This window comes from Engystomops pustulosus, chromosome 7, assembly GCF_040894005.1.
Source record: "Engystomops pustulosus chromosome 7, aEngPut4.maternal, whole genome shotgun sequence".
NCBI classification, from domain to species: domain Eukaryota; kingdom Metazoa; phylum Chordata; class Amphibia; order Anura; family Leptodactylidae; genus Engystomops; species Engystomops pustulosus.
In genome coordinates, this window is record NC_092417.1 from 150,055,912 (window position 1) to 150,128,000 (window position 72,089).

The window sequence follows — 72,089 nt, forward strand, 5'->3', positions numbered from 1 at the left end:
GTTTTTTAGTTTTTTTTTGTGTTTTTTAGTTTTTAAAACCAAACAATGCTATCCTATTGCTATGGCTATTTTCTAGCCAAGTATGAAAGCACACTGCTATGCCAGATGAGATGACGCTGAGTTATGAAAAAATAAACGTAAAATAAAAAGGAAATGGCACACTGTGCCTAATTGAAATCCAACCCCTAATAAATTATCCCACTTCGGTCTTTGCGATGGATATGTGCGTCACTAAGCGCTAAACACAGCGGTTGCAAGTCTCACTCCAAATTCCTCACAATTGGCTAGTATATGCACTGCAGCAAGGACAGCCACCAGCAGATCAACCAGAAATAAAATATATATAACGCTATTGTAGGCGTAAGTAAGCCGTTTGGATTCTCCTTTGGCTATTTTCTAACCAAGTATGAAAGCACACTGATGAGATGACGCTGAGTTATGAAAAAATAAACGTAAAATAAAAAGGAAATGGCAGACTGTGCCTAATTGAAATCCAACCCCTAATAAATTATCCCACTTCGGTCTTTGCGATGGATATGTGCGTCACTAAGCGCTAAACACAGCGGTCGCAAGTCTCACTCCAAATTCCTCACAATTGGCTAGTATATGCACTGCAGCAAGGACAGCCACCAGCAGATCAACCAGAAATAAAATATATATAACGCTATTGTAGGCGTAAGTAAGCCGTTTGGATTCTCCTTTGGCTATTTTCTAACCAAGTATGAAAGCACACTGATGAGATGACGCTGAGTTATGAAAAAATAAACGTAAAATAAAAAGGAAATGGCAGACTGTGCCTAATTGAAATCCAACCCCTAATAAATTATCCCACTTCGGTCTTTGCGATGGATATGTGCGTCACTAAGCGCTAAACACAGCGGTCGCAAGTCTCACTCCAAATTCCTCAAAATTGGCTAGTATATGCACTGCAGCAAGGACAGCCACCAGCAGATCAACCAGAAATAAAATATATATAACGCTATTGTAGGCGTAAGTAAGCCGTTTGGATTCTCCTTTGGCTATTTTCTAACCAAGTATGAAAGCACACTGATGAGATGACGCTGAGTTATGAAAAAATAAACGTAAAATAAAAAGAAACTGCCAGACTGTGCCTAATTGAAATCCAACCCCTAATAAATTATCCCACTTCGGTCTTTGCGATGGATATGTGCGTCACTAAGCGCTAAACACAGCGGTCGCAAGTCTCACTCCAAATTCCTCACAATTGGCTAGTATATGCACTGCAGCAAGGACAGCCACCAGCAGATCAACCGGAAATAAAATATATATAACGCTATTGTAGGCGTAAGTAAGCCGTTTGGATTCTCCTTTGGCTATTTTCTAACCAAGTATGAAAGCACACTGATGAGATGACGCTGAGTTATGAAAAAATAAACGTAAAATAAAAAGAAACTGCCAGACTGTGCCTAATTGAAATCCAACCCCTAATAAATTATCCCACTTCGGTCTTTGCGATGGATATGTGCGTCACTAAGCGCTAAACACAGCGGTCGCAAGTCTCACTCCAAATTCCTCACAATTGGCTAGTATATGCACTGCAGCAAGGACAGCCACCAGCAGATCAACCAGAAATAAAATATATATAACGCTATTGTAGGCGTAAGTAAGCCGTTTGGATTCTCCTTTGGCTATTTTCTAGCCAAGTATGAAAGCACACTGATGAGATGAGTTATGAAAAAATAAACGTAAAATAAATAGGAAATGGCAGACTGTGCCTAATTGAAATCCAACCCCTAATAAATTTTCCCACTTCGGTCTTTGCGATGGATATGTGCGTCACTAAGCGCTAAACACAGCGGTCGCAAGTCTCACTCCAAATTCCTCACAATTGGCTAGTATATGCACTGCAGCAAGGACAGCCACCAGCAGATCAACCAGAAATAAAATATATATAACGCTATTGTAGGCGTAAGTAAGCCGTTTGGATTCTCCTTTTGCTATTTTCTAGCCAAGTATGAAAGCACACTGATGAGATGACGCTGAGTTATGAAAAAATAAACGTAAAATAAAAAGGAAATGGCAGACTGTGCCTAATTGAAATCCAACCCCTAATAAATTATCCCACTTCGGTCTTTGCGATGGATATGTGCGTCACTAAGCGCTAAACACAGCAGTCGCAAGTCTCACTCCAAATTCCTCACAATTGGCTAGTATATGCACTGCAGCAAGGACAGCCACCAGCAGATCAACCAGAAATAAAATATATATAACGCTATTGTAGGCGTAAGTAAGCCGTTTGGATTCTCCTTTGGCTATTTTCTAGCCAAGTATGAAAGCACACTGATGAGATGACGCTGAGTTATGAAAAAATAAACGTAAAATAAAAAGAAACTGGCAGACTGTGCCTAATTGAAATCAAACCCCTAATAAATTTTCCCACTTTGGTGTTTGAGGTGTATATATGTGTCACTAAGAGCTAAACACAACGGTAGCAAGTCCCCCTGCAAATTTCTCACAATATGGTACTAGCTGCACTACTAGTGCCAGCAAGCCCAGCCACAAGCAAACAAAAAAAAAAAAAGTATAACGTTATTGTAGCCCTAAGAAGGGCTGTTGGGTTCTTGCTGAATCACTCCTGCCTAACACTATTCTAATAGAACACCCTAACGCTTTCCCTGACCAGCAGCAGCTCTCTCCCTAGCGGCATCCAGACACAGAATGATCCGAGCAGCGCGGGCAGCGGCTAGTCTATCCCAGGGTCACCTGATCTGGCCAGCCAACCACTGCTATCGACGTGTAAGGGGACCACGTCATGCTGGGTGGAGTGCAGAGTCTCCTGGCTTGTGATTGGCTCTGTTTCTGGCCGCCAAAAAGCAAAACGGCGGGAGCTGCCATTTTCTCGAGCGGGCGAAGTATTCGTCCGAGCAACGAGCAGTTTCGAGTACGCTAATGCTCGAACGAGCATCAAGCTCGGACGAGTATGTTCGCTCATCTCTACTCATAGCGTTCCAAAGCTATAACCACTTATAGTGACATAGGTCAGATTTGAAAAATGGGACCGCGTCCTTAAGGCCAAAGAGGCAGATCTGTATATCTGAAATCCACATAGTTTATACAGTGATTTTCGCTGAAATTACAGTGTCAGTTGTGGGGTATCTGTATAACGCACATTGCCATACCTTATTCTGGCTCTAGTTTACATCCAGATTTACGTGTGAAATCCAAATCGTTTATACAGTGATTTTCGCTGAAATTACACTGTCAGTTGTGGGTTATCTGTATAACGCACATTGCCATACCTTATTGTGGCTCTAGTTTACAGCCAGATTTACGTGTCAAATCCACATAGTTTATACAGTGATTTTCGCTGAAATTACACTGTCAGTTGTGGGGTATCTGTATAACGCACATTGCCATACCTTATTGTGGCTTTAGTTTACAGCCAGATTTACGTGTCAAATCCACGTAGTTTATACAGTGATTTTCGCTGAAATTACACTGTCAGTTGTGGGGGTATCTGTATAACGCACATTGCCATACCTTTTGGGGGCTCTAGTTTACAGCCAGATTTACGTGTCAAATCCACATAGTTTATACAGTGATTTTCGCTGAAATTACACTGTCAGTTGTGGGGTATCTGTATAACGCACATCGCAATACCTTTTGGAGGCTCTAGTTTACAGCCAGATTTACGTGTCAAATCCACGTAGTTTATACAGTGATTTTCTCTGAAATTACACTGTCAGTTGTGGGGTATCTGTATAACGCACATTGCAATACCTTTTGGGGGCTCTAGTTTACAGCCAGATTTACATGTCAAATCCACGTAGTTTATAAACCACTATGTCAGACAGAAAGGTGGCAGGTGGAGCAGGCAGAGGTGGCAGTACAGTAAGGGGATGTCGCAGCAGAGGTGACTCTGTGAGGCCAGAACTGCCGTTGTCATCTAGTGGCAGTGTGTTGATCAACAACCCAAAGGCTGTTGAATGGTTGACTAGGTCATCCAATTCCTCAAATATAACATCTGACAACCCCAGCCAAGAGTCGGTGGGTTCCTCTGATACAACAACTAGTTGGCATGGCCCAGGAGCAGGTCAGCGGCCCTCATCTGTCCTCAACCAGGCTCTGTCCTGTTCCTTTCCCGCAGCCATAGAGCTACTAGGTGGTCTGGGCTCAGTGCCACTATTCAGTGAGGACGAAGTGTTTGAGGACAGTCAGCAGCTGCTTTGCAGTGAAGAGGTAGGGCAGACTTCCGCTGCTTCCTGCAGTAGGCAGGCTGTGCATACTGACACCGGTGAGGAGAGTAGCAGTGACCGGGAAACGCAAATTGACGATGATGTAGCCGATCGCACTTGGGAGCCGGGTGTAGCAGGGGATTCATCATCGTCGGGCAAAGAGAGTGTCAGCTTGCGGAGCAGGCAGCAAGTCGCTACTGTGGCTGTTAGTCAGCAGGGTGGCAGCAGTGCGAGGACGGGAGCCAAACGACCGCGGGGTACAAATCCCAATTCGCAGGCCCAAATAATCAGTGGCACAGGGGCTCAGCGAGGCAGCGGCGGTAGTAGTCGCTCAGTGCAGAGTGTTGGCGGTAAAATTACTACCTCAGCGGTGTGGCAGTTTTTTGTAAAGACACCAGAGGAGCTGAGCGTGGGTATATGTCATATCTGCGGGCAGAAAGTGAAGCCTGGCCAGGGAGCTAACCTTGGCACCACGGCCCTGCGCCAACCCATGCAGCGTCACCATCCAATGGCCTGGGAGAAACTGGTGTCAGATGCGGTCCATCCTGCAGGCGCAGCAGCAGCACCTAGTGGCACACATGCTGTTTCAGCAAGTGAAGGCTCCAGCAGCTCTGCCGAAGGGAGCTGTTTGTCTTTGACATCATCTCCCGGTCCAGATGCTCCTGCTCCTCGCTACGCATGGCGCCAGCAGTCATTGAGCGAGGCGATTACAAAAAGACAACTCTATGCGTTCAGCCATCCTAAGGTGCAGAAGCTGACCATGCTCTTGTCGAAGTTGTTGGTACTGCAGTCTCTCCCTTTCCAAGTCGTGGACTCTGCACCCTTCAGAGAACTAATGGCTTGGAGAGTTCCAAGCCGCAATTTTTTTTCCAAAAAGGCTGTGCCAGTCCTTCACCAATATGTACAACAGAAGGTGGGCCAGTCCTTGAGCTTATCAGTTTCTTCCAAGGTGCACGGCAGCGCGGACATGTGGAGCTGTAATTATGGTCAGGGCCAGTATATGTCCTTTACGGCCCACTGGGTGAATGTGCTTCCTGCCCAGCCACACCAACAACTTCCACAAGAGACGGCGCTTTCTTCTCCACGTTGTCAAACTGCTGCTCCTGCGCCAGTGTCCGCCTCCTCCTTCTCCACCACCACCTCAGCCTCCACAAGTGCTGCTCCATCATACCACATGTGCAGGGCACAGCGGTGTCACGCAGTTCTACACCTGGTTTGCCTGGGCGAACGAAGTCACACAGGGGAGGAACTGCTCCGCATCATGCAAGAAGAAATCAATGTGTGGCTTTCTCCGTGGCAACTAAAAATCCGAACCATGGTGACAGACAATGGGAGGAACATGGTGTCCGCGCTGCACCGAGGAGGGATGGCCCATGCGCCCTGCATGGCGCACGTGTTCAATCTGGTAGTCAACAAGTTCCTGAAGTCTTACACCCATCTGCAAGATATTCTAAAAATGGCCAGGACACTGTGCACGCACTTCAGCCATTCTTACAAAGCCAAGCACAGCCTCCTCGAGTTGCAGCGCCTGAACGGCTTACCCCAACATAGTCTGATATGCAATGTTTCCACCCGTTGGAATTCCAGCCTCCATATGTTAGACCGCCTGTATGAACAGAGAAAAGACATTAATGCTTTTTTGATGATGCAAGCGGACCATAGTACTAGCCTGTGTAACTTTGATGTCAGCCACTGGCAGCTTATGCGTGACACCTGCCATTTGCTCAGGCCTTTTGAAGAGGCCACGTTATTTGTCAGTCGCCAGGACTGCAGGATGAATAACGTCATTCCACTGCTATATGTCCTGGAACTCATGCTGCAAAATCTGTCTGGTCAGGGCACTGGAGAAGTGGAGACTACATCTCATGGCCACATGAGTCCGGTGGGGGCTGAACTGGAGGAGGAGGACATTGGAGCACAAGAAGAGTCTGGTGCAATTTGTGGTTTTTCTACTCAGGTAACAGGAGAGGAGGAGCATCCGGAGGAGGTAGAAGACGAAGCAGATGACCCAGAAGCACCGTGGCAGCATACTGTGGATATGGAGGCCGGGAGTCCCTCAGAGTCACTTGCGCAGATGGCCCGCAGCATGCTGCTTTGCCTAACTAGTGACAGCCGAATAGTCAACATCCGGCATAGGGTTTACTTTTGGCTCTCCACCCTCTTGGACCCTCGCTACTGGTCCAAAATGGGTGACTATTTTCCTGCTGCTGAGAGGAAGGAACAACTGGCATACTATAGAGAAATACTGAGCACACAGTTGGCCGCTTCCTATGTGCGCCATTGTCCATCCTCTGTCAGATCTGACCGGGGGATTCCTGGCAGTCATTGCTCACGTACTACTACCACGGCTGCTGTGGGGAGCTGGGATGGTAGGAGCAGTAGCAGTTCCATCAACAGTCGCTTAAGTCTGGATTCCTTAATGAGCAATTTCCAACACCCGCCTGGTGAGGAGGGTAGCCGCCACCAGCAGCAGCAGCAGGACATGAAGCAGACCCTGCACCAGCAGGTGGTGGCCTACTTGGACAGCACTTTACCACCTGAGGTAGAGGATCCCATGGACTACTGGGCAGTCAAACTTGATGTATGGCCGCAACTTGCGGAGTTTGCAGTAGAGAAGCTGTTCTGCCCGGCCAGTAGTATGGCATCAGAGCGGGTGTTCAGTGCGGCGGGGGCCATCGTTACCCCCAGGAGAACCCGCTTGTCCACCCGTAATGTGGAGAGACTGACCTTTGTCAAGATGAATCAGGCTTGGATTGGCCAGGATTTCAACTCACCAATGCCTAATGCATCAGATTAGATCAGCCATGACGCCTCCTCCAAACCTTGAGATATGAGTCGGGGTTCTAACTACCTGCCTCAGCTACTATTCTGATGCTGCCACCCGCCTGATGCAACACATCTGCTGCTCGTTGCACCATCTGCCTCCTACCATCCTTACCAAGGACTGGAATTGTCCGCCACCTCCACACTATATCATGGTGCCACTCTGCGGGCTCCTGCTGCTGCTGCTTCTGATGCCGCCTTCACACTATATCATTGTGCCACTCTGCAGGCTCCTGCTGCTGCTTCTGATGCCACCTTCACACTATATCATTGTGCCACTCTGCGGGCTCCTGCTGCTGCTGTTGTTTCTGATGGCACCTTCACACTATATCATTGTGCCACTCTGCGGGCTCCTGCTGCTTCTGATGCCGCCTTCACACTATATCATTGTGCCACTCTGCGGGCTCCTGCTGCTGCTTCTGATGCCGCCTTCACACTATATCATTGTGCTACTCCTGCTGCTGCTGCTACGGATGCCACCTTCACACTATATCATTGTGCCACTCTGTGGGCTCCTGCTGCTTCTGATGCCACCTTCACACTATATCATTGTGCCACTCTGTGGCTTTCCCTGTTGCTGCCACCATGTTGCTGACACCTGTGGACTCCTGCTGCTGCTTCTTCTGTCGCCACCTCCACACTCTTATCATTGTGCCACTTTGTGGCCTCCTGTTGCTGCTGCTGCTGCTGCCACCTCCACACTATATAATTGTGCCACTCTGTGGCTTTCCCTGTTACTGCCACCATGTTGCTGCCACCTGTGGGACCCTGCTGCTGATGCCACCTCCACACTAAATAATTGTGCCACTCTGTGGCTATCCCTGTTGCTGCCATCATGTTGCTGCCACCTGTGGGCTCCTGCTGCTGCTTCTGCTGCCGCCACCACCACACTCTTATCATTGTGCCACTTTGTGGCCTACCATGTTTCCGCCACCTCCATGATTTGTCATTGTGCCACTCTGCAGCCAACTCATGCTGCTGCCAACTGACCGCTGTCTCCCTGGAACACCCTGTGATTTCCATAATGCTGTTTTCACCCTCCATCACTCTATGACGTTGCCACTATGTTTGGTTTTGGTTTACCCTTCATTTAATCTGTCAGAAGGATGAAAAGCTTCAGGATTGATAGCCAAAAGCAAAATTGGATACAGAACACAGAGGACATGCAAGTATCCCATTTGCTGCTCATCTCTATTCTTGATCAACTCCTGTTTGTTTTTGGCTTTAGCAATACTGATGGATTATTGACCGATTGAAAGAGGACACTGACTTATGAAAAGAAGGGCAAAATGATCAGTGACGTCAATGCAAAATTACTGCAGACATCCTCTGCACTCTTTTGGGGGGCTTTCCACATGTATCCGCGTTTAACAGAATAGGTTCTGTCGTAATCTATGGAATCATCTGATGTCAGTGTAAAAAGAGTGCACTCTTTGATGTTATAGTGGGATCTTGGCCCTCAGCTCGGTCCTTTAGAGCTGGCACAGACGTTACCTTGTCAGGCTGCGTTCCCGCTTTGCTTATTTGGGGAAGTTGGCCTATGTAAGTGCACATGGAAGTGAAGAGTGAAGCGATTCTAAGAGCCGCTGCTGTCATGTGCGTGTCATACTAAAACACAGCATTGTTTGAAGACCAAACCACGCTCCCTATGCATATTTAAGCATGGCACAACGTTCTACAACACCTTACAGGCTCTCTGCAGCCAGGAAATGCCTGTTTTTTAACGTGATTCATTTTGATTTGATTCGGGTCGAATCAAATTTTTTCGAAAAATTCGGCGAATCGGGACGAAACAAATTTTAACAAATTCGCCCATCTCTACTGGTAACCTATGACTCTCTGACATGTTAGGCTTAGATACACATCTCAAACAGCAAACAAGTGGAGTACCTACAACAGTAGTAGAATACTTTTTAGCAATCAGATTGAAAACGTTTGTTTAGAACCTACGCAATTTAGTACAAATCCAGATTAAATGGGTTAAATCTGCATTGACCTTATGTAAAAGGTATAAGTTGGACAACCGTTGTGCATCACTAACAGATACCTTTTGGGGCCAAAATTCCTTTGACTGGTCATCAGAGACACTACCAACGTCTGATTCTCATTCATAACGGATCCCCAAAGGCGATTTGTTTAAAATGGGAGTCCAGCAAGCAGCAGAAATTCACTAAGATATTCCCTCTAGTATCTCCTGGTTTAGCAACCATATCAATGATCGCATTATACATAATTTTTTTAATTGACATGGAGCACATTTTTTGCCCTATAGTGTGCCTGATTTGTAGGAACTGGTAAAAGCAATTTCAGGGGAGACTACACGGCGATTGTAACTGTTCAAAAGAATTTAAGACAATATCCTCAAAAGTTGAGCCATCCTAGCCACTCCTGTAGAAGTCCAATGAGGGAACGGTTTAGGTTTGCCAAAGGGTAGAGTTCATTGGGCCATATAAGGATGTGTGCAGCCATCCATCCGCAACAAGTGCCTTGTTTTCCATCAGACCTTATCCATAAGCCTCAATGTTAAAAATTCTTTATTGACAGTTTTGTAAAGTCCCACTTCCAGGCTCTCCATTAAGCTAGTAGTCCCAAGAATATTCTGGAGCAGTGTTTGTGATATAGAGCCCCCAGACAGTTTCCCCCAGCCCTTCAAATGTTGTAACTGGGCGGACAAAAAATATAACTACAGATTGCGTAGAGCTAGTCCTCCATCATCCTTGAGTCGTTGTCACTAAACAAATCCTCGGGAATCCCTTCTTCCTAATTAGGTCCCTAAATATACTATTAACCTCATGAAACATCTTGATTGGGAGCCAAATAGGGGAATTATGAAGAAAATACTATATCTGGGGCATCATAATCATTTTGACCATATTAGAACGGCCAATTACTGATAATAGGAGTTTGCACTAGTCTTAGAGATATCTGCCGATAATAAAACTCCCAAATACTTAAAGACAGAGAATATGGAGAGACCACTATCAGTGATAATTTTGGGACATTACTAGGGAGACAGTGGTAAAAGACCAATTAATGGTAAGACCTGGCAGCCTTTCAAAAGATAAGGAGGAAGACCAGTTATCTAAAAATGCAGCAAATCATGTGCGTATAATGCCATTTTTTCATGTTGTGTCCCATATTGAAACTCCTTTATCATTGTAGAGAAGCTTAAAGCCTCAGTCAGGGGCTCCACAGCAATCACAAATAACATTGACAACAGTGGGCACCAATGATGGGGCCCACTACACAGCAGAAAGGGAGCAGAAAGCAATTAATTTATTTGCAATTTAGCCATGGGTAAAGAATACCCCAGAAACTGATGCTCAAAACCTAACCTACACAGTACTTCAAAAAGAACTGGCCACTCCACACTGTCAAATGCCTTGGTTGCATCGAAAAACTTGACAGCAGCATCCAACAGGTAGTTACACAACGACTGTATATTAAAAGAAAGGGGGACAAAGATTGACTGCTGTGAACATATTGGTCATAAATAGAGATGAGCGAACACTAAAATGCTCCGGTGCTCGTTATTCGAGACAAACTTTTTCCGATGCTTGAGTGCTCGACTCGAATAAGAACCCCATTGAAGTCAATAGGAGACTCGAGCATTTTTCAAGGGGACCAAGGGTCTGCACAGGGAAGCTTGGCCAAACACCTGGAAACCTCAGAAAATGATGGAAACACCACGGAAATGGACAGGAAACAGCAGGGGCAGCATGCATGGAAGACCTCTGAGGCTGCTTAATCGCACCATTATGCCAAAATTATGGGCAACAGCATGGCCATGACAGAGTGACCAAATGAGGCTAGATAGCATTTAAAACATCCAATAATTGACCCTGACACTATACAAGACGGCATGCAGAGGCAGCGGCAGCAGCGGCAGGCTAGAGAGTGTCATGGCGACATACCCTAAATGTCATGGCTTCAAACCAATGGGTGGCAGAGAGGAACCAAAGGAGGTGAGCAAGAATCGCTGAAATGATTTCCTATGTGAACAAAAGGTTGACGGTATATTTAGTCGATAACACAGCATGGTGGCAACATAGTGACCAAGTTTCATAACGTATCTGGTGAAACACCCGAAAAATGAGCCTGACACTCGTTTGATAAGGGGACGACATGTGGAGGCAGCCATGGAGACGACTTCCATGATTAAGAGTGACAGTATGGGGCATCCATATTGCTTCTATGATTGAAACTTCAGGTCTCCAGCATGGCGGCGACAGATACGCCGAGTTCCATTATGTATCTGGTGACACAACCGAAAATTCTGCCTGACACAGCTCGTTTGATAAGGGGATGATGTGCTGTATATCCTCTCGTGCTCCAGCATCTGGGGTATAGAGAGTTGAAAGTTGCGCATGGAGACATTGGGGGACGCTGTGGAGGATCGTGGAGGCGAAATGGACAGGAAACAACAGGGGCAGTATGCATGGATGCCTCTGAGGCTGCCTAATCTTGGGATGGAGCTGGCTGTCCGCTGCCAGGCGAGCTTTCGCCTGTCCAAGCCGCTGTCTCTCGGCTCCTCCCCACCCAAAATGGGCCTGGGGGCCAGAAGCGTTTACTTTGAAAAAATTAAAATTTTCAAAGCAGGTGGGGTCGTTTGAATATTTCATCTAGGAATAATGGAATAGCATAGCGGTTCTATTTTAAATTGTTTTTTCGGAAATGGTTCCATGATAAAGAGCGACAGTATGGGGCATCCATAATGCGCTGCTATGATTGCAACTTCAGGTCTCCAGCATGGCGGCGACAGATGCGCTGAGTTCCATTATATATCTGGTGAAACACCCGAAAATTCTGCCTGACACAGCTCGTTTGATAAGGGGACGATGTACGGAGGCAGTAAAGTAGTAGTAGATTAAAGGTGCTGCAGTTAAAACTATGTTAGTTGGATCTTGGGATGGAGCCAGGCCAGGCGAGCTTTCGCCTGTCCAAGCCCCTGTCTCTCGGCTCCTCCCCAAAAAGCACTTCTAAGAACCTTTTGTATAAGATCAAGTGTAGTAGTGTTCGTATAAGTTTGGGTTATGGCGGGTGAGGGGAATGTAAACAGATGCGCAAGAAGCGCTGAAATAATATCGGTAAATGATAAAAGTTTGCCAGTATATTTTGTGGATAACACAGCAGGGTGGCGACAAAGTTAACAAGTTTGATGTGGAAGCCATGAAAACAACCAAAAATTCGGCCTGACACAGCTCGTTTGCTGAGGGGACGATGTACGGAGGCAGTAAGGTAGTAGTAGATTAAAGGTGCTGCAGTTAAAACCATGTTAGTTGGATCTTGGGATGGAGCTGGCGGTCCGCTGCCAGGCGAGCTTTCGCCTGTCCAAGCCCCTGTCTCTCGGCTCCTCCCCAAACAGCACTTCTGAGAACCTTTTGTATAAAATCAAGTGTAGTAGTGTTCTTATAAGTTTGGGTTATGGCGGGTGAGGGGAATGTAAACAGATGCGCAAGAAGCGCTGAAATAATATCGGTAAATGATAAAAGTTTGCCAGTATATTTTGTGGATAACACAGCAGGGTGGTGACAAAGATAACAAGTTTGATGTGGAAGCCATGAAAACAACCCAAAATTCTGTCTGACACAGCTCGTTTGCTAAGGGGACGATGTATGGAGGCAGTAAGGTAGTAGTAGATTAAAGGTGCTGCAGTTAAAACCATGTAAGTTGGATCTTGGGATGGAGCTGGCGGTCCGCTGCCAGGCGAGCTTTCGCCTGTCCAAGCCCCTGTCTCTCGGCTCCTCCCCAAACAGCACCTTTAAGAACCTTTTGTATAAGATCAAGTGTAGTAGTGTTCGTATAAGTTTGGGTTATGGCGGGTGAGGGGAATGTAAACAGATGCGCAAGAAACGCTGAAATAATATCGGTAAATGATAAAAGTTTGCCAGTATATTTTGTGGATAACATAGCAGGGTGGCGACAAAGTTAACAAGTTTGATCTGGAAGCCATGAAAACAACCCAAAATTCTGCCTGACACAGCTCGTTTGCTAAGGGGAAGATGTATAGAGGCAGATATATGGACGACTTTGGGAGGCGGTTATGGAGACATTTAAATTTGGATAGTGCCTGTATGTGGCAGTCCAAAAAAGTTTTCAAACCAGAGGAGCAGGTAGGTGGTCCTCCAGAAAAATTAAATAGATTGAGTGCCTGTATGTGGCACTCCCAAAAATTGTTTAAAACAGAGGACCGGGTAGGTGGCCCTCCAGAAAAATTAAATACATAGAGTACTATAGCTAGAGCCAGTTGGTCCTGGCAAAAAATAGCCAGTTTCCTCTGCTTTAGTGTACAAAGAGGAGGAGAAGGAGGAAAATGAGGAGGAGGAGTGCATACATTATTCAGGTTGAGCTTCTTTCACCTGGTGGAGAATGGAAATCCTGAGAAATCCAGGCTTTATTCATCTTGATAAGCGTCAGACTGTCAGCGCTGTCAGTCGACAGGCGTGTACGCTTATCGGTGATGATGCCACCAGCTGCACTGAAAACCCGCTCAGACAACACGCTAGCGGCAGGGCAGGCAAGAACCTCTAAGGCGTACAGCGCCAGTTCGTGCCACATGTCCAGCTTTGAAACCCAGTAGTTGTAGGGAGCTGTGTGATCATTTAGGACGATGGTATGGTCAGCTACGTACTCCCTCACCATCTTTCTGTAAAGATCAGCCCTACTCTCCCGAGACTGGGGACAGGTGACAGTGTCTTGCTGGGGTGACATAAAACTGGCAAAGGCCTTGTAAAGCGTACTCCTGCCAGTGCTGGACAAGCTGCCTGTTCGCCTACTCTCCCTCGCTACTTTTCTCGCCGAAGTACGCCCTCTGCCGCTAGCGCTGTCAGAAGGGAAATACTGTTTCAGCTTGTGCACCAGGGCCTGCTGGCATTCATGCATTCTCACACTCCTTTCCTCTCCAGGGATGAGAGTGGAAAGATTTTGCTTGTACCGTGGGTTTAGGAGAGTGAATACCCAGTAATCGGTGCTGGAATAAATTCTTTGAACGCGAGGGTCACGGGATAGGCAGCCTAGCATGAAATCTGCCATATGCGCCAGAGTCCCAACTCGCAAGAATTCACTCCCCTCACTGGCCTGACTGTCCATCTCCTCCTTCTCCAACTCTTCCAACTCCTCTTCTTCTGCCCATATACGCTGAACAGTGAAGGTCTGAGCAATGCTCCCCTCTTCTGTCTCGCCAACATTCTCCTCCTCTACCTCCTCATCCTCCTCCGATATGCGCTGAGAAACAGACCTGAGGGTGCTTTGGCTATCAACAAGGGAATCTTCTTCCCCCGTCTCTTGTGACGAGCGCAAAGCTTCTGACTTCATGCTGGCCAGAGAGTTTTTCAACAGGCCAAGCAGCGGGATGGTGAGGCTGATGATGGCGGCATCGCCACTGACCATCTGTGTTGACTCCTCAAAGTTACTCAGCACCTGACAGATATCAGACATACACGTGCACTCCTCATTGTAGACTTGAGGAAGCTGACTGACCTGACTACCAGTTCTGGTGGAAGTTGACATCTGGCAGACTACAATCACTCTGCGCTGCTGTTAATTTCTGGATAACATGGTTAATGTTGAATTCCACCTCGTGGGCACGTCGCGCAATAGTCGGTGAGCGGGCAGTTGGAGGCGGCGCTGCGCTGCCCTGAGAGTGGCAGCATCTGTGCTGGACTTCCTGAAATGCGCACAGATGCGGCGCACCTTCGTGAGCAAATCAGACAGATTGGGGTATGTCTTGAGGAACCACTGAACTATGAGATTTAACACATGGACCAGGCATGGCACATGTGTCAGTCTGCCAAGTTGCAGAGCCGCCACCAAGTTACGGCCATTGTCACACACAACCATGCCTGGCTTCAGGTTCAGCGGTGCCAGCCACAGATCAGTCTGTGCCGTGATGCCCTGTAATAGCTCTTGGGCGGTGTGCCTTTTATCGCCTAGGCTCAGCAGTTTGAGCACTGCCTGCTGTCGCTTAGCGACGACACTGCTGCTGTGCCTAGAGCTACCGACTGATAGCGCCATGCCCACGGATGGTAATTCGGAGGAGGAGGTGGAGGAGGGGTGGGAGGAGGAGGAGGCATAGTAGGCCTTTGAGACCTGGACCGAGGTAGGCCCCGCAATCCTCGGCGTCGGCAGTATATGACCAGCCCCAGGGACAGACTCGGTCCCAGCCTCCACCAAGTTAACCCAATGTGCCATCAGCAACATATATTGGCCCTGCCCGGCAGCACTCGTCCATGTGTCCGTGGTCAGGTGGACCTTGTCAGAAACGGCGTTGGTCAGGGCACGGATGATGTTGTCTGACACGTGCTTGTGCAGGGCTGGGACGGCACATCGGGAAAAGTAATGGCGGCTGGGGACCGAATACCGAGGGGCGGCCGCCGCCATGAGGTTGCAAAAAGGCCTTGGTCTCTACCAGCCTATAGGGCAGCATCTCCAGGCTAAGTAGTTTGGAGATGTGGACGTTAAGGGCTTGGGCGTGTTAGTGGGTTGCACTGTACTTCCTCTTGCGCTCCAGCATCTGGGGTATGGAGAGCTGAACGCTGTGCATGGAGACATTGGTGGATGCTGTGGAGGATTGTGGAGGCGAAGGTGTGGTTTTCGCACGGGAGGTGTTTGGGCCGGGTTCTTGGGCAGGGGGCTGACTAGCAGAGGCATCAGATGACACAGGGGAGGAGCAGTGGTGTGCCCAGCCGGAGGTGAACGCCCTTGGTTCCTTTCAGTGGGGTGTTTAGCATTCATATGCCTGCGCATACTGGTGGTGGTTAAGCTGGTAGTGGTGGAACCCCTGCTGATCCTGGTGTGGCAAAGGTTGCACACCACAGTCCGTCGTTCATCCGGTGTTTCTCTAAAGAACCTCCAGACTTCCGAAAATCTAGCCCTCGCCACGGGAGCTTCACTATGTGAAACATTTGGCACTGATGCACCAGCTCTGGCCCTGCCTCTCCGTCTGGCCCCACCACTGCCTCTTCCAACCTGTTCTCGTCGAGGACTCTCCTCCGTCTCAGAAGCACTCTGTTCACCCCCCTATCAGCCCAGCTTGGGTCTGTCACCTCATCATCCTCCTATCCCTCAGTCTGCTCCCCCCTCGGACTTCCTGTTCTGACAACAACTTCACCTCTGTCTGACAACCGTGTCTCCTCATCGTCCGACACCTCTTTACACACTTCTTCCACTACGTCAACAATGTCATCATCACCCACAGACTGCGACCGGTGTAAAACCTGGGCATCGTAAAAGTGCTCAGCAGCAACCGGACAAGTGGTTTGTGACTCAGAAGGATCAAGAAAACAGTTCCTCAGAGTATGCCAGTTCAAATGCCAAATTTTGCTGGGAGGGGGCAGACTGGGGGGAAGGAGGCTGAGGTGGAGGAGTACTGATTTCGGTGACATGGGTGGACTGCGTGGAAGACTGACTGGTGGACAAATGGCTAGAAGCATTGTCTGCAATCCACGACATCGCACTGTTCGCACTGTTCTGGCCTCAACAGTGCTCTACCACGGGTCCTAGTAACTTGAGACATGAACCTAGGGAGTGTAGCTCTGCGGCGTTCCCCTGCTCCATCATCAGAAGGTGGTGTCTCACCCCGCCCAGGACCACGGCCTCTGACCCCTGCAGTAGTGGGACGCCCGCGCCCTCGTCCTCTACACCTAGCCCTCGGGTTTAACATTTTCAAAATTAAAGTAGAAACTGTAAATTTTTTTTGTGTTTTTGTTTTTTTAAGAAAACAATGCTATCCTATTGCTATGGCTAGTTTCTAACCTACACTGACAGCACACAACAGGATTTTGTGCTGTGCCTGATGACTTTTAGTTTAAAAAAAAAAAAAAAAGAAAAGAAAAAGCAGACTGTGCCTAATTCAATCAAACCCCTAATAAATTGTCCCACTTAGGTGTTTGAGATGGATATGTGTGTCACTAAGAGCTATACAGAACGTTTGCAAGACTCCCTGCAAATTCGTCACAATATGGTACTAGCTGCACTATTAGTGCCAGCAAGGCCAGCCACAAGCAAATCAACAAAATATATATATATATAACGCTATTGTAGGCCTAAGAAAGTTAGTTGGGTTCTTGTATGCCTAGTTTCTAACCTACACTGACAGCACACAACAACTGGATTTTAAGTCACTTTAAGTTTTGAAAAAAAAAAAAAAATCATCAGACTGTGCCTAATTCGATCAAACCCCTAATAAATTGTCCCACTTAGGTGTTTGAGATGGATATGTGTGTCACTAAGAGCTAAACACAACGGTAGCAAGTCTCCCTGCAAATTCGTCACAATATGGTACTAGCTGCACTACTAGTGCCAGCAAGGCCAGCCACAAGCAAATCAACAAAATATATATATATATAACGCTATTGTAGGCCTAAGAAAGTTGGTTGGGTTCTTGTATGCCTAGTTTCTAACCTACACTGATAGCACACAAGAACTGGATTTTAAGTTACTTTAAGTTTTAAAAAAAAAATAAAAAATCGGCAGACTGTGCCTAATTTAATCAAACCCCAATAAATTGTCCCACTTAGGTGTCTGAGATGGATATGTGTGTCACTAAGAGATAAAATATAACGTTTGCAAGTCTCCCTGCAAATTCCTCACAATATGGTACTAGCTGCACTACTAGTGCCAGCAAGCCCAGCCACAAGCAAACAAAAAAAATATATATATAACGCTATTCTAGCCCTAACAAGGGCTGTTGGGTTCTTGTAGACTCACTCCTGCCTAACAGTAAGCTAATATAACACCCTAACGCTATTCCTGCAGCAGCAGCAGCTCTCTCCCTAACGGCATCCAGACAGAGAATGATGCGAGCAGCGCGGGCAGGGGCTAGTCTATTCCAGGGTCACCTGATCTGGCCAGCCAACCACTGCTATCGACGTGTAAGGGTACCACGTCATGCTGGGTGGAGTGCAGAGTCTCCTGGCTTGTGATTGGCTCTGTTTCTGGCCACCAAAAATCAAAACAGCGGGAGATGCCATTTTCTCGAGCTGGCGAAGTATTCGTCCGAGCAACGAGCAGTTACGAGTACACTAATGCTCGAACGAGCATCAAGCTCGGACGAGTGTGTTCGCTCATCTCTTGTCATAAATCCTGCTTGGTCTGTGTGTACAATATTAGATAATCTCTTCACCAGCACATTTGCCAGCAGCTTGACATCTACTGTGAGAAGCCATAAAGGGCGATAGGAATCCATTTCCAGTGGGTCCTTTCACGTCTTAAGAATATCTACGATTATTGCCTTCCGCATCATGGGTGGAACCCTCGTTCCAGACTTTCATTATGCAGTTGTAGCAAGTTAGAGAGGAGGTTTTCTCTAGACATTTTATATTCTTTCACCAGAAGAACATCTGTACATGGTGCTTTATTTATTGGACAGAGCATCTAAGACCAATTCCAACTACACCATTGTAAATGGTGCATCTAGCTTTGTTTTCTGATCATTATCATAGAAGGAGTCTAGCTGCTGCTTAGAAGAACACACCATAGGGCCACATTTTCATACCGCTACCCTCCAGGTGGCCGCACTATTAACCAAAACCCTAGATGTACCAAAAACCACAGTACAGAGCAAATTCCCCCCAGAAACCTGTGAAGGTGAATCTTCATCTCTAATAATCCACCAATGTTTCTCTTGTTATCTTCTATATTATCTTATTTGCTTTACAACCTTTTATTCTGCTTCAGATTTAGCCTCCCTACATATGAATGAGTCTGGGCTATCTGCCAATAATCCAAATATGTTAACACTTTTATTCTGTAATGTCTAAGATTAACTAGTTCTTTATTTTTTACCATAAGGGTCAACTATAAGAGGAAATATACGGTTAGAGAATAAAGCAGAAGTCTTTCAAGATGCATTGCGTGTGTCTCTATTCATTTCTTTGTGCAGTGCACCGATACTTTAAGATTTATTGATTTGGATCTCGTCCTGTAATAATTTTTGGCGGTCCTTGAGGTCTCCCGGATCAATCAAACCTTAAATCTGGCGTCCCTGTGTGGGCTCTGACTGGACAACTGGACACTGCCACCTTGACGATTGGTCACACGATCAAAGGAACTGACAACACATTTATTGTCTGCCTTGACGGTCACTTCCTTAACTCGTTGTCGCTGCTAGTCTGCTACGGTTTCTGGTTTTGTCTGAGAGAAAGTGTCTTAATTTGTTTCTGAGCTCATTATTGTTGAAAGTATGGCAAAGAACCACCAGGCCTTACAGGACTTTTTTTCCAGGAGTTTTTCTTAATTATTTTGTCTTGTTTTGTTCCTTTTTGTCTGGTTTTGACCTTTTTTTTTCCCTGATAAACAGGGTTTATTGAATAGAAGAGGTGTTGCTAGCTGCAGTTCTCTTAGTCTTGCTGTGTTTTGTACTGAGGATGTCGTATAGAATTTGGGAATATGCTCAGACAAACCCTGGCCAACCCGTGGTGCGGTGTCTACCACCTCTGTTAAGGGGATAGTAATGTGCCCGGGTTGACGGGTATTTAGAAAAGGAGCAATAGGAAAAACCACAGATTGGTAGAGAAGAAAGATGGGAACGTAGCATAGTAAGAGTCAGAAAGAGGAAAGACCAGTTGAAGCAGAAGAATTAGTTGCCCAGAGGAAAGGGGTGGATAAAAGCAGGGCCAGCCACAAGTCTAAGTAGGCCCCTGGGCGAAAGGGCCTTAGTGGGCCACTTTTCAATAACTCACGTCCCTGTGCCACACTGCCACCCCCTGTGCGACACTGTCCCCCCCCACTGTGATAACATCATCATGTTTGACGGCTTCAGAGCCGTCATGTACAAGGGGGAGTGAGGAAAAGTGATTCTTCTGTCTCTATGCACTCCCGGTGTGTGCATTATAGGGGCAGAAAACAAGAGGAGCCGGAAGGTGATCATTTTTACCAGCATCTTAAAGCGACACTGGTATGGTTGATCTGGGGGCCGCAATTTTTCTTTTGTGCTCAACTGGGCCCCTCTAGCACCCTTGGGTCCCGAAACTTGCCTGGGTAAGCCGGGTGCTGAAGCTGGGCCTGGGTAAAAGGATGTCAGTAGGTTTTGAGGTAGTTAAAAATGACAGAGGATCCACTGAATGTGGAAAAATAGGAATATAACTACTATAAAACTGCTCTTCCCTCCCTTCACAGAAAGCTAGCCCCCCCCTCCGTCTCTCTCTCCCCCTCCCCGGTCTGCTCCCTCTCCTCACTCAGGCAGCCCCATTCATGTGTGCTAGCCCTTCTCACACACCAAACCCCCCAGGTCTCACAAAGCAAGCCCCCCAGGTTTAGTCCCTCCCCTGCCACATTCAGGTCTAACCCCTTGCCCACAAATCTAGTTTCCCCTCCCCCCTGGGTCTACTCCCTTCTGTTTAGTCCCCCCCCCCCGCCTCCAGGTATAGGCCTTTCCCTTCTCCCAGGTCGAGTTCCTCCCCTGCCCCCAGGTCTAGTTTCCCCCTGCCTCAAGGTTCCCCCCTCCTCATTGTGAACAGCCCTGTTCCCCAGGCTGCTGAATAGAGGAGAAGCCAAAGGGTCATGTGATGAGGCCATGCCTTGCAGCCTGTTGAGATATTCCTACACACATGACTGACAGCCTGTATAATGATGTATTGTAAAATGGTGTAATGTCTCCTCCATGTGCTTCCTGGTGCTGGTGGCCACAACCCCTGCAGCCTGTGTGGGTATGAAATACTCCTATAGACATGACTGACAGCCTGTATAATGATGTGAGGTATAATGGTGTAATGTATCCTCCATGTGCTTCCTGGTGCTGGCGGCAGCGCCCCCTGCAGTCTGTATGTGTATGAGATACTCCTATACACATGACTGACAGCCTGTGCTTCCTGGTGCTGGTGGCCACAACCCCTGCAGCCTGTGTGTGTATGAAATACTCCTATAGACATGACTGATAGCCTGTATAATGGTGTAAGGTATAATGGTGTAATGTCTCCTCCATGTGCTTCCTGGTGCTGGCGCCCCCTGCAGCCTGTGTGTGTATGAGATACTCCTATACACATGATTGACAGCCTGTATAATGATGTGAGGTATAATTGTGTAATGCCTCCTCCATGTGCTTCCTGGTGCTGGTGGCCATACCCCCTGCAGCCTGTGTGTGTATAGGAGATACTCCTAAACACATGACTGACAGCCTGTATAATGATGTGAGGTATAATGGTGTAATGGCTCCTCCATGTTCTTCCTGGTGCTGGTGCTTTGTTTTTCCTGATTCATGCGGGCCCTGCAGCCTGTGTGTAAGAGATACAACTGCTCTAGGGTGCAGCCACGTGTTTAGCAGAACCCCACTGGTCTTATTTACTGTATAATGATGTATGGTAAAATGGTGTAATGTCTCCTCCATGTGCTTCCTGGTGCTGGTGGCCACAACCCCTGCAGCCTGTGTGTGTATGAAATACTCCTATAGACATGAATGACAGCCTGTATAATGGTGTAAGGTATAATGGTAATGTCTCCTCCATGTGCTTCCTGGTGCTGGCGCTCCCTGCAGCCTTTGTGTGTATGAGATACTCCTATACACATGATTGACAGCCTGTATAATGATGTAAGGTATAATGGTGTAATGTCTCCTCCATGTGCTTCCTGGTGCTGGTGGCCACGCCCCCTACAGCCTGTGTATGTATGAGGTACTCATATACACATGACTGACAGCCTGTATAATGATGTGACACTCCTGGTGCTGGCTCCTCTATGTTTTTCCTGATTCATGCGGCCCCTGCAGCCTGTGTGTAAGAGATACAACTGCTCTAGAGTGTTTAGCAGAACCCTACTGGTCTTATTTACTAAGGGTCCCGTGGTCGCATTTCCATCAGGTTTTCCAACGTTTTCAGGGATCGCTGGGAAAGGTATTTAACAGGTGAATGTGTCGCACACTATCGGATTTAGTCGAATCGTGCCGGCTTACATGCGACACAAAACGGAGGGCGGGCCATCAGACGATCCGAAGGATTAAAAATTGTGTTGCAAGCCATGCACTTACATGCACCAGGAAGAAGAAGGTGAACTCTGTCTGACCTGAGCAGGGAAGTGACACATGCAGGATATCGGGCGCACCATCCTCTTGAATCGCAACACAGTGCACTGTTGTTGGACAATGCACTTTCAGGATCTCCTCCAGACCGGGTAAGTAAATGTGCCCCAACATGTCAGCAGATAAAGCACAGACACTAGCAATGCTCTACTATACAATACACACAGACATGAGCAGGGGAGGAGAGGGTAACAGGTGTGACATTACTTTCTCTCTCCATGTGACCAGCCTCATTTACATAATAAAGAAAAGATGAGTTTAGAATGCATAATGTATGAATTGACAGAATTCATTTTAGAGACCTGATAAGAATCTTGTCTTTGTGGGAATACCCCTTTGTAATATACATTGTGATTGATTAACTACTTCTCCAGTTGCAGTTTTAATTTCTATACATGGGGCACCTTTTTGAGCAGACTCCATGATTGTTAGAAGATGTCCAGCCTTTCTGTAGTTGGTAAGTCTTTGCTGCATATTGCAGCAAATCCCCCCCCCCCAAAATTTTTGTACAAGTGGTTTTAATTTTTGTAAACGTATGAAAACATTATAAAACCTATACAAATGTTGTATCTCCGTGATCGTACCGACCCAAAGAATAAAGTAGACATGTCATTTGGGGCGCACAGTGAAAGCCGTAAAATCTGCATTTTTTCCCACTTCACAGAACACGGCATGGGATATTAAATACCATCACTATGAAGTGCAATTTGTTACACAGAAGACAAGCCATCACAGAGCTCTTTACGTGTAAAAATAAAAAAAAGTTATACATTTTTCAAGATGGGGAGTGACACACTTACAAGGTTCATAAATGTAACAACTAGAGATGAGCAAGCACTAAAATGCTCGGGTACTCGTTATTCGAGACGAACTTTTCCCGATGCTCGAGTGCTCGTCTCGAATAACGAACCCCATTGAAGTCAATGGGAGACTCGAGCATTTTTCAAGGGGACCAAGGCTCTGCACAGGGAAGCTTGGCCAAACACCTGGGAACCTCAGAAAAGGATGGAAACACAACGGAAATGGACAGGAAACAGCAGGGGCAGCATGCATGGATGCCTCTGAGGCTGCATAATCGCACCATTATGCCAAAATTATGGGCAACAGCATGGCCATGACAGAGTGACAGAATGAAGCTAGATAGCATCTAAAACATGCAATAATTGACCCTGACACTATAGGGGACGGCATGCAGAGGCAGCGGCAGCAGGCTAGAGAGTGGCATGGCGACATACCCTAAATGGACTCAGGCTTCAAACCAATGGGTGGCAGAGAGGAACCAAAGGAGGTGAGCAAGAAGCGCTCAAATAATATCGGTACATGATAAAAGTTTGCCAGTATATTTTGTGGATTACACAGCAGGGTGGCGACAAAGTTAACATGGAAGCCATGAAAACAACCCAAAATTCTGCCTGACACAGCTCGTTTGATAAGGGGACCATGTATGGAGGCAGTGAACTAGTAGTAGATTAAAGGTGCTGCAGTTAAAACTATGTTAGTTGGATCTTGGCATGGAGCTGGCGCTCCGCTGCCAGGCGAGCTTTCGCCAATCCAAGCCCCTGTCTCTAGGCTACTCCCCAAACAGCACTTCTAAGAACCTTTTGTATAAGATCAAGTGTAGTAGCGTTCTTATAAGTTTAGGATATGCCGGGTGAGGGGAATGTAAACAGATGCGCAAGAAGCGCTGAAATAATATCGGTAAATGATAAAAGTTTGCAAGTATATTTTGTGGATTACACAGCAGGGTGGCGACAAAGTTAACAAGTTTGATGTGGAATGCCCTGTAATAGCTCTTGGGCGGTGTGCCTTTTATCGCCTAGGCTCAGCAGTTTGAGCACCGCCTGCTGTCGCTTAGCGACGGCACTGCTGCTGTGCCTAGAGCTACCGACTGATGGCGCCATGCCCACGAATGGTAATTCGGAGGAGGAGGAGGGTTGGGAGGAGGTATAGTAGGCCTTTGAGACCTGGACCGAGGTAGGCCCCGCAATTCTCTGCGTCGGCAGTATATGACCAGCCCCAGGGTCAGACTCGGTCCCAGCCTGCACCAAGTTAAGTGTAGTAGCGTTCTTATAAGTTTGGGATATGGCGGGTGAGGGGAATGTAAACAGATGCGCAAGAAGCGGCTGATGCGCATGGAGCTGGCGCTCCGCTGCCAGGCGAGCTTTCGCCAATCCAAGCCCCTGTCTCTAGGCTACTCCCCAAACAGCACTTCTAAGAACCTTTTGTATAAGATCAAGTGTAGTAGCGTTCTTATAAGTTTAGGATATGCCAGTTGAGGGGAATGTAAACAGATGCGCAAGAAGCGCTGAAATAATATTGGTAAATGATAAAAGTTTGCCAGTATATTTTGTGGATAACACAGCAGGGTGGCGACAAAGTTAACAACTTTGATGTGGAATCCATGAAAACAACCCAAATTTCTGCCTGACACACCTCGTTTGATAAAGGGACGATGTATGGAGGCAGCTATATGGACGACTTTTGGAGGTAGCAATGGAGACAACGTGTGGAGGCTGCTATGGAGACAATTTAATTTGGATAGTGCCTGTATGTGGCAGTCCCAAAAATTTTTTAAACCAGAGGAGCAGGTAGGTGGCCCTCCAGTAAAATGGAATAGATTGAGTGCCTGTATGTGGCAGTCCAAAAAAATTTTCAAACCAGAGGAGCAGGTAGGTGGCCCTCCAGAAAAATTGAATAGATTGAGTGCCTGTATGTGGCACTCCCAAAAATTGTTTAAAACAGAGGACCGGGTAGGTGGCCCTCCAGAAAAATTGAATAGATTGAGTGCCTGTATGTGGCACTCCCAAAAATTGTTTAAAACAGAGGACCGGGTAGGTGGCCCTCCAGAAATATTGAATAGATTGAGTGCCTGTATGTGGCACTCCCAAAAATTGTTTAAAACAGAGGACCGGGTAGGTGGCCCTCCAGAAAAATTAAATGCATAAAGTACTATAGCTAGAGCCAGTGGGCCCTGTCAAAAAATAGCCAGTTTCCTCTGCTTTACTGTACAAAGAGGAGGAGAAGGAGGAAAATGAGGAGGAGGAGAAGTGGATCAATTATTCAGGTTGAGCTTCCTTCACCTGGTGGAGATTGGAAATTATGAGAAATCCAGGCTTTATTCATCTTAATAAGCGTCAGCCTGTCAGCGCTGTCAGTCGACAGGCGTGTACGCTTATCGGTGATGATGCCACCAGCTGCACTGAAAACCCGCTCGGACAAGACGCTAGCGGCAGGGCAGGCAAGAACCTCCAAGGCGTACAGCGCCAGTTCGTGCCACATGTCCAGCTTTGAAACCCAGTAGTTGTAGGGAGCTGTGTGATCATTTAGGACGATGGTATGGTCAGCTACGTACTCCCTCAACATCTTTCTGTAAGGATCAGCCCTACTCTGCCAAGACTGGGGACAGGTGACAGTGTCTTGCTGGGGTGACATAAAGCTGGCAAAAGCCTTGTAAAGCGTACCCTTGCCAGTGCTGGACAAGCTGCCTGCTCGCCTACTCTCCCTCGCTACTTGTCCCGCAGAACTACGCACTCTGCCGCTAGCGCTGTCAGAAGGGAAATACTGTTTCAGCTTGTGCACCAGGGCCTGCTGGTATTCATGCATTCTCACACTCCTTTCCTCTGCAGGGATGAGAGTGGAAAGATTTTGCTTGTACCGTGGGTCCAGGAGAGTGAACACCCAGTAATCGGTGCTGGAATAAATTCTTTGAACGCGAGGGTCACGGGATAGGCAGCCTAGCATGAAATCTGCCATATGCGCCAGAGTACCAACGCTTAAGAATTCACTCCCCTCACTGGCCTGACTGTCCATTTCCTCCTCCTCCAACTCCTCCAACTCCTCTTCTTCTGCCCATACACGCTGAACAGTGAAGGACTCAACAATGGTCCCCTCTTGTGTCTCGCCAACATTCTCCTCCTCTTCCTCCTCATCCTCCTCCACCTCCACCTCCTCCGATATGCGCTGAGAAACAGACCTGAGGGTGCTTTGGCTATCAACAAGGGAATCTTCTTCCCCCGTCTCTTGTGACGAGCGCAAAGCTTCCGACTTCATGCTGATCAGAGAGTTTTTCAACAGGCCAAGCAGCGGGATGGTGAGGCTGATGATGGCGGCATCGCCACTGACCATCTGTGTTGACTCCTCAAAGTTACTCAGCACCTGACAGATATCAGACATCCACGTCCACTCCTCATTGTAGACTTGAGGAAGCTGACTGACCTGACTACCAGTTCTGGTGGAAGTTGACATCTGGCAGTCTACAATCGCTCGACGCTGCTGGTAAACTCTGGATAACATGGTCAGTGTTGAGTTCCACCTCGTGGGCACGTCGCACAACAGTCGGTGAGCGGGCAGTTGGAGGCGGCGCTGCGCTGCCCTGAGAGTGGCAGCATCTGTGCTGGACTTCCTGAAATGCGCACAGATGCGGCGCACCTTCGTGAGCAAATCAGACAGATTGGGGTATGTCTTGAGGAAACGCTGAACTATCAGATTTAACACATGGGCCAGGCATGGCACATGTGTCAGTCTGCCGAGTTGCAGAGCCGCCACCAGGTTACGGCCGTTGTCACACACAACCATGCCTGGCTTCAGGTTCAGCGGTGCAAGCCACAGATCAGTCTGCGCCGTGATGCCCTGTAATAGCTCTTGGGCGGTGTGCCTTTTATCGCCTAGGCTCAGCAGTTTGAGCACCGCCTGCTGTCGCTTAGCGACGGCACTGCTGCTGTGCCTAGAGCTACCGACTGATGGCGCCGTGCCCACGGATGGTAGTTCGGAGGAGGAGGTGGAGGAGGGGTGGGAGGAGGAGGAGGCATAGTAGGCCTGAAACTCCATGACCGAGGTAGGCCCCGCAATCCTCGGCGTCGGCAGTATATGACCAGCCGCAGGGTCAGACTCGCTCCCAGCCTCCACCAAGTTAACCCAATGTGCCGTCAGCGATATATAGTGGCCCTGCCCGGCAGCACTCATCCACGTGTCCGTGGTCAGGTGGACCTTGTCAGAAACGGCGTTGGTCAGGGCACGGATGATGTTGTCTGACACGTGCTGGTGCAGGGCTGGGACGGCACATCGGGAAAAGTAGTGGCGGCTGGGGACTGAATACCGAGGGGCGGCCGCCGCCATGAGGTTGCGAAAGGCCTCGGTCTCTACTAGCCTATAGGGCAGCATCTCCAGGCTAAGCAATCTGGAGATGTGCACATTAAGGGCTTGGTCGTGCGGGTGGGTTGCACTATATTTGCGTTTCCGCTCCAGCGTCTGGGGTATGGAGAGCTGAACGCTGGTGGATGCTGTGGAGGATCGTGGAGGCGACGATGGGGTTTTTGTGGCAGGGTCCTGGGCAGGGGGCTGACTATCAGCTGACACAGGGGAAGGAGCAGTGGTGTGCACGGCCGGAGGTGAACGGGCTTGTTGCCACTGAGTGGGGTGTTTAGCATTCATATGCCTGCGCATACTGGTGGTAGTTAAGCTAGTAGTGGTGGAACTCCTGCTGAGCCTGGTTTGGCAAATGTTGCACACCACAGTCCGTCGGTCATCCGGTGTTTTCTTAAAGAACCTCCAGACTTCTGAAGATCTAGCCCTCGCCGCAAGAGCCCTCGCCACGGGAGCTTCACTAGTTGACACATTTGGCGCTGATGCACCAGCTCTGGTCCTGCCTCTCCGTCTGGCCCCACCACTGCCTCTTCCAACCTGTTCTGGTCGAGGACTCTCCTCCGTCTCAGAAGCACTGTGTTCACCCGGCCTCTCAACCCAGCTTGGGTCTGTCACCTCATCATCCTCCGATCCCTCAGTCTGCTCCCCCCTCGGACTTCCTGCCCTGACAACAACTTCCCCACTGTCTGACAACCGTGTCTCCTCATCGTCGGACACCTCTTTACACACTTCCACTACGTCAAGAAGGTCATCATCACCCACAGACTGTGACTGGTGGAAAACCTGGGCATCGGAAAATTGCTCAGCAGCAACCGGACAAGTGGTTTGTGACTGTGGGAAGGGTCCAGAAAACAGTTCCTCAGAGTATGCCGGTTCAAATGCCAAATTTTCCTGGGAGGGGGCAGACTGGGGGGGAGGAGGCTGAGGTGCAGGAGCTGGAGGAGTGGCGATTTCGGTGACATGGGTGGACTGCGTGGAAGACTGACTGGTGGACAAATTGCTCGAAGCATTGTCAGCAATCCACGACATCACCTGTTCGCACTGTTCTGGCCTCAACAGTGCTCTACCACGAGTCCCAGTAACTTCAGACATGAACCTAGGGAGTGTAGCTCTGCGGCGTTCCCCTGCTCCCTCATAAGCAGGTGGTGTCTCACCCCGGCCAGGACCACGGCCTCTGACCCCTGCAGTAGTTGGACGCCCACGTCCCCGCCCTCGTCCTCTACCCCTAGCCCTCGGGTTAAACATTTTTAAAATGAGAGTTATAACTTTAATTTTTTTTTAACTTTTTTTTGTGTTTTTTGTTTTTTTTTGTGTTTTTGAGTTTTTAAAACCAAACGATGCTATCCTATTGCTATGGCTATTTTCTAGCCAAGTATGAAAGCACACTACTATGCCAGATGAGATGACGCAGAGTTATGAAACAAAATAAACGTAAAATAAAAAAGGAAAAATGGCAGACTGTGCCTAATTGAAATCCAACCCCTACTAAATTTTCCCACTTCGGTCTTTGCAATGGATATGTGCGTCACTAAGCGCAAAACACACCGGTCGCAAGTCTCACTACAAATTGCTCACAATTGGCTAGTAGATGCACTGCAGCAAGTACAGCCACCAGCAGATCAACCAGAAATCAAATATATATAACGCTACTGTAGGCGTAAGTAAGCCGTTTAGATTCTCCTATGGCTATTTTCTAGCCAAGTATGAAAGCACACTACTATGCCAGATGAGATGACGCAGAGTTATGAAACAAAATAAACGTAAAATAAAAAAGGAAAAATGGCAGACTGTGCCTAATTGAAATCCAACCCCTACTAAATTTTCCCACTTCGGTCTTTGCAATGGATATGTGCGTCACTAAGCGCAAAACACACCGGTCGCAAGTCTCACTACAAATTGCTCACAATTTGCTAGTAGATGCACTGCAGCAAGTACAGCCACCAGCAGATCAACCAGAAATCAAATATATATAACGCTACTGTAGGCGTAAGTAAGCCGTTTAGATTCTCCTATGGCTATTTTCTAGCCAAGTATGAAAGCACACTACTATGCCAGATGAGATGACGCAGAGTTATGAAACAAAATAAACGTAAAATAAAAAAGGAAAAATGGCAGACTGTGCCTAATTGAAATCCAACCCCTACTAAATTTTCCCACTTCGGTCTTTGCAATGGATATGTGCGTCACTAAGCGCAAAACACACCGGTCGCAAGTCTCACTACAAATTGCTCACAATTGGCTAGTAGATGCACTGCAGCAAGTACAGCCACCAGCAGATCAACCAGAAATCAAATATATATAACGCTACTGTAGGCGTAAGTAAGCCGTTTAGATTCTCCTATGGCTATTTTCTAGCCAAGTATGAAAGCACACTACTATGCCAGATGAGATGACGCAGAGTTATGAAACAAAATAAACGTAAAATAAAAAAGGAAAAATGGCAGACTGTGCCTAATTGAAATCCAACCCCTACTAAATTTTCCCACTTCGGTCTTTGCAATGGATATGTGCGTCACTAAGCGCAAAACACACCGGTCGCAAGTCTCACTACAAATTGCTCACAATTGGCTAGTAGATGCACTGCAGCAAGTACAGCCACCAGCAGATCAACCAGAAATCAAATATATATAACGCTACTGTAGGCGTAAGTAAGCCGTTTAGATTCTCCTATGGCTATTTTCTAGCCAAGTATGAAAGCACACTACTATGCCAGATGAGATGACGCAGAGTTATGAAACAAAATAAACGTAAAATAAAAAAGGAAAAATGGCAGACTGTGCCTAATTGAAATCCAACCCCTACTAAATTTTCCCACTTCGGTCTTTGCAATGGATATGTGCGTCACTAAGCGCAAAACACACCGGTCGCAAGTCTCACTACAAATTGCTCACAATTGGCTAGTAGATGCACTGCAGCAAGTACAGCCACCAGCAGATCAACCAGAAATCAAATATATATAACGCTACTGTAGGCATAAGTAAGCCGTTTAGATTCTCCTATGGCTATTTTCTAGCCAAGTATGAAAGCACACTACTATGCCAGATGAGATGACGCAGAGTTATGAAACAAAATAAACGTAAAATAAAAAAGGAAAAATGGCAGACTGTGCCTAATTGAAATCCAACCCCTACTAAATTTTCCCACTTCGGTCTTTGCAATGGATATGTGCGTCACTAAGCGCAAAACACACCGGTCGCAAGTCTCACTACAAATTGCTCACAATTTGCTAGTAGATGCACTGCAGCAAGTACAGCCACCAGCAGATCAACCAGAAATCAAATATATATAACGCTACTGTAGGCGTAAGTAAGCCGTTTAGATTCTCCTATGGCTATTTTCTAGCCAAGTATGAAAGCACACTACTATGCCAGATGAGATGACGCAGAGTTATGAAACAAAATAAACGTAAAATAAAAAAGGAAAAATGGCAGACTGTGCCTAATTGAAATCCAACCCCTACTAAATTTTTCCACTTCGGTCTTTGCAATGGATATGTGCGTCACTAAGCGCAAAACACACCGGTCGCAAGTCTCACTACAAATTGCTCACAATTGGCTAGTAGATGCACTGCAGCAAGTACAGCCACCAGCAGATCAACCAGAAATCAAATATATATAACGCTACTGTAGGCGTAAGTAAGCCGTTTAGATTCTCCTATGGCTATTTTCTAGCCAAGTATGAAAGCACACTACTATGCCAGATGAGATGACGCAGAGTTATGAAACAAAATAAACGTAAAATAAAAAAGGAAAAATGGCAGACTGTGCCTAATTGAAATCCAACCCCTACTAAATTTTCCCACTTCGGTCTTTGCAATGGATATGTGCGTCACTAAGCGCAAAACACAGCGGTCGCAAGTCTCACTACAAATTGCTCACAATTTGCTAGTAGATGCACTGCAGCAAGTACAGCCACCAGCAGATCAACCAGAAATCAAATATATATAACGCTACTGTAGGCGTAAGTAAGCTGTTTGGATTCTCCTATGGCTATTTTCTAGCCAAGTATGAAAGCACACTACTATGCCAGATGAGATGACACTGAGTTATTAAAAAAATAAACGTAAAATAAAAAGTAAATGGCAGACTGTGCCTAATTGAAATCAAACCCCTAAAAATTTTTCCCACTTTGGTGTTTGAGGTGGATATGTGTGTCACTAAGAGCTAAACACAACGGTAGCAAGTCCCCCTGCAAATTCCTCACAATATGGTACTAGCTGCAAATAAAAAAAAAAAGTATAACGTTATTGTAGCCCTAAGAAGGGCTGTTGGGTTCTTGGAGAATCACTCCTGCCTAACAGTAAGCTAATAGAACACCCTAACGCTTTCCCTGACCAGCAGCAGCTCTCTCCCTAGCGGCATCCAGACACAGAATGATCCGAGCAGCGCGGGCAGCGGCTAGTCTATCCCAGGGTCACCTGATCTGGCCAGCCAACCACTGCTATCGACGTATAAGGGTACCACGTCATGCTGGGTGGAGTGCAGAGTCTCCTGGCTTGTGATTGGCTCTGTTTCTGGCCGCCAAAAAGCAAAACGGCGGGAGCTGCCATTTTCTCGAGCGGGCGAAGTATTCGTCCGAGCAACGAGCAGTTTCGAGTACGCTAATGCTCGACCGAGCATCAAGCTCGGACAAGCATGTTCGCTCATCTCTAGTAACAACATTTTTCTAATATTTGTCTGTATATTACCACAATTTGGCTCCAGGGGTAGTGGAACCACTTGACCACCGCGGACAATGACCTAAGCCAACACCTGGGACTGGAATCTAAGTGGCACCTGGTTTTCACCGTGATACCACCAGGTCGTTCCACAGGTGCGACTTTGATAGCGGTGGCCGCCAAGGCGAGGTACACAGATGTTGAGCAGAATCGTAGTCTGGCACAGACAGGAGGTCAGGATGGGCAGCATGGGATCAGAGGCAGAGACGTAGCAACAGATCAATGCAGGGAACGGAGACCAGGGAGCTGGGAACGGGGAGCGGAGACCAGGTAGCTGGGAGCGGAGATCGGGAGCGGAGACCTGGGAGCGGAGACCGAGGAGCGGGGAGTGGCGACCGGCGAGCGGAGACCGGGGAGCGGAGACCGGGGAGCGGGATGCTGAGAGCGGAGACCGGGGAGCAGAAAGCGCGGAGCGGAGACCAGGGAGCTGGAGTGGAGACCGAGGAGCGGAGACCGGGGAGCGGAGACCGAGGAGTGGAGTGCTGGGAGCGGAGACCGGGAGCGGAGACCGGGGAGCTGGGAGCCGAGACCGAGGAGCTGGGAGCGGAGACCGAGGAACGGGGAGTGGAGACCGGGGAGCGGAGAGCGTGGTTCTGGGAGCGGGGAGCAGAGTGTTGGGAGTGGAGAGCGGGGAGCGGAGACCAGGGAGCTGGGAGCAGAGACCGGGGAGCTGGGAGCGGAGACCGAGTAGCTGGGAGCGGACACCGGGGAGCGGAGACCGGGGAGCGCAAACCAGGGAAAAAAACAACTTTGTTCCTGCGAATCAGCATAAACTTCGGCTGTGCGACGAATCTAATTTTTCCTGAAATTCCAACCGAAGTTAGAATCATTAGAATCGATTCGCCCATCTCTATTTGCAACGCATTTGCATTCAGGTTGCATTTGTGGCGTGGCGTTTTGCGTTTACATTCTGTTTGCATGTTTATGTGGCACCTGTGTTAACGCAGTATGCATTTGCATGGCGTTTGTGTCAATTTTACGTTACATTTGCGTTTATGTGGCATTTTTGTTGCATTTACATTGCATTTGCATATACTTGCCGTTTGCATCACATTTGCATTTACATCAGCGTGGCGTTTGCATTTCAATGGTGATTGTGTTGCTTTTACATGCTGGTTATGTGGCATTTATGTGGTGTTTTCATATCCCATAGAACATAAATAATATGATATCTATGTTTGTACACACCAACTCCAATTCACATTTGGCTCTGAAACTTTCCCCTTGTTGTCAAACCCTGTGTGCTCAGACCACTCAAGGCAGAAGCAAGCAAAGTGGAATAGAAAAAAATCCAGATCAACGTCCTTGGGGCAGATTTACTTACCCGGTCCATTCGCAATCCAGCGGCGCATTCTCTGCGGTGGATTCGGGTCTTCCTGCGATTCACTAAGGCAGTTCCTCCGATGTCCACCGAAGTCCGCCGAGGTCCGCCGGAGTTCACGATCCTATTCCTTGTGCAGGTAAGCGCGTGTCCAGCACCATTTTTTTTTTTTTAAATGCGGCGGTTTCTCTGAATCCGTCAGGTTTTCGTTCGGCCACGCCCCCCCGATTTCCGTCGTGTGCATGCCGGCGCCGGTGCGGCACAATCGGATCGCGGGCGCCAAAAACCCGGGGCAATTCAGGGAAAATCGGCGCAAATCGGAAATATTCGGGTAACACGTCGGGAAAAACGCGAATCGGGCCCCTAGTAAATGACCCCCCTTGTCTTTTTTAAGAAAGATTTTACTGATATTCCAGCATAAAAAACAACAAAAAGATTGACGCATTTCGGCGAGAAGTCTAAGTCCTGATCATGATGTCTACGCTATACAGTGTATAAAACAAAAATAAGAGCAAAAAATCTGTATCAGAATAGATTTTTTTGCATTGTGGCCAAAAAAAAAAGAATAAAATGTAATCGATTTGGTATAGCCAATCAAAAAATAGTGTTACCATGCTTCTTGAGGGGTTTAGTTTAGAGATGAGCGAATATACTCGTCCGAGCTTGATGCTCGTTCGAGTATTAAGGTACTCGAAACGGCTCGTTGCTCGGACGAGTATTTCCCCTGCTCGAGATCGAGCATTTAATTAAAAAAACATAGTGAAGAACAATGAAGAATAGAATAAAAACAGTGAACACAGTGTACACAGGATCATTTAAGTGAAAAACACAGTGAAAAACACAGTGAAGAATAGATTACAGATGTTCGGCACATCTGCTTACTTGTCGGGAGATGCGCGCGGAACGGTGCAAACAAAATAGTATGTGAAGAACACATTGAAGAACACGGTGAGCAGCACAGAGACACCAGAGAGCAGCACAGAGACACCAGGGAGCAGCACAAAGACACCGGGGAGCAGCACAGAGACACCGGGGAGCAGCACAGAGACACCGGGGCAGAGGCGGCACGGAGACATGGGGCATCGGCAGCACGGAGACATGGGGCATCGGCAGCACGGAGACATGGGGCAGCGGCAGCACGGAGACATGGGGCATCGGCACGGAGACATGGGGCAGCGGCAGCACGGAGACATGGGGCAGCGGCAGCACGGAGACATGGGGCAGCGGCAGCACGGAGACATGGGGCAGCGGCAGCATGGAGACATGGGGCAGCGGCACGGAGACATGGGACAGCGATAGCACGGAGACATGGGGCAGCGGCAGCACGGAGACATGGGGCAGCGGCACGGAGACATGGGGCAGCGGCAGCATGGAGACATGGGGCAGCGGCACGGAGACATGGGGCAGCGGCAGCATGGAGACATGGGACAGCGGCACGGAGAAATGGGGCAGCGGCAGCATGGAGACATGGGGCAGCGGCACGGAGACATGGGACAGCGGCAGCATGGAGACATGGGGCATCGGCACGGAGACATGGGGCAGCGGCGGCACGGAGACATGGGGCAGCGGCACGGAGACATGGGACAGCGGCAGCATGGAGACATGGGGCATCGGCACGGAGACATGGGGCAGCGGCGGCACGGAGACATGGGGCAGCGGCAGCAAGGAGACATGGGGCAGCGGCACGGAGACATGGGGCAGCGGCAGCATGGAGACATGGGGCAGCGGCACGGAGACATGGGACAGCGGCAGCATGGAGACATGGGGCATCGGCACGGAGACATGGGGCAGCGGCGGCACGGAGACATGGGGCAGCGGCAGCATGGAGACATGGGGCAGCGGCACGGAGACATGGGACAGCGGCAGCACGGAGACATGGGGCATCGGCACGGAGACATGGGGCAGCGGCAGCACGGAGACATGGGGCAGCGGCACGGAGACATGGGGCAGCGGCAGCATGGAGACATGGGGCAGCGGCACGGAGACATGGGGCAGCGGCAGCATGGAGACATGGGGTAGCGGCACGGAGACATGGGGCAGCGGCAGCATGGAGACATGGGGCAGCGGCACGGAGACATGGGACAGCGGCAGCATGGAGACATGGGGCATCGGCACGGAGACATGGGGCAGCGGCAGCATGGAGACATGGGGCAGCGGCACGGAGACATGGGGCAGCGGCAGCATGGAGACATGGGGCATCGGCACGTAGACATGGGGCAGCGGCAGCATGGAGACATGGGGCATCGGCACGGAGACATGGGGCATCGGCACGGAGACATGGGGCAGCGGCAGCACGGAGACATGGGGCAGCGGCACGGAGACATGGGGCAGCGGCAGCACGGAGACATGGGGGAGCGTCACGGAGACATCGGGGTGCGGCACGGAGACATTGGGGTGCGGCACGGAGACATCGGGCAGCGGCACGGAGACATCGGGGAGCAGCACGGAGACATCGGGGAGACTTCAGTGGAAGAAGAGCAGCGGATCCCGGGACAGCGTATCTCCCGACAAGTAAGCAGATGTGCTGAACATCTGCAATCTATTCTTCACTGTGTTTTTCACTTAAATCATCCTTTGTTCACTGTTTTTATTCTATTCTTCACTGTTCTTCACATCTGCTAACTTGTCGGGAGATAATATACGCGCGGAACAGTGAAGAATAGATTGCAGATGTTTGCATACATCTGATCACTTATCAGAAGACATTCTTTTTCAATTAATTAACACATTTTATTCCCGAACCATAGTCCCTTTGAAAAATGCTCGAGTCTCCCATTGACTTCAATGGGGCTCGTTATTCGAGACGAGCACTCGAGCATCTGGAAAAGTTCGTCTCGAATAACGAGCACCCGAGCATTTTAGTGCTCGCTCATCTCTAGTTTAGTTTTCTAATGAGGTAACTTTTTAGGGTTTCTCTTGTTCTGGAATGTTATAGGTTCAGCAAATGCTACATAGCACCTGCAGTTTGTTTCAACAAAATTTGCCTTCCAAAAGCATAATGTCCCTCCTTCCCTTCAACACTCTGTTATGGGTCCATAAAGGGTTTTACCTCTACATGTGGGGTATTGCCATAGTCGTAAGAAACTTCACAACAAAATCTGAGAGGTGTTTTCTCATTTTATCCAGCATCACCATGTAAAGTTTAGGGCTAAATAAACATTTTATTGTCAAAATTTGAAAATGATGTGTGGAACCTCCATTTCATGTCCGATGCTTAAAGACTTACAAGCTTAGCAAGGGCTATTATAAATAGTTTCAGGGGTGCAATTTAAAAATGTGGTACGTTTGTGGGGAGTTTCTGATAAAAAAGAATTTTTAAAGACCCTATGAGTATGAATAGGCCTCTAAAATAATTTTTGAAAATCTGGAAAATTGCTGATCGATTTGTACGCCTCTTAACATCCTAACAACAATATACAAATTATTCACCAAATGTTCAATTTTTTTAAAAGTAAATGCAAAACATTTTAACTGAAATATACTACTGAGGTGAAGTACAACATGTCATGGAAAAAAGAAAATTAATAACCACCTTGGTAAGTTAAAGCATTCTAAAGTTATCGTATTAAATTTGAAAAATTGGGTAGGGTTTATTTTTATATTTTATTACTTTCCACTTTTTTTATTTTATTATTTCTGATGTCTTCTGATATATGATCATTATCTGCTTTCCCCTTAAAAAAATATTATTTAAACCATTTTTCAATGCTCGCTATGGTCCTATAAGGTGGAGCGTCTTTCAGGGCCTTACAGACTCTACAGTAGGACACAGTCCAAGGGTTGTCCTGAGGTGGCACATAATAATCTGATCTCCAGTTGAAGTATTGCTTGTACTTCTCTTCATCTTTGTCCAGACTCAGGAGATAAGAAGCCAATTCCTGAGGACTTGAGAAGTCATCAACGTGAATGAAGGCGTCTCTGGGGATGAAGCGCTCATAGTTTTCACGTGGTGGACCCATCACAACTGGAACACATCCTAAGGAAATTGCATTGTACCAGAATTTTTCTGTTATATAATCTACATGTATAGAATTCTCAAACGCAAAGTAGAATTTGTAAGCGGAAAATATTTCTGTTTGTTTATCTCTTTGAAGTTTTTGGCGCTGTCTCCCATAAATATCAACCTCTAAATGTTTCATTTGGATTCCAGTTACTTATTGCCCAAGTCGCTAGTTTCGTTTTCCTTGGGATGGTAAAATTTATTGCTCCATTATGATTTTCTATCCAACCATATGGAGTAAAGATGTCAGAGTCAACCCTGTAGGACATTGTGAGATTGATAAGATCGTTCATAAATGAAAGGCTTGGACTATAACTTGGATATTCTCTGCTAAACCATATCCAGCGCTGGTTAGATGGTCTTGGTGTTTTAGGTAGTTGACGCTTAGTAGTGCAAACATCTCTGTGGTGGAGTACAACCGCATGTGCTGATGAATACTGGGTCCGGTCTGCTGTATACAAACAACCAGAATTGTCAAATTTTTTTGGACACGTATTAAGAGGAAATCGATGTCTAAAGGGAAAGGTCCAAAGCAATATAAGAGTTAATTCCCTCGACACAATGGTCGGCAGAACCTTTGTTGATTTATTAGTAAATGCTGGATTTTTTTGTTTTGAAAAGTAGTATGATAAGCGTAAAACTGATGCTCACTTGTAGCATAAAAAAAACCTGTTCCAAGAGCTCACTTTTGGTTCCATTGGTACATCTGATATTTATAAATATTTTCTTACACTTAGGAGGCAATTTTTGTTGAAGTCTTTTGTTGCTTTGAAATATTTGCGAAAAAATTGTTGCAGCTAGGATAAAAACATGAAAAAACATGATTTACTATTGTGTGGATCAATGGACCGGAGTGCAAATATATGACTGTTTACAAGATATGAAAATGAATAACATAAAAGGGGAGATTTATCAGACTACGCAATAGGCTTTACTGCCTCTTAAATATCCTCTTAGGAAATCTACCACCAGGATGAAGGTTTGAAACCAAGTAAACTGACAGGATCTGCTCGTCTTTAAAGGGGTTATCCGGGTTTAAAAATCTTTTTAGGGCCGGGCTGGGGAGGGATAGTTAAACATAATAAACATGGACTTACCTCCTCCGGCGCCGCTGATGTCCCGCGCCGCGGTCACTTCGATCCGTGCCCCTGTAAACAAACAGGGGCACGGAAGCCGCGCACAGGGAGCTTCCGGTCCGCGTTGTGGACGGCTCCTCCCATCCGTCCCTACCTCTCAGCGTTGTAAGCGCTGGGAGATGGTGCGCATGGGAGCATCCGGCCGGCCGGAAGCTCCCTGTGTGCCGGTGTAATGAAACCGGCGCACGGAGAAGACGGGCCGCGGCGCGGGACATCGGCAGCACCGGAGGAGGTAAGTACATGTTTATTATGTTTAAATAGCCCTCCCCAGCCCGGCCATAAAAAAATGTTTAAACCCGGATAACCCCTTTAAGCTCCTGATGCCTTTGTTTTTACAAAACAAGGCTTTAACCCCTTCAAGCCGCAGCCAGTTTGTATGTTAAGGCTCAGCCTCTTTTTTTTGTAATATGGCATGTGCTTCATATGGTTATAACTTTTGAACACTTTAACTTACCAAAATGATTTTGAGATAGTTTTTTCAGGAAACATTGCCTGTTATGTTAGTATTAAATTTGGTTGAAATTTTTGGGGTCTATTTATGAAAGAAAACTAAAATTTGCTAAATTTTTGAGAAATTTGTCATTTTCAAAATTTTAAATTATCTGCTTTTGAGATGGATAGTTTTACCACCCAAATTCGTTACTTACTAACATTTCCCTTATCTCATCTTTATCAGTTTTTAAGGTTCTTTTATTCTTATATGACGTTAGACAGCTTACAGTCATGGCCAAAAGTTTTGAGAATGACACAAATATTAGATTTTCACATGATCTGTTGCCCTCTGGTTTGTCAGATGCTTTTATCACATACAGAAATACAAGTGCAATCATATTATGAGTAACAAAAGCTTTTATTGACAGTTACAATGAGTTAATGCAGCAAGTCAGTATTTGCAGTGTTGACCCTTCTTCTTCAGGACCTCTGCAATTCTCCCTGGCAGCTCTCAATCACCTTCTGGACCAAATCCTGACTGATAGCAGTCCATTCCTGCACAATCAATGCTTGCATTTTGTCACAATTTGTTGGTTTTTGTTTGTCCACTCGTCTCTTGATGATTGACCACAAGTTCTCAATGGGATTAAGATCTGGGGAGTTTCCAGGCCATGGACCCCAAATCTCTATGTTTTGTTCCCTGAGCCATTTAGTTCTCACCTTTGCTTTATGGCAAGGTGCTCCATCATGCTGGAAAAGGCATTGTTCATCACCAAACTGCTCTTGGAAGGTTGGGAGAAGTTGCTCTTGGAGGACATTCTGATTCCATTCTTTATTAATGGATGTGTTTTTAGGCAAGACTGTGAGAGAGCCGATTCCCTTGGCTGAGAAGCCGCCCCACACATGAATGGTTGCAGGATGCTTTACAGTTGGCATGAGACGAGACTGGTGGTATCACCTCACCTTGTCTTCTCCCAACAAGCTGTTTTCCAGATGTTCCAAACAATCAGAAAAGGGATTCATCAGAGAAAATGACTTTCCCCCAGTCCTCAGCAGTCCACTCCCTGTACCTTTTGCAGAATATCAGTCTGTCTCTGATGTTTTTTCTGGAGAGAAGTGGCTTCTTTGCTGCCCTCCTTGACACCAGGCCTTCCTTCAAGAGTCTCCACAGTCTCACAGTGCGTGCAGATGCCCTCACACCTGCCTGCTGCCATTCCTGAGCAAGCTCTGCACTGCTGGTAGCTCCATTCCAAAGCTGAAACACTTTTAAGAGACCTGGTGCTTGCTGGTCCTTCTTGGGCGCCCTGGAGCCTTTTTAGCAACAATGAAACCTCTCTCCTTGAATTCCTTGATGATGCGATAGATTGGTGACTGAGGTGCAATCTTTCTAGCTGCGATACTCTTCCCTGTTAGGCCAGTTTTGTGCAGTGCAATGATAACTGCATGTGTTTCTTTTGAGATAACCATTGTTAACAGAAGAGAAACAATGATGCCAAGCACCGGCCTCCTTGTAAAGTGTCCAGTGGTGTGATTCTTACTTAATCATGGCAGATTGATCTCCAGCCCTGTCCTCATCAACACCCACACCTGTGTTACTGGTGCAATCACTGAAACGATGTTAGCTGCTCCTTTTAAGGCTGGCCTGCAATGAAGTTGAAATGTGTTTTGGGGGGAAAAGTTTATTTTCTAGGCAAATATTGACTTTGCAATTAATTGCTGTTAAGCTGATCAATTTTTATAACATTCTGCAGCATATGCAAATTGCCATTATAAAACCTGATGCAGTGGACTCTTGGCCATGACTGTATCATTTTTTTTCCCCGAAATTTCTACACTGAAATTTTTGGGATAATTTTTGCTTTAAACAAGTCATTTATATATAAATTAAAAATTATTAGAATCTCCCTACGAATCCTCCCATTTTCAAAAGTTCACATGTTTAAGCTACTAAAAACTGCTTTTAGGAAGATTTTTTAACCCTTTGAGTGCAGCATAGTAATTAAAACAAAATAGAGATGAAATTTAGAATGGTCTAATTTTATCGGCTATATGTTCATTTAGCCCTAAAATTCACACATTGAAGAGAAACCTCAGCTTAAAATTTGTAATGCAATTTCTCCTGAGTACAGAGACCCCCACATGTGGACATTGCTTTTTGCTTTGGCGCACAGCGAAGTGCAGATAGGAAGGAGTGCCCTGCAGATGCCAGTTTTGTCCTATAGACATTGCCGCCCATTTTTGGCCAATAAAATTCTAGTTTTTTAGCTTTAATGTGTGGGCTACTTTTTTTTGGGATGAAATGTATTTTCCAGTGATAGCATTTTGGGCTTGGTATCCTCTATTGTTAAAAACATATAAACTTTTTGGGGGGCGTGGAGGAGTTGAAAAGCATCAATTATGAAATTGATTTTTTTTGGGTGTTCACCCTATAGCCTAATAAACATCTTATTTTTATTTGGTGGATCAGTACGATGATACCATACTAAGATATTTTTTCTTACATTTTACTAAATTACTAAAATACAGTAAAACCTTATATGGGGAAAAATCTTTTGTTTTTGCATCGCTGTCTACCATGTGGCATAACACTTTAATTTTTTTATGTCAACAAAGCTGGTTTATGGCTTGTTTTTTTGTCGGACATGTTTTACTTTGCACCAGTATCATTCTGGAGTAGATTTGTTTTTTTTAATCACTTTTTATGGCGTTTTTTTGTCAGATTGAATAGGTTTTTGAGCCTTTTTTATTCGGCGTTCATCATGCGGGTTCAAAAATGATTTATTTTATTCCATGGGTCGTTACGGACATGTTGATACTATGGGGCACATTTACTAAGGGTCCGAATTGCGCATTTTTGTCGGATGTTCAGAATTTCACAGTTTTGCGGCGAATTGCCCCGGATTTTTGGCGCATGCGATCAGATTGTGTTGCATCAGCGCCGGCTTGCATGCGACGGAAATTGGGGGCATGGCCGTCAGAAAACCAGATGGATTTGGAAAAACCGCAGTATTTAAAAAAAAATTGTGTTGCTTGACACGTACTTACAAGCACCAGGAAGAAGATGGTGAACTCCGGTGGACCACGGCGGACCTCGGCGCAGCAGCGACACCTGGTGGATATCGGGCGCACAACCTTAGTGAATCCTGGCAGGACGTTAATCCACGTCGGACAACACGCCGCAGGATTGCGAATGGACCGGGTAAGTAAATGTGCCCCTATATGTGTGGGGATTGTGTTATGATTTTGGTCTTTTTCGCATTATATGTAATTTTATGGGGATTTGGGGCATTTCTATTAGTTTATTATCTGATTAGTTTAATTATCTGATTACTTGTCCATGATAGTATCCTGCAGTACTGAATGCAGGGTATTAGCTCAGTCAGCCTATGCACATGCACCTGTCACAGACGGGATCTTACAGCCACTGCCTAAAGACAGCCTTGGGGTCCTCGTGTAATCATAGGGGAGAGACCCCTGACAGACGACTTAAATGCCTCAGTTGCGCTGGTCAGCCATCCGCGGTCAGAGCTGACCGCAAGTGCTCCGATTACAAGCTGAACCAGCATTAGCTCTGTGTCGGATATATTGGAGGCTGAGCGTTAAAGCCCAGTGCAGAACGCTAAGGTGTTAATAATTATGCAGGTGAACCTGAGGGGCTCCAGGCTCCATAGCTGTTAATTGAGCCCAGAGCCTCTCAGGCTCATTTGCATAAATTTTAAAGAAACAAAGGCATAAGACACTAAAAGAAGCGCAGATTCTGCCTGAAGGGGCCAACAACAGCATGGAAGTGTGCTTGGTTTACAATCCCTTATCCTAATGGAAGATGTCATTTAACACCTACGCACACCTATATGTTATAGTAAGTTCTTGCGGGAAGATACTTACGCCCAGCTTCTGGGTCCGGCTCACAAAGGAAGCCGGCATCTGAAGAAGCAGGTGTCAGTTGTGTATCCCAGCTGACACCATTCTCTAACACCAGCTCCGATTGACAGTGTTAACCCCTTACACACCATGGTTAAGTAAGCCCTCTTCTGGGCATTCCCGAGGTCTGCCAAGTGCCCCGGAGCTGCCCAATGTTGCGAGTCTGACTTCCGGGTCTGACTTTAAACTGTCTGAGCATGCGTAAGCATTCGTTTTGTAAAGCAGTGTCTTGAACCAGCGATCAGAGCAAAACATTAAAATAAATAAAAAATAAATAATAATAAATAAATAAAAATAAAGAATAAGCCCCTAATATAACACATTTCCATACAAACATTTAATAAAGTATAAAACCCACATATTTGGTATTGACGTATCCATAACAATCTGTATAATTAAGCAGAATTGTTGTTGGACCTACGCGGTGAATGCCGCAAAAGAAAAACGTTCTGAAAAATTATCATTTTTAATTAATACCCTAATAATAATGCTCTAAAAAGTGATTTTAAAAAGTTACACGCCCTAAAATAAGATCACTAAAAAGAACAACTCCCCTCGCAAAAAAATAAGCCCTTTAGCAGATTTGTCAGCCGAAAAATAAAAGAGTTATGAATCTGAAAATGAACAATATTTTCTCCAAATTAGTTTTTAGTCAGAAAAATTGAATAAAATACAATAATAAAAACATCCACATTTTGGTATCGCTGGTTCCGTAACAACGTGTATAATAAAACAGAATCATTATTGGACCTGCAATAAAAACCCAAAAAATATTCCTAAAAGATCATTTTTAATTAATACCTTTTAAAAAAATGCTCTAAAAAGTGAAATGAAAAGAAGACCATTACAAAGAACAAGCTTCTTGCAAAAAAATAAGCCCTTTACCAGATTTGTCTAAAATTAACTGCATTTTCTACAAATTAGTTTTTATGCAGTAAAATTGGGGAAATGTATACCTCTGGGGCTTATTTACTAATGGGTTTCCCGACGGATTCAGCTTTGCGCCACATCGCGCCGGGGATTGTGTTGCACGCGATCTGATTTTGGTGCATCGGCGCCAGCTTGCACGCATGACAAATCGGGGGCGGTTGCGACCGCACACTCTGCACCCCCTTAAGTTACGCCCCTGAAGTTTTAAAAGTATAGAGGGAGGCAGTAATTCAGGAAGAGCAGACCTTTTCTTTCTTCTCCTAAAAGATCTCTTCAAAGACCTTAACTGATGTCATTCAAAAATAGTAAAAGGCAAGACACAGTATTAAAAAAGAGGAAACATGACTCATGTTCTACAATCCTCATTCTATTAGCACCAGGGGAAATGATTTATAGTTTGTCATAACTTTACAGCTGCTGACTGTGTTTATGTGAGTATGTGTGTGAGTGCAGATGCAGCAGAGCTATGCATGAGTGTAGATGTAGCAGAGCTATGTGTGAGTGTAGATGTAGCAGAGCTATGCATGAGTGTAGATGTAGCAGAGCTATGTGTGAGTGTAGATGTAGCAGTGAGTGCTATGTGTGAGTGTAGATGTAGCAGAGCTATGTATGAGTGTAGATGTAGCAGTGAGTGCTATGTGTGAGTGTAGATGCAGCAGAGTAGAGATGAGCGAGCACTAAAATGCTCGGGTGCTCGTTATTCGAGACGAACTTTTCCAGATGCTCGAGTGCTCGTCTCGAATAACGAGCCCCATTGAAGTCAATGGGAGACCCGAGCATTTTTCAAAGGGACCATGGTTCAGGAATAAAATGTGTTATTTAATTGAAAAAGAATGTCTTCTGATAAGTGATCAGATGTATGGAAACATCTGCAATCAATTCTTCACTGTTCCGCGCGTATATTATCTCCCGACAAGTTAACAGATGTGAAGAACAGTGAAGAATAGAATAAAAACAGTGAACACAGGATCATTTAAGTGAAAAACGCAGTGAAAAACACAGTGAAGAATAGATTACAGATGTTCGGCACATCTGCTTACTTGTCGGGGTGATACGCTGTCCCGGGATCGCTCCTCTTCTTCCACTGAAGTCTCCCCATGCTGCCCGATGTCTGTCTCCCCCGTGCTGCCCGATGTCTGTCTCCCCCGTGCTGCCCGATGTCTGTCTCCCCCGTGCTGCCCGATGTCTGTCTCCCCCGTGCTGCCCGATGTCTCCCCCGTGCTGCCCGATGTCTCCCCCGTGCTGCCCGATGTCTCCCCGTGCTGCCCGATGTCTCCCCGTGCTGCCCGATGTCTCCCCCGTGCTGCCCGATGTCTCCCCCGTGCTGCCCGATGTCTGCCCCCGTGCTGCCCGATGTCTCCCCCGTGCTGCCCGATGATCCTGTGTTCACTGTGTTCACTGTTTTTATTCTATTCTTCATTGTTCTTCACTGTGTTTTTTTAATTAAATGCTCGATCTCGAGCAGGGGAAATACTCGTCCGAGCAACGAGCCGTTTCGAGTACCTTAATACTCGAACGAGCATCAAGCTCGGACGAGTATACTCGCTCATCTCTACAGCAGAGCTATGTGTGAGTGTAGATGAATCTGTGTGTGTATAGATGTAGCAGAATTTTGTGCGTGTATAAATTAAATAAAAAATAAAATTATTTTACTGGCATGATTCAGAATGGCTAGAAGATGGGTTACCCCTCAAGTCCCTCTTTTCTGGAATGGCAAGCTCAGATCAGTAAGATTAAAGTCTGGATTATACCTGTCTTGGGTGTCTTCATATTTGGAGGAAGATGTGGCTTGGGTACGTTAGGGTGAGATGTTAGGGGTAATAAAGTGAGTAAAGTGTATTGTATGAATTGTTGGAATGATAATAGATTGGTAATGTATTGTATTTATATTTGTTGGTTTTTTTATTGATTTTTTTTAAGTGTATAGGTGTGTGTATGAGTAATAAGTGTACATATTGATATATAAAAGTGTATACATGTGTGTATATGAGTGTATAAATATGTGAATAAAATGTACATATAAATTAAAGGGAAACAACCCAAAACCCACTACAAAATGGACAGTGATGTCTGCTTCTGTTCTGTTTTGTGTGTAGAAAAGCTCAAGTCATGTGTTGGTTTTTTAAATGCATCCAAACCAAAGCCTAACCCCTGGGACTACACAGAGGATTCTGTCAGGGTGCAAGGTAAGTTATAACACACAATTATATTGTAATGCAAATGCTTAGAGAAAGCTGCAATGCAGCTGTACTGGGCTTCTGTAACCTGTCTTTAGTGAAAATGAGGTCCCTGGTGACGGGTTCCCTTTAAAATACTTTATTTTGTGTCACATTCAGCAGTAAAATGGTGAAATAATTCACTACAAACAATATATATTTGTCCATATGTATATGTTTATGACTATACGTATGTATGCATACAACATAGATGTTTATATATTTATACATTTCCAATATTTTTTAGGCTTTTAAAAATGGAGGGGATAATAGTTTTATTAACTAACAAAAGAAAAAGAAAATAGAAAAATGAGACATGTATTTCATATCACTGCAATTGATGCCTTCATGACATAATTCATTTTTCGGTACCCTTGCACACAGTTTTTGTGGGAATTTTAGAAGGGAACGTGTTTCAAACATCTTGGCGAACTAACCACAGATCTTCTGTATATGTAGATGTATACTTGCTTCCATTTCTCACAGGAAATCCATCACAGGCTGGATGATATTGAGATCAGGCATCATACTATCACTTCCAAAACTCCTTACAACCAGAGGTCACACAAAATATTGATGTGATTTTGAATTTCTCTATTGCTCATTCACTATGCATTTTGTTAATTGAATCGATTTAACCCCTTCCCGCCGCAGCCCTTTTTCGTTTTTGCATTTTCATTTTTCACTCCCCACCTTCAAAAATCTATAACTTTTTTATTTTTCCATGTGCAGAGCTGTGTGATGGCTTATTTTCTACGTGACAAATTACACTTCAAAATGGTGGTATTTAATATTCCATGCCGTGTACTGGGAAGCTGAAAAAAAATTCCGAATGCAGGGCATGGTCTGGCCGCAGAGCTTGATGGCCGCATGTTAGAGAAGCTCCGTGTCACCAGCACCTGAACCAGCATACTTACCCCCGACTCAGTGAGTCCTAGCGACCTAAGACCATAACGGGAGCCTCCGTGTTACCGGCGCAAAGGAAGCGGAACGGAACCACATCGGGCAACAAGCCCATTATAGCTTTTTTTATCAGCGAAACCTCGCAGTCACAAAATGGCGGCGGCTCGCCTGCATCAGCATCACAGGAAGACAGCGCGGCCCTCCAAACTGCCGCTGCAGAAGCAAACCACAGGTAACAGCCTGAGTTTACCGGGGACTAGCTCTCCCTTCCAGGTCCCTGCCACATGGGATAACACCTTACCGCAGAGGTCTCCTTCCGTAGCACCCTCACCTCCGCAACTTCAGGAGGAAGTCAGCATGCCGCCATTAACCCTGCAGCTGCAAGATGACTTTAGCTCAAACTCCCTATCTCGGCAGCAAGCATTACAGCAGGGATCTTCTCCCACAGCTAGCCCAGTGAAACAAAAACAGAGAATACAAGATAGTAACTCATATGAATGTATGCCGGCTAATAACCCAGAGACCCCGGATGCCTTTGCTAAATTTCAAGTGTCAGACAAGATGGTCAAACTAAAGGCCATGCATGAGGCCTTCCGTTTATCATTCAACATAGATAACAGAGATATAGCTTCTCTTATTACCCCTATGCAAGCAGCAATCAACGACATTGGAGACAGAGTCTCGCATACAGAATCCAAAATAGAAGCAATAACAATTGCACATAACGATTTAGTAGATTCCCACAACAGCTTGGAAGACAAAATCCATTTAATTCAAGCCAAGCTAACAGACTGAAGACAGAGATAGAAGAAACAATGTCAAAATAAGAGGGATCTCTGAATTAGTACAAGGACACATGCTACGTTCCTATGTACAGCAGCTTACCAAAACTCTACTTCCAGATTTATCTGACTACGAACTGAGTATTGACCGAGCACATAGAGTCCCCAAACCTCCTAACCTACCAGAATCCATACCCAGAGATGTGCTAGCGCGCTTTACATTTTTCCATGTTAAAGAACAATTGCTTTCTCACTCCAGAAGACATCCAGATCTTCCTACTCCGTATACAGAGTTGAAACTATTTGTCGACTTCTCAGCCGCTACCCTACAAGCAAGGAAAGCATTGAATCCAATAACCACAATCCTCAGAAAAAAATGAAATCCTGTACAGATGGGGATTTCCCACGAAAATCCTGATAAAAAGGAACAACAACATCAACGTGGTCAAGTCATTAGAAGAAGGATTCACTCTCCTCGACAACTGGCACATAGCAAGGGACATTTCAACACCTGCAAGCAACAGAGGTCCCCCCAAACAGCTTGACCGAGAGTAGCATACATCGGGAACCACCTAAAGGAAAGAAGAAGAAGATGAGCGGGTGGTAAAGTATATCATACCTGCTAAGATTTAATGAGACGAGACTATTAAGGAGTACTTCATGTCCACATATTTGGACTCTCCCCCACAGTCAATGCACCTAACGGTATATCTCCTCAAGGTGTACTATTCTCTGTTTTACCGAGAGACATCCACTAGTCGCTCTTCTGTGTTAAATGTTGTTAGTTTAGTTAATAATTGTTTATGTGACCATAGTCAAATGATATTCTTCTTTACACCAACACACATAGGTGATACATCCCACATTACTCCGGAGGGCGTTGATTGCAGATACTGCCACTGCCTTTATGGGGATTAAATTATTTTCAATAAATGCCAAAGGTCTCAACAGCCCTTTTAAAAGGGCGACGCTTTGGAAGGAAGCAAATCAAAATAGAGCAGATATCCTCTGTGTCCAGGAGACACACCTATCAGGCAAACACCCCATAACCATCTCCCACAACAATTACCCCACCATTATTCCCACTTTTCCTGATAGCCTTCAGCTCCTCACTGGCAGTTTAAATAGAGGAACAAATAATGGACCCTGAAAGTCGGTATATTACTTTAATATGCAAAATGAACAACCTTCCTTACACTATACGTCCCCAACAAAAAACAAGGCTCCTTTGTGAGGAAACTAATCGATAAAAAGAAAAAAGGCTCCCTAATAATCGCTGGGGATTTTAACGCAATTAATGACTCCAATTTAGACACTTCCAAAACTTCCACAAATACACACAGAACCTTCACGCTCAAATCTCTCCTATGGTCTCAAAATGTATATGATATCTGGAGACTACAGCATAGTAATGAGAGAGATTACACTTTCTTCTCCAATAGACATCAAACATACTCTCGCATCGAACATATACTTATTGACAAATCATTATTAGACAGAACGACCAACTCCACAATCGGAGATATTAGATGGTCGGACCACTCCCCTGTTACCATAGAAATCATGGACGACCTGTCCTCACATAGCGACTTTGTCTGGAGGGCAAAGACTTCTATCATTGCCCATGACAAGTACACAGAAAGACTCAGAACGGCATTTAAGGAATATTTTAAATTTAACACCATAGACAAAATTAGCCCATCTTCTGTCTGGATCAGCCACAAAGCCTTTATAGGTGGTGAGCTTTCCAAACTCAACATAATGTCTATTAAGGAAAGAGAAAGAGAGGTAAACTTAATACATAAGAAAATTCATGAACTGGAGACCCAAAACAAAAAATTATTCCCCAATTGATCAAGAATGATCAAGTAGGTTTTGTTGCAGGAAGACAGGCTCCAGATAACACTCGCAGACTAACCAACCATATGCAAGTTTGTGAACGCCGTAACATCCCAACCACCTTTATGATGGTGGACGCCGAAAAGGTGTTTGGCCGTGTGAATTGGTCCTATGCTTTCTCAACCTTAAACAAGTTTGGTTTCAATGGGCCCATCTTTACAGCTATCAAAGCTTTATATTCAAGCCCTACGGCTATAGTATACACTAACGGTTTTCTATCAGAGGAATTCGCACTGTCTAATGGCACCAGACAGGGTTGCCCCTTATCCCCCATCTTTTTCATACTGTCAATAGAACCGCTAGCTGAAATGATTAGGTCTCACCCACAAGTTACAGGTATCAAAATAGGCCCCACTGACCACAAAATCGCCTTATTTGCCGATGACATTATATTAATGAATACTAAACCTTCCACCGCCCTCCCTATCATCTTCAACATAATAGAAGATTATGGCAAAGTCTCATATTATAAGATGAATACTTCTAAATCACAGGTTTTGCCTGTTGCTATCCCTTTTGAGCAACTGCAATACCTGAAAAACTTATACCCCCTAGACTGGCAAACATCCTCCATTGCATACCTTGGCATTCAACTAACCTCCCCTACCTACAAGCTCTACAGACATAATTTTTCTCCCCTCCTATCTAATATAGAAAAGGAACTATCCACATTTTCCAAAAGCATTATATCCTGGTTTGGTAGAATTGCTGCGTATAAAATGTGCATCTTACCAAAATTTCTTGGTAACCATCCCCATTCACCTACCTAAATCCTTCTTCACAGCAGTGCACTCTCAAATGAGGAAATTTATATGGCAGGATAAAAAACCTAGAATTGCTTTCCATACGCTCACTAATTGCAGAAACAGAGGTGGACTGGGAGTACCAGATCTGGCCCTCTACCACATGGCAGCTTTAACCGACCAACTGATACACTGGTGGAAAAACACGCCTGACAAAGCCTGGGTAGAATTAGAGACACAATTAAACAGAAACTCCACACTAAAAAATAGGCTTCTAGCTGGCCTTTGGCAATTACCTGCTAAACCCACATACATTTCAGCCATCTCAGTCTCTGACTGGGCTTGGAAGATGACACTAGCTGCCTCAAAACATGATACAAAGCTCTACCACCTTAACAACTTCCCCACCACCTTTTAGAAAGCCAGATCCCGGACATAAGTTATCCGCTTGGCAAACGGCTGGTATATCCTCAATTCAGAACTTAACCCCTTCCCGACATTTGACGTAATAGTACTGCATCGCGGGAGGTGCGTTCCCGCAAAATGCAGTACTATTACGTCAAGCTTCTGGCGCCGGCTCCTGAACGGAGCCGGCGCCAGAAGCTGCGGGTGTCGGCTATATGTTATAGCTGACACCCGCCTCTAACACCCGCGATCGGAGATTTCTCCGATCGCGGGTGTTAACCCCTAACACGCCGCGGTCGCGCTGACCGCGGCGTGTTAGAGGCATTTTACAGTTAACTAGAGTTGAATCGGACCCCCCCGCGGCGCTTACCGGGGGGGTCCGCTGCTCCGATCGCAGCCCCGGGACTGCCGGTGCCCGGGGCTGCGAGATCTTCCTCCGGAAGCCGGGTCCGTGCCTCCTGGCAGGACCCGGCTGTAAGACACTGGGCATGCGCAGCATGCTCAGTGTCTTACATTACACAGTGCAATACATCTGTATTGCACTGTGTAACCTGTAAAAAAGCTTGAACAAGTGATCAGAAGATCACTTGTTCAAGCTTAGATGTCAGGAACAGTAAAAAAAGTAAAAATAAATAAATAAAGGTTATTTACAATAAAAATAAATAATAAAAGAAAGTGAAAGTCCCCCCAAACACCACATTTCCCTTTACACAAGTAATAAAGTATAAAAAACACTAAATCACAAAAAAACCCCACTTATTTGGTATCGCCGCGTCCGTAACAATCTGTACAATAAATCCTAATCATAATTGGACCCGCTCGGTGAACGTGGTAAAAAAAAAACCCAAAAACTTGCCAAAAATTAAAACTTTTTATCAAATTGCTTTACAAAAAATGTTCTAAAAAGTGATCCGAAAAAGTTACAAGCACCAAAATGATACCAATAAAAAGAGCAACTTGTCACGCAAAAAATAAGCTTACAACCAGCTCCGTTAACCAAAAAATACTATAATTATGCCGCTATAAAAATGGCAATACTAAAACAAATGCAATTTTTTCTATTCTAGTTTTCCTTCAATAAAATTGGACAAATAAAAATAAAACTATATAAATGAGGTATCACCGTAATCGTAGTGATCCGTAGAATAAAGATAATATATTATTGTTATGCTACAGTGAACACCCCCCCAAAAAAATGCTAAAAATCCAAAACAAGAATTGATGATTTTATTTTCCTCCACACGTAAAAAGTTAATAAAATTGCTTCAATAAGCTAAAAACCCACTAAAATTAAGCTTTTTTTTACAGTGCATCTCGTCTCGCAAAAAATAAGCCCTTATTTGTCTAAATTGCTTAAAAAATAAATAAAGATTGTATAGCCTATTCCCAACGAGCGTTGTTATAGAACGGTGCGGCGGGTAGTGACTTGCCAACACCGGTCAGGGTAAGACGGCGGCTGTTCACTGATCGGGGTAAGACGGCGGCTGTTCCTCACAGCCATCCATCCTGCCCCATGGACCAGAAGGGTTACGTCCCCCCCACACCCCCCCAGTTTATTATCGCTGCTATTGGCTCATCAATTCAGACGAGCCAATAGAAGCGAATTTACTTATGACGTCAGTAATACCGATCACCGTGTCTGTAGACACGGTGATCGGGGCAGGGTGGCGGCTGTTCCTGAAAGCCACCAATTGTGCCTTGCGGTCCAGAGGGGTTTTGTTGCCCCCCTCTGTCCATGTTTGCCGCTATTGGCTGGTCGATTTGGTCCAGCCAAAAGCAGCAATATTCGTCACAATGGGCATCGCTAGGGTGAATAAGAGCAACACTTGGCGATAATTTCCCTACGAAAAACGAAGATATGGTACAAAAGCGCTGGCCGTGCACATTGTACAGATGATGCTGTACAACTCTTACGAGCTGTTCCAATGTGCATGTCCTGCCGTATCATTTCTCCGTTTTCAAGAGGAAGATATTAGGAAACTAATATTGGGACAAGAAGGACGGGGCCCCAGTACCTCTGGTTTAGATGTTCCTGTGTTTTGCCAGGACAGCATTTTCCCGGTGAATTCTGCTGCTTCTAAAGGTAGGACTCAATAAAGAGTCTGTTCCAAAAGAGGAGTAAGGATGGACACTACATACTAAGGATGGACACTACATACTACTAAGAGACCTGCGACAACTCCAGAGTGACAAAAGTTTAGTTGGTCCCTTGATATATTCTACCTCCTTATACACTAGACATTCACAATTCACGCCCAACCTATTGTGAATTAATTTAGGTAAAATGAATAATAACAACTGTTATGTCCCGTTGCTCCCTATACCCCTCCATTATTTCATAAGGGGCGCCACATAACGGGCACTGAACTTTCCAGAAATAATTGAAATTTCCATCTTGGACTCCATTGCACATCGTATTTGGAAACCACCTGTATGTTCAAAATGCTCATTTCACCACGTGTATTACACTACACCACATATTACACCTTGCTATATTCCCCAAAGGGTGTACATTCAACAATTAGGGTCACTTTTCGGGTTTTCCTCTGTTTTGGTACCACTACGGCTCTCCAAATGTATCCTGACACATATGAAGGATTTCTGTCAAATTTGGCCTCTAAAAGACAAACATCCCTCTTTTCCTCTACTGTGCGCCCATAAAGCATTGTATATGCACATGTGGGGTACTTCTACACTCGGGAGAAATAGTTTTACACCTTTTTTGGGGTTATTTAATATATTATCCCTTGTGGCTTACATAAATTTCACCTTTTTAATGATTAGGGCCTAATTGGATCATTCACCTGTAGGGGCAGATACATATATTACACATTGCAAAATTCTCTAAGGGGTGTGCGTTCAAAAATTAGGGTCACTTTTCGGATTCTTCTCTGTTTTATACGACTAGGGTTCTCCAAATGCATGTCAAACATTTCTGTCAAATTTGGCTTCTAAAAGGCAAACATTCCCCTTTCCTTTTACTGTGCGCCCATACAACATTTTATATACACATGTGGGGTACTTCTACACTTGAGAGAAATAGGTTTACACATATTGGGGGGTTATTGCATTTTTTATCCCTTGTGGCTATATAAAATTAGGAGTAAAATGACCTTTATAAGAAAATGTTCACCTTTTATCTATATAAGTCCTAATTAAATCAAACACCTTTACAGACAAATACACATATTACACCTTGCTAAATTCTCTAAGGGGTGTACTTTCCAAAATGGTGATACTTGTTGGGGTTCCCCTCTGTTTTGGTACCACTACGGCTCTCTAAATGCATCCTGACACATGTAAAGGATGTCTGTCAAATTTGGCTTCTAAAAGGCCAACGCCCCTCTTTCCCTTCTGAGCTTCACTGCGTACCCATACAACATTTTATTTGCATGTGTGGGGCAATTTTATACTCGGGAGAAATGCTAGTACACATTTTTTGGGGTTGTTTCATCTTTAATGCCTTATGGGATACAAAAATTAGCCGTAAAAGTGACTTTTTTGGGAAAATGTTCACCTTTTTCCTTTTAGGGACCTAATTGAAGCAAACACCTGTAGGGGAAAATACACATATTACACCTTGCTGAATTCTCCAAAGGGTGCACTTTCCAAAATGGTGACACTTGTTGGGGTTCCCCTCTGTTTTGGTACCACTAGGGCTCTCCAAATGCATCCTGACACATGTAAAGGATGATTGTCAAATCTGGCTTCTAAAAGGCCAAAGCCCCTCTTTCCCTTCTGAGCCCTACTGTGTACCCATACAACACTTTACATGCAAAAGTGGTGCAGTTCTGTGCTTAGGAGAAATAGTTTTACACATTTATGGGGTTGTTTCATCTTTTATCCCTTGTGGCTTACAAAAATTTGGGGTAAAAGTGACTTTTTCTAGAAAATTTTCACCTTTTTTCCGTTTTGGGGCCTAATTGAATCAAACACCTGTTGGGAAAAATACACAAATTACACGTTGCTAAACTCTCCAGGGGGTGTACTTTCCAAAATGGTGTCTCATGTTGGGGCTTTCCTCTGTTTTGGTACCATTATGGCTCTCCAAATGCATCCTGACACGTGAAAACTTTTTCAGCCATATTTGCCCTGCAAAAACAAAACAACGCTCTTTCCATTCCAAGTGCCCCCCTGTGCCCGTACAGCAGGGTACAGTGACAAAATGGGTATTTGCATACTCAGGAGGAATTGCCCTCAACATTGTATAATGCATTTTCCTTTTTAACCCATTGTGAAGGTGCAAATTTTAGTGTTCAATGAATCTATAGTAAGATAAAATTACATTTCTCTAATTTCACTTTCATTTATCTTTCACCCTCATGAAATGCTCATAGGGTTAACAAAATTCCCAAAGGTTGTTTTGAATATTTTGAGGGGTGTAGTTTCTAAAATGGTGTCATTTGTGGGGGTTTCCTGTCATGTGGGCCTTATAAAGTCACTTCTAACTAAACTGACCCTCCAAAAGTAGGTTTTGATGATTTTCGTGAAAATCTGAAAAATTGCACCTAAAGTTATAAGCCTCCTAACATCCTAAATAAAGGAAAAGAGGTTTGAAAAATGATGCCAAGTTAAAGCAGACATATGGAAAATGTTAGTTATCAAGTTATTTTAGTGATATGACCAACTTTCCAAAAAGTAGAAAATTTTGAATTTGGAAAACATTGTTTTTTTCAAAATTTTTGCCAAATTTCCATTTATTTCATAAATAAATACTAAATATATTGACTAAATTTCTCAACCAGCATGAAGTACAATATGTCACGAAAAAACAATCTCAAAATCAACTGGATATGTTAAAGCGTTCCAAAGTTATAACCACTTAAATAGACACATGTCAGATTTTAAAAAATGGGCCGTGTCAGGAAGGTGAAAAGTGGCTTCAGCGTTAAGGGGTTAATCTCTGACAAGAAAATCCTCACCTTCTCAACTCTAAGAGATAAGTTTGACCTCCCAGCACAAGAATTTTTCACTCATCTTAAAGTGAGAGAATTTCTAACTGCAAATATAGCTAATAAGCGGGAAATCCCTCTAACACTCTCACAGTTTCTAAACAACACAAAAGGCAACATAAGAGGCATGTCATACATTTATAAAACCTTACAATCCAACCCCATAACATCTAAACTCCCTAGCATTCTAGGTTGGGAAAAGGAATTGGGCAAAACTTTCCAGTTAACACAATGGTTTAAAGCCTTCTGTTTTACTCACTCCACCTTCCGTTGCACAGCTTTCCAGGAAGCAATTATCAAAACGCAATTGAGATGGTACTTTTCACCAGCGAGGTTAGCCCTCATCTATCCCAATACCTCACCGCTGTGTTGGAGGGGGTGCGGAGCCAAGGGCACTACCTTACACATACTATGGGAATGTCCAGTTATCGTTCCTTTATGGTGCAAGATCTCTGAAATCATTAACAATATGATTAACCAGCATTTTCATCTCACGCCACAGACAGCACTATTGTTAATAGACATAAATTATTTGAAAGTGTCCCACAGAACAGTAGTAGCACATCTTTTAATGGCTACAAAACTGGTAATTACCAGATACTGGAAAAATCCCAACCCTCCTCCACTCAGCGAAATTATTAACCTAATCAATTCTACCTGCACATTCGAGAGAATCATAGCATTACAGCAAAATAGATTTAAAAAATACACAGACAATTGGCAAATGTGGATAACCAACCCCCTCTGCACCACCTGCACGTGATGTCTGGACTAGACCAATTCTGTATCTACAGGTCACTCCTTTTTTCTTTTTTCTTCTGTTCTTACATATGTTTTATTCCTTTTAAGGTTGATAGGTTGGTGTCATGGTATAATCTTACCAATTGTTTAAAGCCATTTTACAAATTGCTGTGCTCTTCATAACCTCCAGACCCACAATTCAAGGGGACTACTTTACCATTATAATTGCCGAAGTTCCCTTGCTGAGTTGGGAAGTATGTATACCTCTCATGGACTTACCAGCTCCGTAATGTTGCGCAGATCTACAATTCATCACTAACAATGATATGTACGTTAGCTTCTACTTATTACCTACAAGCACATATGTACTGCTCAATAAGTTGTACTTATACCGCTTTCAATGTACTTCAATAATACCACTGTACCATGTTTCTTTATTACTTAATAAAAATGTATAAAAAAAAAAAAATTCCAAATGCAGTGAAATTGGTAAAAAAAAAAACATTTGTGCCGTATTCTTGTGGGCTTGGATTTTACGGATTTCACTGTACGCCCCAAGTGACATGTTGACTTCATTCTTTCATTATTTGTATAGGTTTTAGAATGTTTTCATACATTTACAAAAATTAAAACCTCCTATACAAAAATGTTTTTGGGATTTTGCCATCTTCTGGCGCTAATAACTTTTTTTATACTTTGGTATACGGAGATTTGGGAGGTGTCATTTTTTGTGGCTTTTGATGATGTTTACAATGTTATCACTTTTAGGACTGTACGACCTTTTGATCACCTTTTATAGAATTTTTTATTTTTGTTAAAATGGCAAAAAAGTGCCATTTTCGACTTTGGGCGCGATTTTCCGTTACGGGGTTAACAGTGAAACAGTGAAAAACTGTTATTGTATTTTGATAGATCGGACATTTATGAATGCGTCGATACCTGATGTGTTTATGATTTTTACTGTTTATTTATATATATATCAGTTCTAGGGAAAGGGGGGTGATTTGAGTTTTTAGGTTTTTTTATTATAATTTTTTATTTAAACTTTTTTTAAAATTTTTATTTTTACTATTTTTCAGACTCCCTATGGTACTTTAACCCTAGGTTGTCTGGACGATCCTACCATATACTGCCATACTACAGTATGGCAGTATATGGGGATTTGACTCTTCATTAATTGCAATGTGCTGATAGCACATTGTAATGAATAGGTTAACCCGGAGCAGCCTCGGGTCTTCGGAAGACCCGAGGCTGTCATGGCAATGGATTGCCGCTCCCTGATGACGTCACGGGGAGCGACAATCCTCGGCAAGATGCGGCCGGCAGCTTTTTGAGGGCCGCCGGCAGCTTCTACGGCGGCAATCAGCAGCAATATGCAGCAAAGACTTACTGGGTTTAAGGGGGCTCAGCCCATGATTACTGTATTAGGTCACATGTTGGTAAGGGGTTAAGTATTCTTACTTTGCTGAAGTTTTCCGCAAATGTTGAACACCTTTTATGCAGGAGAGCAGCACATACAGCATACAGCAAACAATTAGACTTGAATGCATAGCCAAGAACTTAGATCACAGTTCCTCAACATACAAAAAGAAAAAAAGATAGCAGCACTCCAAGAATTTTGGTGAAAAACAATCCGAATATTCTTCTTTCCATATGTTTCAACGTTGCAGCCCCTGAGCCCTGCGGCCTTTCTCAAAATATGTCAAATATATATACAGGTGGTCCCCTACTTAAGGACACCTGACTTAAAGACGACCCATAGTTATAGACGGACCCCTCTCTCGATGCTGTACTTTACTCCCAGGCTGTAATGATCCGCTGTAAGGTGTCTGTAATGAGGTTTTATTGATAATCCTTTACAGTAAATTTAGAAAATCCAATTTTCACTGGGACAAACAAATGTTTGTCTGGAGCTACAATTATAAAATATACAGTCCTGACTTACATGCAAATCCAACTTAAGTACAATGTCTGTATCACAAATCAATTGACAAGTATCATTCACTAACCGGATCCTCAGCTAGATGCAAGTTACTGTCAAGAGGCAGAAACAGACACAGTTATCCTCCTGTATGTGTAATGCTTTGTTTCTATATGCAAAGGAGAAAAGTTCCCATATATATATATTATATATATATATATATATATATATATATATATATATATATAGTATGCTTCTAAATACAGAATACAGAGGACACCTACCATGTTGAGGAACTTCGTGTCTGAAGTGAAGACTTGTAATAATTTACTGAACTACTAATTGAAAATGTCAAGACTTCAGCTCTTGTCATAGAGGTGGAGTTAAGAGATGTCATATAATTCACAGTTAAGAAGAAAAGGAAAAATCTCTTATGAGCATAGAGAGTTATTGTATCATTTTTAGAGCAACTTTTATACTTTTTTTGAATTTCTAATAAGATGGGGAAAACATTGCAACCAGAGTGTTATGTCCCACTTTAGAAATACACAGCTACTCATTTAGATAAAAACAGAGACACCCATGTTAGATTCAGTAGGTAAATGTCACTGCCCGTTTTGTAGGGTCAAAACAATTACTTACCAAAATGTTTTGGACCTGATCTCCCACACTCAAAAGAGATACTGTTCAATCACACATAGACAGAGGAGGAGATATGTTAGTGTGAATACAACATACAGTTAAAGGGGTATTCTAGTCTGGGCACTCACATTTAGTTTAATTAATCTGCCATAGATAAACATTTCTGGCCACGACTGACAAAATGTGAGGTGGTCGTATCCAAGGAAGCGTTTCTAAGGGACAACCTGGCTACATTTATGAGAAATTATCTTCACACAAGAACATTTTTAATAACATCCAATTTGAAGAAATGTTTACATATGGCAAATGAATTAAATGAAATGTGAATGCCCAAATGGGAAAACCCCTTTAAGTCAAAATGCAAAAAACTTTATTAAAGGGTTATTCCCACAAAGTTTCTTAATCCTGTACTCAGGATAACAAAATAACACATTCTCTAATTCACTGCTATTAACAAAAATAAAGCATCTCACAGTTTAGGATTGGCAGACATCTTGCTCTTCTGTCTGACACTGAACTTATCTCCCCCCCTCCCCCCCACACACCCTTGCGTTCCAGGAAGAGCTCACAATCACTGACTTCCTTTCTGTAAAACTACAGACAGATAAGATCTTTATCCAGGGGACAGGGACCCACAGCAGATTTGACAGTATTTGTTATAGGTGAGATATAGCAGAGCTGTGTATGTTATAGCTGTGATAGCATGTGATAGAGTAATGTATAATATGCATCTCATGGATCTCATTATCTCTCATCTCTGATCTGTCATCTCTTTTTGATCTGTCAGATACTAGTGAATGTTCAGAAGCTGAATGAAAGTGTATATAAACCTGGAGTCTGATAATAGCACATTGTCAGCACACTGTATCTCACAGCACTACAGGGATCATGAAGTGTCTGCTTAGAGAGTCCCCGCCCACACTCTGGATTTTTACACTGACCATCACTGAGCATTAAGGGATTTATACTTGAGAATTTTCTTTCATGGGATAACCCCTTTAATGTATGCTACATGTAAAATACATACGCCAAAACAAATGATTAGCACGAAATAATGAAACAACATTTGTCTCTGAGTTTTCTTTATGCGAACCCACTCCATTTACAACTCAATGTAACCTTAGAAAACCACATGAGTGATATCTGCTCCATAAACATTTCATTACACCATTTTGTTAAAACTTAAATCTTCTTTTATTAATTATTAGCATCTAAAAACAACAGTATAACAGTATGACTTTGAAGTACAATAAAAGGTAAGTTGTCCTCGGGAGTTCCACTAGTGCATCCCCACATCACAAATCAGGAGGTAAGTATTGTATTCCAGGATATATTTCCATGTATAGGAAAACTATTGGAAAACTGCTATAAAGTGCCAGTGCAACAGTAAATGGTAATCCAACCCAACATGTTCCTGTAACATATCATTAAAGTGCTATGTGCCTTTCCTACAATGTAGTAGCAAAATCAGCTTACCCATACTGTGTGTTGCGTGGACGCCGGTACCCCGACGCGTGTTTCGCGTTGCCGCTTCCTCAGGGGGCCTGTGTGTGCATGTGTGTGGCCTCCCCGTATTTAAACACAACAACGTGTCATGTGGAGAGTAGTAGGAGACGCCCTCACCCCGGCCGGAACCAGACAGGGCAAAGAAGCCAAGCCCGCGTCATCGCGGGAGCGGCAACAGCCATGTCACGTGACGTCACCCCTATCTTCCCCACTGCCTCCCCGGTCCCTGCCCCCCAGTATCAGACAGAGGACGCACTTCTGGATCTGGGAACATGTTACCCAGGGACCGCGGTACGTCTCCGCCGCACAGGAGAGCCGGGATACAGGGAGCACGGTTTTTGGGCACGCTGTGTGAGGGAGGTTGACGAGAATGTCTGATGGAAAGAACGTCTAGTGGGTGTCTGATGGAGAGAACATAGTGATTTCTGATTTATTTAATCTACGCTTATGTATGGTTAAGGATTGGTTACACAGTCTTTAGTATGTAGATTCCTTATCGTTACTGTTGATAGATTATTATGTACAGAACCTTTCATTACATTTCCTGGATTGTTATTTTCTTCCAGTATGTAACACAAAAGTCTAAGAAAGTTATAGAAGTAAAAGTAAAGTCCTTGTGATGAACATGTATCACTCCTGATATCTGTGTCACCTCCTTGGAACTGACTTGACTCGAAGTAATTCTTCTTCTCCTGGGAAGTCATCTGTGCACTTGTCACTAGAACAGCTGTGATAGCATTGCAAGGGTTAACATTGACATTGATCCCTGAAGCAAGTATGGGGATGGTTAAAGCGAGACAGCGCCCCTCTAAGGTAGACAAATAGATTTGTTTCCCTCACCACATCCTAGGCAGAGGATCACCTTAGACTTTCTTGGGTTGAAAACCTTGAAAACCATCACCTGAGTCGCTGCTAAAGACGTCATCTGTGTGTCTGAGGACGACTGTATCTGTAGTCAGTGTATAACAGTCCATAGGGTTGTATCAATAATCAGCGTTCAGTAACCCTTTCCTCAGCAGGTTAGGCAAAAGAATTCCTTTGACAGTTTTGACAAAAACAATCTCGATAATAACTCAGTCCAATAATTGTCATCTGGATGTATCACAAGTCCAATATTAGATGTAATCATTCATTGATAGCACAGTCCATGAGATACATCCATCAGGTGCAACATCATCACCTGCACGTTGTTACATCTACATATCAACTCTTTACCTTATGAAGCTCATCGCACCTGGAATTGTAGATATCAGTCTCTGATTCATAACAAAGTCTTTACCATTGATTTAGAGACTTGATTGGAGACAATTTCTTATTCCCTAAATCTACACCAAAATTGGTGATAATTCCTAATTTATAGCGATCACAGTGAACCATATCATTTATTATGTGTCTATTATATTAATGGAACTGACTTTCACTAATATTGCTTTATACTATCAGATATAATTATTATTAATATTATTATTAATCATATATCAATAAATAACCAGGTATCACATTGTAGTTGACAAAAGTTTAGGAAATATTAAATATCTCATCCAATTTATGGAATTTAATGTGGATTATTCATTAAACTTCAAAAATAGGACACCTTTATTTCACATATACCTTAGAATATACCATATTGTATATGATCATTACTAGAGATGAGCGAACATACTCGTCCGAGCTTGATGCTCGTTCGAGCATTAGCGTACTCGAAACTGCTCGTTGCTCGGACGAATACTTCGCCCGCTCGAGAAAATGGCAGCTCCCGCCGTTTTGCTTTTTGGCGGCCAGAAACAGAGCCAATCACAAGCCAGGAGACTCTGCACTCCACCCAGCATGACGTGGTAGCCTTACACGTCGATAGCAGTGGTTGGCTGGCCAGATCAGGTGACCCTGCGATAGACTAGCCGCTGCCCGCGCTGCTCGGATCATTCTGTGTCTGGATGCCGCTAGGGAGAGAGCTGCTGCTGGTCAGGGAAAGCGTTAGGGTGTTCTATTAGAATAGTGTTAGGCAGGAGTGATTCAACAAGAACCCAACAGCCCTTCTTAGGGCTACAATAACGTTCTACTTTTTTTTTTTTTGTTTGCTTGTGGCTGGGCTTGCTGGCACTAGTAGTGCAGCTAGTACCATATTGTGAGGAATTTGCAGGGGGACTTGCTACCGTTGTGTTTAGCTCTTAGTGACACACATATCCACCTCAAACACCAAAGTGGGAAAATTTATTAGGGGTTTGATTTCAATTAGGCACAGTCTGCCAGTTTCTTTTTATTTTACGTTTATTTTTTCATAACTCAGCGTCATCTCATCAGTGTGCTTTCATACTTGGCTAGAAAATAGCCAAAGGAGAATCCAAACGGCTTACTTACGCCTACAATAGCGTTATATATATTTTATTTCTGGTTGATCTGCTGGTGGCTGTCCTTGCTGCAGTGCATATACTAGCCAATTGTGAGGAATTTGGAGTGAGACTTGCGACCGCTGTGTTTAGCGCTTAGTGACGCACATATCCATTGCAAAGACCGAAGTGGGAAAATTTATTAGGGGTTGGATTTCAATTAGGAACAGTCTGGCAGTTTCTTTTTATTTTACGTTTATTTTTTCATAACTCAGAGTCATCTCATCAGTGTGCTTTCATACTTGGCTAGAAAATAGCCAAAGGAGAATCCAAACGGCTTACTTACGCCTACAATAGCGTTATATATATTTTATTTCTGGTTGATCTGCTGGTGGCTGTCCTTGCTGCAGTGCATATACTAGCCAATTGTGAGGAATTTGGAGTGAGACTTGCGACCGCTGTGTTTAGCGCTTAGTGACGCACATATCCATCGCAAAGACCGAAGTGGGAAAATTTATTAGGGGTTGGATTTCAATTAGGCACAGTCTGCCATTTCCTTTTTATTTTACGTTTATTTTTTCATAACTCAGCGTCATCTCATCCGTGTGCTTTCATACTTGGCTAGAAAATAGCCAAAGGAGAATCCAAACGGCTTACTTACGCCTACAATAGCGTTATATATATTTTATTTCTGGTTGATCTGCTGGTGGCTGGCCTTGCTGCAGTGCATATACTAGCCAATTGTGAGGAATTTGGAGTGAGACTTGCGACCGCTGTGTTTAGCGCTTAGTGACGCACATATCCATCGCAAAGACCGAAGTGGGAAAATTTATTAGGGGTTGGATTTCAATTAGGCACAGTCTGCCATTTCCTTTTTATTTTACGTTTATTTTTTCATAACTCAGTGTCATCTCATCAGTGTGCTTTCATACTTGGCTAGAAAATAGCCAAAGGAGAATCCAAACGGCTTACTTACGCCTACAATAGCGTTATATATATTTTATTTCTGGTTGATCTGCTGGTGGCTGTCCTTGCTGCAGTGCATATACTAGCCAATTGTGAGGAATTTGGAGTGAGACTTGCGACCGCTGTGTTTAGCGCTTAGTGACGCACATATCCATCGCAAAGACTGAAGTGGGAAAATTTATTAGGGGTTGGATTTCAATTAGGCACAGTCTGCCATTTCCTTTTTATTTTACGTTTATTTTTTCATAACTCAGCGTCATCTCATCAGTGTGCTTTCATACTTGGCTAGAAAATAGCCAAAGGAGAATCCAAACGGCTTACTTACGCCTACAATAGCGTTATATATATTTTATTTCTGGTTGATCTGCTGGTGGCTGGCCTTGCTGCAGTGCATATACTAGCCAATTGTGAGGAATTTGGAGTGAGACTTGCGACCGCTGTGTTTAGCGCTTAGTGACGCACATATCCATCGCAAAGACCGAAGTGGGAAAATTTATTAGGGGTTGGATTTCAATTAGGCACAGTCTGCCATTTCCTTTTTATTTTACGTTTATTTTTTCATAACTCAGCGTCATCTCATCAGTGTGCTTTCATACTTGGCTAGAAAATAGCCAAAGGAGAATCCAAACGGCTTACTTACGCCTACAATAGCGTTATATATATTTTATTTCTGGTTGATCTGCTGGTGGCTGTCCTTGCTGCAGTGCATATACTAGCCAATTGTGAGGAATTTGGAGTGAGACTTGCGACCGCTGTGTTTAGCGCTTAGTGACGCACATATCCATCGCAAAGACCGAAGTGGGATAATTTATTAGGGGTTGGATTTCAATTAGGCACAGTCTGGCAGTTTCTTTTTATTTTACGTTTATTTTTTCATAACTCAGCGTCATCTCATCAGTGTGCTTTCATACTTGGTTAGAAAATAGCCAAAGGATAATCCAAACGGCTTACTTACGCCTACAATAGCGTTATATATTTTTTATTTCTGGTTGATCTGCTGGTGGCTGTCCTTGCTGCAGTGCATATACTAGCCAATTGTGAGGAATTTGGAGTGAGACTTGCGACCGCTGTGTTTAGCGCTTAGTGACGCACATATCAATCGCAAAGACCGAAGTGGGATAATTTAATAGGGGTTGGATTTCAATTACGCACATTTCCATTTCCTTTTTATTTTACGTTTATTTTTTCATAACTCAGCGTCATCTCATCTGGCATAGCAGTGTGCTTTCATACTTGGCTAGAAAATAGCCATAGCAATAGGATAGCATTGTTTGGTTTTAAAAACTAAAAAACACAAAAAAAAACTAAAAACACAAAAAAACACAAAAAAAAGTAAAAAAAAAAAATTAAAGTTATATAACTTTCATTTTCAAAATGTTTAACCCGAGGGCTAGGGGTAGAGGACGAGGACGAGGGCGGGGACGTGGGCGTCCATCTACTGCAGGGGTCAGAGGCCGTGGTCCTGGGTAGGGTGAGACACCACCTGCTGATGAGGGAGCAGGGGAACGCCGCAGAGCTACACTCCCTAGGTTCATCATGTCTCAAGTTACTGGGACTCGTGGTAGAGCACTGTTGAGGCCAGAACAGTGCGAACAGGTAATATCATGGATTGCCGACAATGCTTGAGCAATTTGTCCACCAGTCAGTCTTCCACGCAGTCCACCCATGTCACCGAAATCGGCACTCCTCCAGCTCCTGCACCTCAGCCTCCTCCCCCCCAGTCTGCCCCCTCCCAGGAAAATTTGGCATTTGAACCGGCATACTCTGAGGAACTGTTTTCTGGACCCTTCCCACAGTCACAAACCACTTGTCCGGTTGCTGCTGAGCAATTTTCCGATGCCCAGGTTTTCCACCAGTCGCAGTCTGTGGGTGATGATGACCTTCTTGACGTAGTGGAAGAAGTGTATAAAGAGGTGTCCGACGATGAGGAGACACGGTTGTCAGACAGTGGTGAAGTTGTTGTCAGGGCAGGAAGTCCGAGGGGGGAGCAGACTGAGGGATCGGAGGATGATGAGGTGACAGACCCAAGCTGGGTTGAGAGGCCGGGTGAACACAGTGCTTCTGAGATGGAGGAGAGTCCTATAGCAGAACAGGTTGGAAGAGGCAGTGGTGGGGCCAGACGGAGAGGCAGGGCCAGAGCAGGTGCATCAGCGCCAAATGTGTCACGTAGTGAAGCTCCCGTGGCGAGGGCTCCCGCGGCGGGGGCTAGATTTTCAGAAGTCTGGAGGTTCTTTAAGGAAACACCGGATGACCGACGGACTGTGGTGTGCAACCTTTGCCAAACCAGGATCAGCAGGGGTTCCACAACTACTAGCTTAACTACCACCAGTATGCGCAGGCATATGAATGCTAAACACCCGAATCAGTGGCACCAAGCCCGTTCACCTCCGGCTGTGCACACCACTGCTCATTCCCCTGTGTCAGCTGATAGTCAGCCCCCTGCCCAGGACCCTGGCACAAAAACCCCATCGTCGCCTCCACGATCCTCCACAGCATCTACCAGCGTTCAGCTCTCCATACCCCAGACGCTGGAGCGGAAAAGAAAATATAGTGCAACCCACCCGCACGCCCAAGCCCTTAATGTCCACATCTCCAGACTGCTTAGCCTGGAGATGCTACCCTATAGGCTAGTAGAGACCGAGGCCTTTCGCAACCTCATGGCGGCGGCCGCCCCTCGGTATTCGGTCCCCAGCCGCCACTACTTTTCCCGATGTGCCGTCCCAGCCCTGCACCAGCACGTGTCAGACAACATCATCCGTGCCCTGACCAACGCCGTTTCTGACAAGGTCCACCTGACCACGGACACGTGGACGAGTGCTGCCGGGCAGGGCCACTATATATCGCTGACGGCACATTGGGTTAACTTGGTGGAGGCTGGGACCGAGTCTGACCCTGGGGCTGGTCATATACTGCCGACGCCGAGGATTGCGGGGCCTACCTTGGTCCAGGTCTCAAAGGCCTACTATGCCTCCTCCTCCTCCCACCCCTCCTCCACCTCCTCCTCCTCCGAATTACCATCCGTGGCCATGGCGCCATCAGTCGGTAGCTCTAGGCACAGCAGCAGTGCCGTCGCTAAGCGACAGCAGGCGGTGCTCAAACTGCTGAGCCTAGGCGATAAAAGGCACACCGCCCAAGAGCTATTACAGGGCATTCCACATCAAACTTGTTAACTTTGTCGCCACCCTGCTGTGTAATCCCCAAAATATACTGGCAAACTTTTATCATTTACCGATATTATTTCAGCGCTTCTTGCGCATCTGTTTACATTCCCCTCACCCGCCATATCCCAAACTTATAAGAACGCTACTACACTTGATCTTATACAAAAGGTTCTTAGGAGTGCTGTTTGGGGAGTAGCCTAGAGACAGGGGCTTGGATTGGCGAAAGCTCGCCTGGCAGCGGAGCGCCAGCTCCATGCCAAGATCCAACTAACATAGTTTTAACTGCAGCACCTTTAATCTACTACTAGTTCACTGCCTCCATACATGGTCCCCTTATCAAACGAGCTGTGTCAGGCAGAATTTTGGGTTGTTTTCATGGCTTCCATGTTAACTTTGTCGCCACCCTGCTGTGTAATCCACAAAATATACTGGCAAACTTTTATCATGTACCGATATTATTTGAGCGCTTCTTGCTCACCTCCTTTGGTTCCTCTCTGCCACCCATTGGTTTGAAGCCTGAGTCCATTTAGGGTATGTCGCCATGCCACTCTCTAGCCTGCTGCCGCTGCCTCTGCATGCCGTCCCCTATAGTGTCAGGGTCAATTATTGGATGTTTTAGATGCTATCTAGCTTCATTCTGTCACTCTGTCATGGCCATGCTGTTGCCCATAATTTTGGCATAATGGTGCGATTAAGCAGCCTCAGAGGCATCCATGCATGCTGCCCCTGCTGTTTCCTGTCCATTTCCGTGGTGTTTCCATCCTTTTCTGAGGTTCCCAGGTGTTTGGCCAAGCTTCCCTGTGCAGAGCCTTGGTCCCCTTGAAAAATGCTCGAGTCTCCCATTGACTTCAATGGGGCTCGTTATTCGAGACGAGCACTCGAGCATCGGGAAAAGTTCGTCTCGAATAACGAGTACCCGAGCATTTTAGTGCTCGCTCATCTCTAATCATTACCTAAATATTCATTCAATAAAACATTGATGTAATGTATTTATTCTAGTAAGTATAAGTTTCTGATTTATGAAATCGAAGTCTTTAGATCTTTATTCAGTGTGTTGTTCCCTAATTATATCCTATTTTATTCCACAATTCTCATCTATCCCTTTATACTGGGTTCAGTATGAAGAACCCGAGACATGTGTCATTTTTTTTATTTCTGTGTAACAATAACCCTTGAGTTGTTCTGAGTATGAAATGTCCATGTAAGTCAGTCAGAGACCTTACTCCGTGTGTTATACCCTAGACCTTTGAATTAGACCAAGATATTAATCCTACTGAATTGTTGTAGATAGATGTCCTTGTAATAGTCAAGATGATTGGTCATTAAATATCTTTGTTGAATGAACCCCAAAAATAAAAAATATATGGCATAAGTTCCTTTTAACGTACATTTTGTCGGTATGTCTAAAAATGTCTTGTCTTATGTGTGCACATTCATGTGAGTCTTAAAAAGAACAATTTATAACATAAAAATAAATGTGGAATCACCAAAAATGTAAATCCTTAGATAGATACATAAACAAATGTATTTGTTCTGGAAAGCGGGATTCAGATATGTTTTTTTATCCATGTGAATTTTCTCTTCTTCTTCGTATAACATCACACTCCTGCCATTCATCATTCACTGCAGCTGCCACCATCACTCACCATCACAAACTCCTCATATATGCTGGATGTATATGGCCTTATTCATTGCTCATTAATGAATTCATATGTAATTTCTTCATTAACTGATGCGCATTTAACCATGAATGAACTTTAGATGTGAAGTACTTTGTTGTGAATAACAAATAACATATAAGACATTGCCTTGAAGTTCTATGCTGAACTTACACAAGAGACATCACAGCACTGTAGATCTCACATTACAAGATGCAACATATTCCACGTAGATAGATAAGACTGGCAGAGATATATATATATACATAGACTGACAGACATATGTATAAGACCAAGGAATTAATGTCACCACATGCTGCTGTCATCAGCAGACCATCTCCTTATGATACAAGCGACACATTGGGGGTCATTTACTAAGGACCCGATTCGCTTTTTCCTGACGTGTTACCCGAATATTTCCGATTTGCGCCGATTGTACCTGAATTGCCCCGGGATTTGGGCGCACACGATCGGATTGTGGCGCATCGGCGCTGGCATGCACGCGACGGAAATCGGGGGGCGTGGCCGACGGAAAACCCGACGTATTCGGAAAAACCGCCGCATTTAAAAACCGAAAATGTGTCTCTTGGGACGCGCTTACCTTCACCTGGACCAGCTCGGTGTACTCCGGCGCGAACAGATGCATTTCAGCTCAGCAGCACCACCTGGTGGACGGCGGAGGAACTGCCATCATAAATCCCAGCCGGACCCGAATCCAGCGCAGAGAACGCGCCGCTGGATCGCGAATGGGCCGGGTAAGTAAATCTGCCCCATTGTTTAATTTCATACGTTCACAAGATATTAGTTATGAAGTTATGAATTAGTTAATAACTTCTATTGGTTAGACCCATACCTACCAACTTTTGTGGAGGAGAAAGAGGGACAAAATGGCGATTTTTTTACCCACAGAAGCCACACCCTAGCCTTGCCCCCTAACCACACCCCCTGGCCACGCCACTGCTCATACCTCCAACGCATCCACTGGCACCAATGTATATTTATGTATATAATTGGGGGGCATATTCCACTCCCCCTAGACAACGAGCATGTCCCCCCCCTAGACAACGAGCATGTCTCCCCTAGACAATGAGCATGTCCCCCCCAGACAACGAGCATGCCCCCCTAGACAACGGGCATGTCCTTCCCTAGACAACGAGCATGCCCACCCCAGACAACGAGCATGTCCTCCCCCAGACAACGAGCATGTCCCCCCCAGACAACGAGCATGTCCCCCCCAGACAATGGGCATGTCCCCCCCAGACAACGGGCATGTCCCCCCCCCAGACAACGAGCATGCCCTCCCTAGACAACGAGCATGTCCCCTCCTAGACAACGAGCATGCCCCCCCTTGACAACGAGCATGTCCCCCCACCTAGACAACGAGCATGTACCCCCACCTAGACAACGAGCATGTCACCCCCCTAGACAACGAGCATGTCCCCCCAAACAACGGGCATGCCTCCCCCCCCTAGACAACGAGCATGTCCTCCCCTGTGGCTGCGTGCCCTTTTTTGTGTGTTTGTGTTATTTTTGTCTTCCAGGACCGTGCCTGCTGTGGACTGCTTCGGATTTGAAGGATTACATCGATGACCGACATTTCTAACAAATAAAATGGTCAATGAGGGTGTGTCTGCGTTTTTTGTCCAATAAAATTTTCTGAAAACGGTGTGATTATTTATTTTTTTACGACACTCTTCATAGTTTGCCGTAGTAGTGGTGCCGGCTAGGTGACGGGGCTCATTACTAAGGGCTGGCCTTAGTGTTTGCCTTAATTTTTTTGGCAAATTCACACTAACGCCCATACCATTACCCCGGTACCCACCGCCACCAGGGGTGCCGGGAAGAGCCGGGTACAAACCAGTACCTGACCGTCTATAAATGGTCAGGTAGTGGGGCGGCTGCAGGCTGTTATTGTTGCGTTGGAATAGCCCCCTAACAGTGGCCTATCCCAGCTCAGTAATGGCGGCGGCTGCTGCTTTTTTGTATCTGGCTGATTTGAAAAATAGGGGGAGCCCCATGGCGTTTTTTCTTCAAATTTTTGACAAAAATATGCGTGGGGTTCCCCCTTTAAAAAATGGGGGGAAAAACGGCATGGGGTGCCCCCTATTGTTCAAATCAGCCTGATACAAAAAAGCAGCAGCAGCCTTTACTGAGCTGGGATAGCCCACTGTTAGGGGGCTATTCCAGCGCAACAATAACAGCCTGCAGCCGCCCCACTACCTGACCATCTATAGACGGTCAGGTACTGGTTTGTACCCGGCTCTTCCCGGCACCCCTGGTGGCGGTGGGTACCGGGGTAATGGTATGGGCGTTAGTGTGAATTTGCCAAAAAAATTAAGGCAAACACTAAGGCCAGCCCTTAGTAATGAGCACCGTCATGTAGCCAGCACCACTACTACGGCAAACTATGAAGAGTGTCGCAAAAAAATAAATAATCACACCGTTTTCAGAAAATTTTATTGAACAAAAAACGCAGACACACCCTCGTTGACCATTTTATTTGTTAGAAATGTCGGTCATCGACGTAATCATTCGAATCCGAAGCAGTCCACAGCAGGCACGGTCCTGGAAGACAAAAATAAAAAAAACCTACACATAAAAAAAAGGGCACGCAGCCACAGGGGAGGACATGCTCGTTGTCTAGGGGTAGGGGGTAGACATGCTCGTTGTCTAGGGGGGGGGGGAATGCTCGTTGTCTGGGGGGGGGGTAAATGCTCGTTGTCTAGGGGGGGGGACATGCTCGTTGTCTAGGGATCAGGGGGAGACATGCTCGTTGTCTAGGGGGGGGGGAAATGCTCGTTGTCTAGGGGGGGAATGCTCGTTGTCTAGGGGGGGACATGCTTGTTGTCTAGGGGGGGGACATGCTCGTTGTCGCAGTAAAGGGGAGGGGTCCTATGGAGCGCAGTAAAGGGGAGGGGTCCTATGGAGCGCAGTAAAAGGGAGGAGTCCTATGGAGCGCAGTAAAGGGGAGGGGTCCTATGGAGCGCGCAGTGAAAGCTATAAAAACCACATTTGATATTTTCCTTCCCGCTTCCCAGTACAGGGCCTGGAATATTTAATACTGTCACTAGGAAGTATAATTTGTTACGCAGAAACAGGCCGCACACAGCTCTGTACATGGAAAAATAAAAAAGTTATTGATTTTTGAAAGTGGGGAGTGAAATATGGAAACGCAAAAATTAAAAAGGGCCAAGTCCTTATTGGGGTTTTCTTGCAAATACAAATTAGTTCCTATCCACAGGATTGGGCCTAAGTTGCTGATCAGTGGGGGTCTCAGTGATGAGATCCCCACAGATCATGAAAACGAGGGATCCTACATACCTCCATCGGACCCCTCGTCGCTCCGTCACAGTAATGGAGCGGACGGCCGTGTATGACCATTCTGCTCCATTACTGTCATAGAGCGATGACATGTACCTTATGTGGACCCCAACAGACCCCTCGTTTTCATGATCTGTGGGGGTCACATCACTGAAACCCCCACACATCAGCAGGTTAAGCACTGTCCTATGGATAGGGCCTAACTTGTATTTGTGGGAAAACCTCTTTAACCCCTTAACGCTCTGTGCCGTAGCTCTACGGCACAGAGGTATAAGGAGTGTATGAAGAGGGCTCACGGGCTGAGTCCTCTTCATACAA

General features: G+C 45.2%; 1 pseudogene; it reads right to left on the minus strand.

Moving 5' to 3' along the window:
• Nucleotides 1-36,895: 36,895 nt before the first annotated feature.
• On the minus strand, nt 36,896-37,915 carry LOC140070245 (4-galactosyl-N-acetylglucosaminide 3-alpha-L-fucosyltransferase FUT6-like; annotated as a pseudogene).
• Between the last annotated feature and the right edge of the window lie 34,174 nt (nt 37,916-72,089).